General features: G+C 53.0%; 1 protein-coding gene across 2 annotated transcripts; it reads right to left on the bottom strand.

Annotated features, from left to right (window-relative positions):
- Positions 1-14,239: 14,239 nt before the first annotated feature.
- syt11a (synaptotagmin XIa) lies at positions 14,240-49,361 on the bottom strand. 2 transcript variants are annotated; one of them, XM_085978489.1, is made up of 4 exons: positions 49,066-49,361; positions 29,467-30,296; positions 17,522-17,645; positions 14,240-15,644 (listed from the first exon to the last, which is right to left on the bottom strand). In XM_085978489.1, the coding sequence occupies exons 1-4, from the start codon at positions 49,097-49,099 to the stop codon at positions 15,334-15,336; spliced, it is 1,299 nt and encodes a 432-aa protein (XP_085834615.1). In that variant the 5' UTR covers positions 49,100-49,361; the 3' UTR covers positions 14,240-15,333. The 2 variants fall into 2 exon arrangements, with proteins under 2 accessions (XP_085834615.1, XP_085834616.1); XM_085978490.1 differs by having other exon boundaries at positions 14,242-15,644; positions 17,525-17,645; positions 49,066-49,357.
- Between the last annotated feature and the right edge of the window lie 22,007 nt (positions 49,362-71,368).

Below are 71,368 nucleotides of genomic sequence, written 5' to 3'. Positions count from 1 at the left end.
AGAATGAAAATAGGGATTAGGCTAAAAAGTGCCTGTTAACTACCTGTTAATAGGCAGTTAATTGGCACTAATCCCCTTCCCGCCTCGGGGAGGCGGGTCCCAGTGCGGGGCAGGTACCCGCCTCCTGGGAAACTGGCATGGAGGCGGGCAGGGTGGGTTCGTGTCCCCCCCGACTTCGGGATTTTAACCCCCCCACACGCCTCCAATCCCGCCTCCACGGCCCAATGAAAATCCAGCCCATGGCGTCAGATGGAACTGTGAGGAAGAACCCAGATCGGTTGACGCGAGATGTCTCCGAGAGGATACACCGATGCTTAAAGCAGGATAGTCAACGTCAACCTGGAACCAGGCTGTCCGACACAGCAGGCACGCGTCCAGGGTTTAGGGGCAGGAAGAGGGTGAACAACTGGAATGGGTGGTCGAGAAGGATGGTCAAAGCCAGGACCACTTTAAGTAGATGCTACAATTGGACAAATTGGGCCAGAGTGCCTTGTCATCTGAACCTCTCTCGTAACCCAACCACTACCTTGTTTTTTTACCCCAATTATTCCACCGCCTTGAACTACGAGCCTTGTCCCCTTGCCTAGGGATTCTCACTAAAAATAAACACGGGAGGAAACGAGAGAGATGTTTGGCGATAGATGCGCGTCTTGTGTCCTCTGCCAAGAGTCAGGCCAATCCATTAAGAGGGCCTCAGCAATCATTTCCCCACCCTTATATAACCCATTTTCCCGTTCCCGTCTCAAATAACTCCTCACAGTTTAGCATCATGTTGGGAAAGACAGTAAGGGTTCACGCCTACAATGATATGCTCAGCTCAATAAATATCGCTCTCCTAGTGGGAGTATTGATTCCTCTCTCGCTAATGCTTCCTACATTACAACAGCGACTACACTTCGTTGGCTGGCGAGCGCTTTGGGATGGCCTGAGCTCGGGAAAGACCCTTTCTTTTAAGCGCCCTCCCTGTCCGTTTTCTACATTGTAGAGCTCCTAGTTTTTGATCTCCAATACATGCCGACAATCTTGCCCCTATATTCAAGGTGGAGATGGACAGATTTTTGAACGGTAAGGGTTTCGAGGGTTATGGGGAGCGGGCGGGAAAGTGGAGTGGAGGTCGATGATCAGCCGTGATCTTATTGAATGGCAGAGCAGGCTCGAGGGGCCGAATGGCTGACTCCTGCTCCTATTGTCTTATGTTCTTAGCTACGTGGCTGTGCCCTGTGAGTGGAGTAGCTATGCTGATCAATCATCTACCCGCTCTGATGTTATCTGAAGTAACAGTACATGCTATGTGAAACAAAAGCTAGCCCAGTCTCCACTCTGCCGACCGCACGTCGCTTTGGGGAGCTGGGGGCTGGGGTGCGGGAGTTAAAAATTCTCTTGAGATCAATTAAATTTTTTTTTTTTGCTTGTGAATTTTCCGCCAATCAAGTTAGTGCTGGGAACCGGAACGCTTTCCATCTCTCTCGTTGTCGGGGACTCCCAGGTGCGACTCGTCACGATCGAAGGCAGCCAAGTTCAAAGGATAAATCCCGGTTGAGCCTCTAACATTTTCCATGTTCTACCAGCCCCGCCCTCTAGTCTTTCTGAGTGGGATCACCAGTTTAGGGCATGTTTTTGTCCTACCTCGCTTCACTACAGCCAACAGACAGAGCGGGGATGCCATCGTCCTATCAGTCTGGGGCTCAGAGGTAAAAGGTCAGGGTCTAACCCATTGCATCACAAAGTATTGCACAGAATTCACAGCACAGAAACAGGCCATTCGGCCCAACTGGTCCGTGCCCGTGTTTCTGCTCCTCACCAGCCTCCTCCCACCCCTCTTCATCTCCCCCCATCAACACCAGCCTCCTCCCACCCCTCTTCATCTCACCCCATCAACACCAGCCTCCTCCCACCCCTCTTCATCTCACCCCATCAACACCAGCCTCCTCCCACCCCCTCTTCATCTCACCCCATCCACACCAGCCTCCTCCCACCCCTCTTCATCTCACCCCATCAACACCAGCCTCCTCCCACCCCTCTTCATCTCACCCCATCAACACCAGCCTCCTCCCACCCCTCTTCATCTCACCCCATCAACACCAGCCTCCTCCCACCCCTCTTCATCTCACCCCATCAACACCAGCCTCCTCCCACCCCTCTTCATCTCACCCCATCAACACCAGCCCCCTCCCACCCCTCTTCATCTCCCCCCATCAACACCAGCCTCCTCCCACCCCTCTTCATCTCACCCCATCAACACCAGCCTCCTCCCACCCCTCTTCATCTCACCCCATCAACACCAGCCTCCTCCCACCCCTCTTCATCTCACCCCATCACCATATCCTTCTATTCCTTTCTCCCTCATGTGTTTATCCAGCTTCCCCTTAAATGCATCGATACTATTCGCCTCAACCACTCCCTGTGGTAGCGAGTTCCACATTCTCCCCACTCTCTGGGTAAAGAAGTTTCTCCTGAATTCCCCATTGGATTTATTAGTGACTATCTTATATTGACGGCCCCTAGTTCTGGTCTCCCCCATAAGTGGAAACATCTTCTCTACGTCTAACCTATCGAACCCCTTCATAATCGTACAGACCTCGATCAGGTCACCCCTCAGCCTTCTCTTCTAGAGAAAGGAGCCCCAGCCTGGTCAATCTTTCCTGATAACCTCTCAGTTCTGGTCTCATTCTAGTAAATCTTTCTTGCACCTTCTCCAGTGTTTCTATGTCCTTTTTCTATAATATGGAGACCAGAACTGTGCACAGTGCTCCAAGTATGGTCTAACCAAGGTATATGGAGACCAGAACTGTGCGCAGTGCTCCAAGTGTGGTCTAACCAAGGTATATGGAGACCAGAACTGTGCACAGTGCTCCAAGTGTGATCTAACCAAGGTATATGGAGACCAGAACTGTGCACAGTGCACCAAGTGCGGTCTAACCAAGGTATATGGAGACCAGAACTGTGCGCAGTGCTCCAAGTGTGGTCTAACCAAGGTATATGGAGACCAGAACTGTGCGCAGTGCTCCAAGTGCGGTCTAACCAAGGTATATGGAGACCAGAACTGTGCGCAGTGCTCCAAGTGCGGTCTAACCAAGGTATATGGAGACCAGAACTGTGCACAGTGCTCCAAGTGTGGTCTAACCAAGGTATATGGAGACCAGAACTGTGCGCAGTGCTCCAAGTGTGGTCTAACCAAGGTATATGGAGACCAGAACTGTGCGCAGTGCTCCAAGTGTGGTCTAACCAAGGTATATGGAGACCAGAACTGTGCACAGTGCCCAAAGTGTGGTCTAATCAAGATTCGATACAAGTTTAACGTAACACCCAAGGTTCACCTGATCCTCCCTCCCCAACCCCCCCAAATCGCGCCGTAATCCACTGAAGTTGTCCCAGTCACACGAAAACGTAACTGCTTGGGTTGTGACTTAACTGAGCCCTAACAGAACTATTCCCGATCAGACTGCAGAACAAGCAACTTCTGGGGAAATGTGAGGCTGTGATAGCAGGAACAGGAGGAGGCCGTTCAGCCCCTCGAGCCTGTTCCGCCATTCAATGGGACCATGGCTGATCTGCGACCTAACTCCATCTACCCGCCTTTGCCCCACATCCCTTAATACCTTTAGTTAACAAAAAGCTACCAATCTCAGATTTAAAATTAACAATTGCCCAGCATCATTTGCGGAAGAGAGTTCCAAACTTCTACCACCCTTTGTGTGTAGAAGTGTTTCCTAATTTCACTCCTGAAAGGTCTGGCTCTAATTTTTAGACTCTGCCCCCTAGTCCGAGACTCCCCAACCAGCGGAAATAGTTTCTCTCTCTCTACCTTATCTGTTCCCCTTGAAAACTTCGATCAGATCACCCCCTTAAACTTCTAAGTTCCAGGGAATACAACCCTCGTTTGTGCAATCTCTCCTCGTAACTTAACCCTTGAAGTCTGGGTATTATTCTGGTAAACCTACGCTGCCCTCCGTCCAAGGCCAGTAGATCCTTGTGTGAGGAATGAACCTCGACAAGTCTAACTCATTCACCAGGACCCACACAAAGTGTACATCAGCCTGGGACACGCTGCCAAGACATCATCGACTTTCACAATCAGAGCGGAGCTGTCGACTATCAAGGCATTCCAGTCACTGAGCTGGACTGTGTGGCTGTACCTCATGGTGGGGCGGTAAACAGCGAGGAGGGAAGCCTCAGGCTACAGGACAATATAGACGGGTTGGTCAGATGGGCAGAACAGTGGCAAATGGAATTTAACCCTGAAAAGTGTGAGGTGATGCATTTTGGGAGGACAACCAAGGCAAGGGAATACACAATGAATGGTAGGACCCTAGGAAGGACAGAGGATCAGAGGGACCTTGGTGTGCATGTACATAGATCCCTGAAGGCAGCAGGACAGGTAGATAAGGTGGTTAAAAAGGCATATGGGATACTTGCCTTCATTAGCCGAGGCACAGAATATAAGAGCAGGGAGGTTATGATGGAGCTGTACAAAACACTGGTAAGGCCACAGCTGGAATACTGTGTGCAGTTCTGGTCGTCACACTATAGGAAGGATGTGATTGCATTGGAGAGGGTGCAGAGGAGATTCACCAGGATGTTACCTGGGATGGAGCGCTTCAGCTATGAAGAGAGACCGAACAGGCTGGGGTTGTTTTCCTTAGAGCAGAGAAGGCTGAGGGGGGACCTGATTGAGGTGTACAAAATTATGAGGGGGCATAGATAGGGTAGATAGAAAGGAACTTTTCCCCTTTAGTAGAGGGGTCAATAACCAGGGGGCATAGTTTCAAGGTAAGGGGCAGGAGGTTTAGGGGGATTTGAGGAAAAACCTTTTCACCCAGAGGGTGGTTGGAATCTGGAACTCACTGCCTGAAAGGGTGGTAGAGGCAGGAACCCTCACAACATTCAAGAAGCATTTAGATGAGCAATTGGAACGCCATAGCATACAAGGCTAGGGACCAAGTGCTGGAAAATGGGATTAGATTAGACAGGGCTTGATGGTCGGCACGGACACGATGGGCCGAAGGGCCTCTTTCTGTGCTGTGTAACTCTATGACTCTATAGGACAGATAGGGCGAGCGTTTTACAATATGTCCAGGTTACAATGGGACTGGGTGAGATCCACTCGGAAACTGTCCTTTCTGTGTTATGCAACGCTCCTGTCTGTGTCTGTACAGCTCTGTGAGAAGGCTGTCACACTTTTGGTGTTACACACTCGTCACACTTTGGTTCAAAATAAAAAGTCCCAAGAGGAGGCCGATCATTTTCAATTTACCAACTTCCCCGGCAAGAGACCTCACCTTCGAGCGCCTCAGGAGTCGGTCTCTAAGAGCAATCATCAGTCTCTATAATTAAACTTAAGGCCTTCCCACTTACAGCAGCCGGACCTGGTGGTCCTAAAAGGACAGGCCCCTCGGTAGCAGAATAATACATCGCGTGTTACGTGGAGAATTGGTCCCCTCTGCTCGTAATGGCACCTCCTCCAGCTCAGCACGAGCAATGCCACTGAAGGTCCTCCGCAGATAGCGATTAAATATCTAATAAAGTGTTGGTCTGGTTGGGGGCAGGGAGGGGATCTTAATTCAGAGCCTCAAGGTGACTGCAAGAGGCAAAGAGAGGCAGCTCCTTCGCTGAATTGGGCAATCAGTGACCGGGACCACTGGAGAATGAGAGGGTCATTGTTTGGTTCCATGTCCTTCGTCTAACGGTGGCCTCGTTGGGATCTCTCTTTTATACGTGCGACTATTTGGGTGAACGGGAGGGAGCGCCAAGAGTCAAGCTACACTGTCCCCATCAAACACTCCCAGGACAGGTACAGCACGGGTTAGATACAGAGTAAAGCTCCCTCTACACTGTCCCATCAAACACTCCCAGGGCAGGTACAACACGGGTTAGATACAGAGTAAAGCTCCCTCTACACTGTCCCCATCAAACACTCCCAGGGCAGGTACAGCACGGGTTAGATACAGAGTAAAGCTCCCTCTACACTGTCCCCATCAAACACTCCCAGGGCAGGTACAACACGGGTTAGATACAGAGTAAAGCTCCCTCTACACTGTCCCATCAAACACTTCCAGGACAGGTACAGCACGGGTTAGATACAGAGTAAAGCTCCCTCTACACTGTCCCCATCAAACACTCCCAGGGCAGGTACTGCACGGGTTAGATACAGAGTAAAGCTCCCTCTACACTGTCCCATCAAACACTCCCAGGGCAGGTATAGCACGGGTTAGATACAGAGTAAAGCTCCCTCTACACTGTCCCATCAAACACTCCCAGGGCAGGTACAGCACGGGTTAGATACAGAGTAAAGCTCCCTCTACACTGTCCCATCAAACACTCCCAGGGCAGGTACAGCACAGGTTAGATACAGAGTAAAGCTCCCTCTACACTGTCCCCATCAAACACTCCCAGGGCAGGTACAGCACGGGTTAGATACAGAGTAAAGCTCCCTCTACACTGTCCCATCAAACACTCCCGGGGCAGGTACAGCACGGGTTAGATACAGAGTAAAGCTCCCTCTACACTGTCCCATCAAAAACCGAATTCTATCCCTGGCTGCGATTTCTTTCTGTCAAAGGAGGGATGTGTTGAACAAAGATGTCCTGCCCAGAACTTCCTTCCCCTTTGCGTTCTAACGTTGTTTTGTTTGTCCCCACGTGCTATTGCGAAGACATGGGATCCAAGAGGTTTCGCGCTTTCCGAAGTTGGGAAATTGTTGGGCAGGGATAGACCAACTGGTCCATCATGCCTGTCCCCATTGGATGGGTTGCTGCGAACTGTGGTTTTACGTTATGTTTGAGCCCACAGAGCTACAACCTATCTGCTTCAATTTTTCATTTTATCTACATCGAGGTGAAAGGAAATATTTTGAAGTTTTACAGAATTCTTCTGTTTCTCGCTCCCCGGGCTGTGTAAGGGAAGTGTTCCGGGTACAAGCACAGTGAGTAACATCCTGCTGGGTCTAACTTGAGGATCCGGCAGTGCCCCATGGGAAGGGGCGTGTTTCTGCGTCACCATGGTTACAGGCCAGCCCCCGCCCCCATATACAACTCCCCAATTGGAAGGGGGTAAATCGTCACCGCTTTACCCTGCCTCAACTCATCCGCTGCTATAACCCTATTCTGTGCCTTTTTACCCTCCAGACTCCGACTGTTCCAACGCTCCCCGGGCCGGCCTCCCACATTCCACCCTCCGTAACCATCATCTCATCTCAAACTCTGCTGCCCCCGTGTGTCCTGACTCGCGCCGAGACCCGTTCACCCATCACCCCCTGTGCTCACTGCCCCGTGTCCTAACTCGCACCGAGTCCCGTTCACCCATCACCCCCTGTGCTCACTGCCCCGTGTCCTAACTCACACCCAGTCCCGTTCACCCATCACCCCCTGTGCTCACTGCCCCGTGTCCTGACTCGCGCCGAGACCCGTTCACCCACTGGATTGGAGGGTAGCTAACGTTACCCCACTATTCAAAAAGGGGGGTAGGGAAAAAGCAGGTAATTACAGACCTGTAAGCCTTACATCAGTTGTGGGCAAAATGCTGGAGTCCATCATTAAGGATGAAATAGCGGAGCACTTAGCAAATGGGGACAGGATAGGACAGAGTCAACATGGATTTACAAAGGGTAAATCGTGCTTGACTAATCTATTGGAATTTTTTGAGGGAGTAACTGGTAGAATAGATGGGGGAGAGCCAGTAGATGTGGTGTACCTGGACTTCCAAAAGGCCTTCGATAAGGTCCCACATAAAAGATTAGCATGGAAAATTGAGGCTCATGGGATAAAGGGGAAAGTTTTGGCGTGGATAGGGAACTGGCTGTCAGATAGAAAACAGAGAGTTGGAATAAACGGCTCATTTTCTGAATGGCAGGCAGTAACAAGTGGGGTACCACAGGGATCTGTCCTGGGCCCCCAGCTGTTCACAATTTACATTAATGACCTGGATCAGGGAGTCGGATGCAGCATTTCCAAATTTGCAGACGACACTAAACTAGGAGGGGGGGTGGGCTCAGAGGAAGAGACCAGGAAGCTCCAGAGCGATTTGGACAGACTGGGCGATTGGGTGGATAAATGGCAGATGCACTATAATGTGGACAAGTGCGAAGTTATCCACCTTGGGTGCAGGAACGGGAGGGCAAATTATTATTTAAATGGCAATAGATTGGGAGAGGGGGAAGTACAGAGAGACCTGGGTGTTCTTGTACACCAGTCACTGAAGGCGAGCATGCAGGTGCAACAGGCGGTCAAGAAGGCAAACGGTATGCTGGCCTTCATAGCAAAAGGGTTAGAATACAGGAACAGGGATACCTTGCTGCAGCTGTACAGGGCACTGGTGAGACCACACCTCGAGTACTGTGTACAGTTTTGGTCGCCTCATCTGAGGAAGGATGTTCTTGCCATGGAGGGGGTGCAGCGGCGATTCACCAGGCTGATACCAGGAATGGCGGGAATGACCTATGAGGAGAGACTATGTAGTTTAGGGATGTACACACTGGAGTTTAGAAGATTGAGAGGGGACCTCATAGAAGTGTACAAAATTCTGACAGGTCTAGACAGACTGGATGCAGAAGGAATGTTTCCCTTGGCGGGTGAGAACAGAACTAGAGGACATAATTTAAGGATAAGGGCTAAACCATTTAGGACAGAGATGAGGGGGAATTTCTTCACTCAGAGAGTGGTGAACCTGTGGAACTCATTGCCACAGAGGGCAGTGTACGCCAGCTCATTAAATATATTTAAGAGGGAATTAGATATATTTCTACGGGCAAAAGGGGTTAAGGGTTACGGAGAGAAGGCGGGGACGGGATACTGAATTAAAGGATCAGCCATGATCTCATCGAATGGCGGAGCAGGCACGAAGGGCCGAATGGCCTACTCCTGCTCCTATCTTCTATGTATCTATGTATCACCCCCTGTGCTCACTGCCCCGTGTCCCAACTCGCACCGAGACCCGTTCACCCATCACCCCCTGTGCTCACTGCCCCGTGTCCTGACTCGCGCCGAGACCCGTTCACCCATCACCCCCTGTGCTCACTGCCCCGTGTCCTGACTCGCGCCGAGACCCGTTCACCCATCACCCGCTGTGCTCACTGCCCTGTGTCCTGACTCGCGCCGAGACCCGTTCACCCATCACCCCGTGCTCACTGCCCCGTGTCCTAACTCACACCCAGTCCCGTTCACCCATCACCCCGTGCTCACTGCCCCGTGTCCTGACTCGCACCGAGTCCCGTTCACCCATCACCCCTCTGTGCTCACTGCCCCGTGTCCTGACTCGCGCCGAGACCCGTTCACCCATCACCCCCTGTGCTCACTGCCCCATGTCCTAACTCACACCCAGTCCCGTTCACCCATCACCCTGTGCTCACTGCCCCGTGTCCTAACTCACACCCAGTCCCGTTCACCCATCGCCCCGTGCTCACTGCCCCGTGTCCTAACTCACACCCAGTCCCGTTCACCCATCACCCCGTGCTCACTGCCCCGTGTCCTAACTCGCACCGAGTCCCGTTCACCCATCACCCCTCTGTGCTCACTGCCCCGTGTCCTGATTCGCGCCGAGACCCGTTCACCCATCACCCCCTGTGCTCACTGCCCCATGTCCTAACTCACACCCAGTCCCGTTCACCCATCACCCTGTGCTCACTGCCCCGTGTCCTAACTCACACCCAGTCCCGTTCACCCATCACCCCCTGTGCTCACTGCCCCGTGTCCTAACTTGCCCCCAGTCCCGTTCACCCATCACCCCCTGTGCTCACTGCCCCGTGTCCTAACTCGCACCCAGTCCCGTTCACCCATCACCCCGTGCTCACTGCCCCGTGTGTCCTGACTCGCGCCGAGACCCGTTCACCCATCACCCCCTGTGCTCACTGCCCCGTGTCCTAACTCGCGCCGAGACCCGTTCACCCATCACCCCCTGTGCTCACTGCCCCGTGTCCTAACTCACACCCAGTCCCGTTCACCCATCACCCCGTGCTCACTGCCCCGTGTCCTGACTCGCGCCGAGACCCGTTCACCCATCACCCCTCTGTGCTCACTGCCCCGTGTCCTGACTCGCGCCGAGACCCGTTCACCCATCACCCCCTGTGCTCACTGCCCCATGTCCTAACTCACACCCAGTCCCGATCACCCATCACCCCCCTGTGCTCACTGCCCCGTGTCCTAACTCGCACCGAGTCCCGTTCACCCATCACCCCCTGTGCTCACTGCCCCATGTCCTAACTCACACCCAGTACCGTTCACCCATCACCCCCTGTGCTCACTGCCCCATGTCCTAACTCACACCCAGTCCCGTTCACCCATCACCCCGTGCTCACTGCCCCGTGTCCTAACTCACACCCAGTCCCGTTCACCCATCACCCCGTGCTCACTGCCCCGTGTCCTAACTCACACCCAGTCCCGTTCACCCATCACCCCCGTGCTCACTGCCCCGTGTCCTAACTCACACCCAGTCCCGTTCACCCATCACCCCCTGTGCTCACTGCCCCATGTCCTAACTCACACCCAGTCCCGTTCACCCATCACCCCCTGTGCTCACTGCCCCGTGTCCTAACTCACACCGAGTCCCGTTCACCCATCACCCCGTGCTCACTGCCCCGTGTCCTAACTCACACCCAGTCCCGTTCACCCATCACCCCGTGCTCACTGCCCCGTGTCCTAACTCACACCCAGTCCTGTTCACCCATCACCCCGTGCTCACTGCCCTGTGTCCTAACTCGCACCGAGTCCCGTTCACCCATCACCCCCTGTGCTCACTGCCCCGTGTCCTAACTCACACCAAGTCCCGTTCACCCATCACCCCCTGTGCTCACTGCCCCGTGTCCTAACTCACACTCAGTCCTGTTCACCCATCACCCCCTGTGCTCACTGCCCCGTGTCCTAACTCACACCCAGTCCCGTTCACCCATCACCCCCTGTGCTCACTGCCCCGTGTCCTAACTCACACCCAGTCCCGTTCACCCATCACCCCCTGTGCTCACTGCCCCGTGTCCTAACTCACACCCAGTCCAGTTCACCCATCACCCCCTGTGCTCACTGCCCCGTGTCCTAACTCACACCCAGTCCCATTCACCCATCACCCTCTGTGCTCACTGCCCCGTGTCCTAACTCACACCCAGTCCCGTTCACCCATCACCCCCTGTGCTCACTGCCCCGTGTCCTAACTCGCACCGAGTCCCGTTCACCCATCACCCCGTGCTCACTGCCCCGTGTCCTAACTCACACCCAGTCCCGTTCACCCATCACCCCCTGTGCTCACTGCCCCGTGTCCTAACTCACACCCAGTACCGTTCACCCATCACCCCTTTGCTCACTGCCCCGTGTCCTAACTCACACCCAGTCCCGTTCACCCATCACCCCGTGCTCACTGCCCCGTGTCCTAACTCACACCCAGTCCCGTTCACCCATCACCCCCTGTGCTCACTGCCCCGTGTCCTAACTCACACCCAGTCCCGTTCACCCATCACCCCGTGCTCACTGCCCCGTGTCCTAACTCACACCCAGTCCCGTTCACCCATCACCCCCTGTGCTCACTGCCCCGTGTCCTAACTCACACCCAGTCCCATTCACCCATCACCCCCTGTGCTCACTGCCCCGTGTCCTAACTCACACCCAGTCCCGTTCACCCATCACCCCCTGTGCTCACTGCCCCGTGTCCTAACTCACACCCAGTCCCGTTCACCCATCACCCCCTGTGCTCACTGCCCCGTGTCCTAACTCACACCCAGTCCTGTTCACCCATCACCCCCCCCCCCTGTGCTCACTGCCCCGTGTCCTAACTCGCGCCGAGTCCCGATCACCCATCGCCCCCCCGTGCTCACTGCCCCGTGTCCTAACTCACACCCAGTCCCGTTCACCCATCACCCCCTGTGCTCACTGCCCCGTGTCCTAACTCGCGCCGAGTCCCGTTCACCCATCACCCCCTGTGCTCACTGCCCCGTGTCCTAACTCACACCCAGTCCCGTTCACCCATCACCCCCTGTGCTCACTGCCCCGTGTCCTAACTCACACCCAGTCCCGTTCACCCATCACCCCCTGTGCTCACTGCCCCGTGTCCTAACTCACACCCAGTCCCGTTCACCCATCACCCCCTGTGCTCACTGCCCCGTGTCCTAACTCACACCCAGTCCCGTTCACCCATCACCCCCTGTTGCTCACTGCCCCGTGTCCTAACTCACACCGAGTCCCGTTCACCCATCACCCCCTGTGCTCACTGCCCCGTGTCCTAACTCGCGCCGAGTCCCGTTCACCCCTCGCCCTCCTGTTGCTCGCCGACCTACATTGGCTCCCGGTCCGGCCACGCCTCGATTTTAAGATTCTCATCCTCGTTTTCAAAACCCTCCATGGCCTCCTCGACCAGCTCCGCACCCCCCCCCCCCCCCCCCCATCTCTGCGACCTCCTCCAGCCCCACAACCCTCCCGAGATCTCTGCGCTCCTCCAATTCCGGCCTCTCGCGCATCTCCCCTGATTTCCATCGCTCCACCATCGGCGGCCGTGCCTACAGCCGCCTGGGCTCTAAAGCTCTGGAATTCCCTCCCTAAAGCTCTCTGCTTCTCAAGAAGGAGTTGGATATATTTCTTAAGGCTAAAGGGATCAAGGGATATGGGGAGAAGGCAGGGACAGGGTACTGAATTTGGATGATCAGCCATGATCGCAGTGAATGGCGGAGCAGGCTCGAGGGGCCGAATGGCCGACTCCTGCTCCGATCTTCTATGTTTCTCTCCTCCTTTAAGACACTCCTTAAAACCGACCTCTTTGACCAAGCTTTTGGTCACCTGCCCTAATATCTCCTTATGTGGCTCGGTGTCAAATTTTGTCTGATTTACGCTCCTGAGAAGCACCTTGGGACGTTTTACTAAGTTAAAGGCGCTGTATAGATACAAGTTGTTGTTGGACATCAGAAGCGATGGTGCTTTAGATTCCTGATCTGAGGGAGTGACTGTTCAATTGGTAGAGGGATGCAAAGAACAGGAAAGTGATGCCGTTGCTTCAATGGCCCTGGCTGGTATTTTATCACCGAAAACCTCACTCACTAACCTTGCGAACGTTGGGACTTCCTCGCTGCCGGTTTTTTTTTTGCAATGCAGAGGAACAATTGATTTAATTTTTTAAAATGTTTTTAAAAGTCTATGAATTTTCTTTTTGGACCTCAGAGATCCCGAGGATTCCCCTCGCGCGGGGTGGCGGGGGGTGGGGGTGGGGCTGTTAGAGGAGCCGATCCTGGCCGCGAGGTTCGAGGGGGCCTGGAAGCACCGTTGGTGACGGAGTCGACTGCCTGGGAACAGGAGAATAAGGAAATAAAACCAGCCCAGGGGGAAATGGGACACAGACCGCACGGGTAGATGAGAAAGCGAGAGGTGCCACCATGTCGGACCTGCAGAGGGTTCCACGGGACACGTGGCTGGTTGTGCTGTAGGTGTGTGACCTGGCTTTGATATCGCTCCGAAGCATGAAACTGTAATTCATCTAAATTTTGGCTTAACAAGGTAAGGAAAGGTGGCGCTGGGGAACTGAACACCATCCATTTCTGCCACTAGCTCATAGGTTAGATACAGAGTAAAGCTCCCTCTACACTGTCCCCATCAAACACTCCCAGGGCAGGTACAGCACGGGTTAGATACACAGTAAAGCTCCCTCTACACTGTCCCATCAAACACTCCCAGGGCAGGTACAGCACGGGTTAGATACAGAGTAAAGCTCCCTCTACACTGTCCCCATCAAACACTCCCAGGGCAGGTACAGCACGGGTTAGATACAGAGTAAAGCTCCCTCTACACTGTCCCATCAAACACTCCCAGGGCAGGTACAGCACGGGGTTAGATACAGAGTAAAGCTCCCTCTACACTGTCCCATCAAACACTCCCAGGACAGGTACAGCACGGGGTTAGATACAGAGTAAAGCTCCCTCTACACTGTCCCATCAAACACTCCCAGGCAGGTAAAGCACGGGGTTAGATACAGAGTAAAGCTCCCTCTACACTGTCCCATCAAACACTCCCAGGCAGGTACAGCACGGGTTAGATACAGAGAAAAGCTCTCTCTACACTGTCCCATCAAACACTCCCAGGGCAGGTACAGCACGGGGTTAGATACAGAGTAAAGCTCCCTCTACACTGTCCCATCAAACACTCCCAGGGCAGGTACAGCACGGGTTAGATACAGAGTAAAGCTCCCTCTACACTGTCCCCATCAAACACTCCCAGGGCAGGTACAGCACGGGTTAGATACAGAGTAAAGCTCCCTCTACACTGTCCCATCAAACACTCCCAGGGCAGGTACAGCACGGGTTAGATACAGAGTAAAGCTCCCTCTACACTGTCCCCATCAAACACTCCCAGGGCAGGTACAGCACGGGTTAGATACAGAGTAAAGCTCCCTCTACACTGTCCCATCAAACACTCCCAGGGCAGGTACAGCACGGGTTAGATACAGAGTAAAGTTCCCTCTACACTGTCCCATCAAACACTCCCAGGGCAGGTACAGCACGGGTTAGATACAGAGTAAAGCTCCCTCTACACTGTCCCATCAAATACTCCCAGGGCAGGTACAGCATGGGTTAGATACAGAGTAAAGTTCCCTCTACACTGTCCCATCAAACACTCCCAGGGCAGGTACAGCACTGGGTTAGATACAGAGTAAAGCTCCCTCTTCACTGCCCCCCAATATCATGCCTCAGCCCCAACAGAGGACCCTCGCATGTGCACCAACATGACTTTTTTCTATCCCTTCCACCCCACCCCCACACCAACCATGAGATTGACAATTGCGTTCTCAATTTGGAGCTGCTTTGTGCTGTGACCACGAGAAGATGACATCCCGCCAAACCCTTATCGTTCAGGACACGCCAAGCGGGCAGGTCGGGAAAGATTGTCATCCCGTCAGCCTTTGAACGCAGCTCCTAGTCTCGAAAGCGAAGGCTGGTGTCTAACCGCTGCACCACACAGAACGTAGCCCTCCCCCTCCCCCCCCACTCCCTCCCTCACCTTCGAGAAAAAACAAAACAAATAGGTCAACGGGAATGAATGAAAGAAGGATGAGGTTATGGCGGAGATGACCGGAGATTTTGTGCCAGTCCATTAAAAGTATATTCAAATAAGATATATGCAATTATTAAGCATGCAGATAAGTCCTGTGGTTTGTAGAATAGAGTCAAACATTCTTCACTTGGCATGTGAGTGGGTCAGTGCCCTGTTACACCACTCCGCACTACCAACCAACCAGAATTATTTTGTCGCAGTTTTTTTTGTCGTGTTTCTGACTGTCGCGAGATCCAAGTTCCTGTTAAGATTCAAGTCCCTAGGCTTTTTAGATTTTTTTTTCTTCTTCTTCTTCTTCCTGCTCCTCCTCTCCTCCCCGCGGCAGCTAATACTCGTTCAGCGTGTGCCACTTGGCGATCTGCCGCCGGGGGGTGTCGCAAATCTCCCGCCAGTGCTCGGCGGCGCTGGGGCTGGGGCTGCCGGCCCCCAGCACCGTGCAGCCCACCACCTCGTTCTTGGTCGTCCTGTCGAAGTCGATGACCAGGAACTCGACGCTGATGTCCCTCAGGGTCTCCGCCCCGATTTCGAAGACGAAGGACTCGTTGAAGACCGGGTTTAGCGTGCACTTCTTGACGTGGGTCTTCTTCTTGGCCACCCGCTTCCGTCCGTAAAACACGTTGACTTTCACGTAGGGGTCTGCAGCAAAAAGACACCAAGGGACAAACGTTGCACAAAGAATCTTTCCAGGGGGGTCTCAGTCCTGATCTGACAATCCTTCAGAGTCTTCCTCAACAATTTCTAGTTTTTCCTCCTCCCTCTCCTCCTCGCAAGACCATTACCATCACCGAATCCCCCACCATCAACATCCTGGGGGGGGTCACCATTGACCAGAAACTTAACTGGACCAGCCACATAAATACTGTGGCGACAAGAGCAGGTCAGAGGCTAGGTATTCTGCGGCGAGTATAGAAACATCGAATATAGTAGCAGGAGCAGGCCATTCGGCCCCTCGAGCCTGCTCCACCATTTAATGAGATCATAGCTGATCATCCAAATTCAGTACCCGGTCCCTGCCTTCTCCCCATATCCCTTGATCCCTTTAGCCTTAAGAAATATATCCAACTCCTTCTTGAATATATTTAATGAATTGGCCTCAACTGCCTTCTGTGGTAGAGAATTCCACAGGTTCACCACTCTCTGGGTGAAGAAATTCCTCCTCATTTCTGTCCTAAATGGCTTACCCCTTATCCTTAGACTGTGACCCCTGGTTCTGGACTCCCCCGCCATCGGGAACATCCTTCCTGCATCTAGTCTGTCCAGTCCTGTTAGAATTTTATGAGTTTCAATGAGATCCCCTCTCATTCTTCTAAACTCCAGCGAGTATAAGCCCAATCGACCCAATCTCTCCTCATACGTCATTCCTGCCATCCCAGGTATCAGTCTGGTGAATCTTCGCTGCACTCCCTCCATGGCAAGAACATCCTTCCTCAGATAAGGCGACCAAAACTGCACACACCTCCTGACTCCCCAAAGCCTCTCCACCATGGGAACACCACCACCTCCAAATTCCCCTCCAAGTCACACACACCATCCCGACTTGGAAATATATCGGGCCGTTCCTTTATCGTCGCTGGGTCAAAATCCTGGAACCCCCTCCCTAACAGCACTGTGGGAGCACCTTCACCACACGGGACTGCAGCGGTTCAAGGCGGCGGCACACCACCTCGGGGGCTCTAGAACGAGGGGTTACAGTCTCAGGGTACGGGGTAGGACATTTAGGACTGAGATGAGGAGAAATGTCTTCACTCAGAGGGTGGTGAGCCTGTGGAATTCTCTACCACAGAAGGCTGTGGAGGCCAAGTCACTGGATATAGTTAAGAAGGAGATCGATAGATTTCGAGACACAAAAGGCCTCAAGGGGTACGGGGAGAGAGCGGAAATATGGTATTGAGATAGAGGATCAGCCATGATCATATTGAATGGCGGAGCAGGCTCGAAGGGCCGAATGGCCGACTCCCGCTCCTATTTTTCTATGTTTCTATGTAACACAGTTACATGTTCTCAAGGGGCAATTAGGGATGGCCAATAAATGCCGGCCTTGCCAGCGACGCCCACATCCCAGGAACCAATAAAAAAAAGTCTCTCTTTCCCAATGTTGAGGTGTTTAACACTGACATGAATCGGTCATTTATGTGAAAATGACTTATGTAATAATACTGGGCGGCCTGCTGGTGGCGCTGTCCAGGGAGAGTATAAATACTCGGGCGCGGGCCCAGCTTGCTCAGGACATTCTTTAACAGGAACTAGTGAAGGACACAACTAGACCTCCATGTTGTAAAACAGTTGATTAAAGCTTTGTTTAACGCTTAGACCGAGTGCCGAGTAGTTTTCTTACGTCAGACACAATGAGCCATTGAGTCACCCAATAAAAGTTTAGAACCGATTGTGGACGCACAGCGTTGTTACGCCGACGGGAACTATTTTCAAGGTTCTGTCTGGACGGGAGTTTTATCAGCGCCTGACCGCGACAGAAAGCTTTGTTTGGACAGCGAGGTCTTGGAGTAAATAACTGCTACCTGAGAGACCGGTGATGTCCATCTTGGGTAGGTGTCGAGCCTTGAGCACCACGACAGTCATCCGATGGGTGACGGGCTGGTAACAGAGTGAGACCAGCAGCTCTCCTCTGCTGACGCATTTCTGAAAGAGAAAGAAAGCCAGTGAAGGTCATGGGCTCCTGATCCGACAACGCCTCGATATCAAAGTTCTCATCCTCGCGTTCAAATCCCTCCGTGGCCTCCTTGCCCCCCTTCCCTATCTCTGTGACCTCCTCTACAACCCTCCCCGAGATCTCTGCACTCCTCCGATTCTGGCCTCTTGCGCATCCCCCCACCCCGTTTTTCCATCGCTCCGCCATTGGCGGCTGTGCCTTCAGCCGCCTGGGGCCCCGAGCTCTGGAATTCCCTCCCTAAACCTCTCCGCCTCTCTCTCTCTCCTCCTTTAAGACGCTCCTACCTCCATCTGCCAGAGATCAACAGGCAGCAAGAGGTCAGAGGCTGGGTATTCTGCGGCGAGTGTCTCACCTCCTGACTCCCCAAAGCCTTTCCACCATCTACAAGGCACAAGTCAGGAGTGTGATGGAATACTCTCCACTTGCCTGGATGAGTGCAGCTCCAACAACACTCGAGAAGCTCGACACCATCCAGGACAAAGCAGCCCGCTTGATCGGCACCCCATCCACCACCTTAAACATTCACTCCCTCCACCACCGGCGCACCGTGGCTGTAGTGTGTACCATCTACAAGATGCACTGCAGCAACTCGCCAAGGCTTCTTCGGCAGCACCTCCCAAACCCGCCACCTCTTCCACCTAGAAGGACAAGGGCAGCAGGCGCATGGGAACACCGCCAGCTCCAAGTTCCACCTCCAAGTCACACACACCGTCCTGACTTGGAAATATATCGGCCGTTCCTTCATCGTCGCTGGGTCAAAATCCTGGAACTCCCTCCCTAACAGCACTGTGGGAGCACCTTCACCACACGGACTGCAGCGATTCAAGAAGGCGGCTCCTCACCACCACCTTCTCAAGGGGCAATTAGGGATGGGCAATAAATGCTGGGCCTTGCCAGCGACGTCCACATCCCACAAACGAATAAAATTTAAAAAATTAAAAAATCTTGGCCTGTGGAGCGGACAATCAGCCTCGTCCGTCTGCCCGCAGGGCAGGCCTGTGATATCACTTAATTCACGGGGGAGCAGAGTGTTGGTGCCAGGCCATTCCAGTCATTGTGTTATTCGCCTCTGCTTCATCACTGTCCAATTTCCAAACGCTCAGCGTTCCATTAAGTTAGAATGCTTCGGTTGGCACGGCAACCCGTCCCTCCTAAATGTTATGAGTCGCTGTTCCCACGACGCAGTGCCCAGTGACGTCACTCTCCTTTTAAGAAAATGCTCGCAAGGTCATTGCAAGTTGCCTTCTACCTGCTCTCACGAATACATTATTTTCTTCCCAAGAGGCCTCCTCCCCTCTCCCGAAAAGCGCTCGCTCTTGACGGTGGACAGTCCCCTTACAATCCTCGATCGGTTACAGCACAGAAGGAGGCCATTCGGCCCGTCGTGCCCGTGCCGGCTCTCAGCTAGTCCCACTATCGCCCCCCGCCCTTTCCCCGTAGCCCTGCAACATTTGTTTTCCTTCAGGTACCTCTCCAATTCCCTTTTGAAAGCCGCGATTGAGTCGGCCTCCACCGCCCTTTCAGGCAGCGCACTCCAGATCCTAACCACTCGCTGCGCAAAAAATGTTTTTCCCTCATGTCATAGAAACATAAAAACATAGAAGATAGGAGCAGGAGGAGGCCATTCGGCCCCTCGAGCCTGCTCCGCCATTTAATGAGATCATGGCTGATCATCCAAATTCAGTACCCTGTCCCTGCCTTCTCCCCATATCCCTTGATCCCTTTAGCCTTAAGAAATATATCCAACTCCTTCTTGAATATATTTAATGAATTGGCCTCCACTGCCTTCTGTGGTAGAGAATTCCACAGGTTCACCACTCTCTGGGTGAAGAAATTCCTCCTCATCTCTGTCCTAAATGGCTTACCCCTTATCCTTAGACTGTGACCCCTGGTTCTGGACTCCCCCGCCATCGGGAACATCCTTCCTGCATCTAGTCTGTCTAGTCCTGTTAGAATTTTATAAGTTTCAATGAGATCCCCTCTCATTCTTCTAAACTCCAGTGAGTCTAAGCCCAATCGACCCAATCTCTCCTCATACGTCATTCCTGCCATCCCAGGTATCAGTCTGGTGAATCTTCGCTGCACTCCCTCCATGGCAAGAACATCCTTCCTCAGATAAGGCGACCAAAACTGCACACAGTACTCAAGGTGTGGTCTCACCAAGGCCCTGTACAACTGCAGCAAGAAATCCTTGCTCCTGTACTCGAATCCTCTCGCTATGAAGGCCAACATACCATTTGCCTTCTTAACCGCCTGCTGCACCTGCATGCTTACCTTCAGCGACTGGTGCACAAGGACACCCAGGTCTCGTTGCACTTCCCCTTTTCCCAATCTATTGCCATTCAGATAATAATCTGCCTTCCTGTTTTTGCCACCAAAGTGGATAACCTCGCATTTATCCACGTTATATTGCATCTGCCATACATCTGCCCAATCACCCAACCTGTCCAAATGTCGTCTTTGGTCAATCACCTTAAATCTGTGTCCACTGGTTCTCGACCCTTCTGCCAATGGGAACAGTTTCTCCCGATCTACTCTGACCGGACCCCTCATGATTTTCAACACCTCGATCAAATCTCCTCTGCTCCAAGGAGAACAACCCCAGCTTCTCCAGTCTATCCACGTAACTGCAGTCCCTCATCCCTGGAACCATTCTCGTAAATCTTTTCCGCACCCTCTCTAAGGCCTTCACGTCGTTCCTAAAGTGCGGTGCCCAGAACTGGACACAATACTCCAGTTGATGAATAATATCCCAGAGGGACCCTTGGTTCCAAATGATTCGAGGTTGACCCGTATTGGGGGCAGGGATTTAACTTTATTCAGCAGAAGGCAGACTTAATACGTTACAGTATCCGAGCAGTAGTTTACAGAGTATAACTCAGACTGATATTACCACCATTGGAGATTGACCAGAATGGTTCCGGGGATGGGGGATCTTAGCTACAAGGACAGGTTGGAGAAGCTGGATTTGTTTTCATTAGAGCAAAGGAGGTTGAGGGGTGATTTGATACGAAGATTATGACAGGTTTGGATAGGCTAGATGGGGAAAGGCTGTTCCCACTAGTTGATGGTACAAGGACTGGGGGACACAGATTTAAGGTTTTGGGTGAGAGATACGGGGGGGATGTGAGGGAAAACTTTTTTACACAGCGAGTGGTGAGGACCTGGAACTCGCTGCCGACGGAAGTGGTGGAAGCGGAGACACTCAATGTTTTCAAGGGGAGACTGGATAGGCACTTGAGGGAAATAAACTTTGCAGGGCTACGGGGATAGAGCGGGGGAATGGGACTGACTGGATCGCTCTACAGAGAGCCGGCACGGACTCGGTGGGCCGAATGGCCTCCTCCTGTGCCGTAATGATTCTATGACTGTCAAAAACCGATGATGTGAGGGTGTCATCGGACCAAAAACCCGCACACATAAGAACATAAGAAATAGGAGCAGGAGTCGGCCATTCGGCCCCTCGAGCCTGCTCCGCCATTCAATAAGATCACGGCTGATCATCGACCTCAACTCCACTTTCCCGCCCGATCCCTCGATTCCCCTAGAGTCCAAAAATCTCTGGATCTCAGGGGAAACATCCTCTCTGCATCTACCCTGTCGAGCCCCCTCAGAATCTTGTATGTTTCGATAAGATCACCTCTCATTCTTCTAAACTCCAATGAGTATCGGCCCAACCAGCTCAACCTTTCTTCATAAGACAACCCCTTCATCTCTGGAATTAATCTAGTGAATCGTCTCTGAACTGCCTCCAATGCAAGTATATCCTTCCTTAAATAAGGAGACCAAAACTGTACGCAGTACTCCAGGTGTGGTCTCACCAACACCCTGTACAGTTGTAGCAGGACTTCCCTACTTTTATACTCCAACCCCCTTTGTAATAAAGGCCAACATTCCATTAGCCTTCCTAATTACTTGCTGTACCTGCATGTTAACTTTTTGTGTTTCATGTACGAGGACCTCCAGATCCCTCTGTACCGCCGCATTTTGTAATCTCTCCCCATTTAAATAATAATTTGCTTTTTGATTCTTCCTACCAAAGAAGATAACCTCACATTTTCCCACATTATACTCCATCTGCCAAATTTTTGCCCTTAAGTACTTATCCAATTCCCTTTTGAAAGCCACGATTGAGTCTGCCTCCACCGCCCTTTCGGGCAGCGCATTCCAGATCCTCACCACTCGCTGCGTAAAGAGGTTTTTCCTCCTGTCGCCTTTGGTTCTTCTGCCAATCGCCTTAAATCTGTGTCCTCTGGTTCTCGACCCTTCAGCCATTAGGAAACAGTTTCTCCTTATGTACTCGATCGAAACCCTTCATGATGTTAAAGACCGCTATCCTAGACTTACGTGGCCATCATTCACGGGTGAACCAGCGAGTGTCAGCAAGATATTCGATTGCGGGGGAGGCCCTCTCTTGTGGGGAGTGGTGGGGTGGTAAATAGCGAGGAGGAAAGCCTCAGGCTACAGGACGATATAGACGGGTTGGTTAGATGGGCAGAACAGTGGCAAATGGAATTTAACCCTGAAAAATGTGAGGTGATGCATTTTGGGAGGACTAACAAGGCAAGGGAATACACAATGAATGGTAGGACCCTAGGAAAGACGGAGGATCAGAGGGACCTTGGTGTGCATGTACATAGATCCCTGAAGGCAGCAGGACAGGTAGATAAGGTGGTTAAAAAGGCATATGGGATACTTGCCTTCATTAGCCGAGACACAGAATATAAGAGCAGGGAGGTTATGATGGAGCTGTACAAAACGCTAGTTAGGCCACAGCTGGAATACTGTGTGTAGTTCTGGTCGCCACGCTATAGGAAGGATGTGATTGCATTGGAGAGGGTGCAGAGGAGATTCACCAGGATGTTACCTGGGCTGGAGCGCTTCAGCTATGAAGAGAGACTGGACAGGCTGGGGTTGTTTTCCTTAGAGCAGAGAAGGCTGAGGGGGGACCTGATTGAGGTGTACAAAATTATGAGGGGCATAGATAGGGTAGATAGAAAGGAACTTTTCCCCTTAGTAGAGGGGTCAATAACCAGGGGCCATAGTTTCAAGGTAAGGGGCAGGAGGTTTAGAGGGGATTTGAGGAAAAACTTTTTCACCCAGAGGGTGGTTGGAATGTGGAACTCACTGCCTGAAAGGGTGGTAGAGGCAGGAACCCTCACAACATTCAAGAAGCATTTGGATGAGCACTTGAAACGCCATACCATACAAGGCTACGGACCAAATGCTGGAAAATGGGATTAGAATAGACAGGGCTTGATGGCCGGCGCGGACACGATGGGCCGACGGCCCTCTTTCTGTGCTGTATAACTCGATGGCTCGATGACTCTTCACCCAACGCCCACACACTCACACGTGGGAGGTCACCGGCCGGTGACTGGGATTGGGAACTGTGACTAATTATTCTTCCCTTCTCTAACCCACGTCTGCGGAAACGTACCGTGTAGCACTCTCTACTGGTAAACCCCAGTTAAGATCAACTATCTCAGCAAAGACCAGATATCAAGAAAGATTCGCATTTCTCCAGCGCCTTTCACCACCTCAGGATGTCCCAAAGTGCTTTACAGCCAATGAAGAACTTATTGAAGTGTGGTCACTGTTGTAATGTGGGAAACGTACAGCAATCTCCCACAAACAGCAATGTGATAATGACCAGATAATCTGTTTTAGTGATGTTGGTTGAGGGATAAATATTGGCCCCAGGACACCGGGGAGAACTCCGCCTGCTCTTCTTCCAATAGAGGCCGTGGGATCTTTTATATCCACCTGAGAGAGCAGACGGGGGCCTGGGTTCAATGTCTCATCCGAAAGACGGCCCCTCCAACAGCCCAGCGCTCCCTCAGTACTGCCCCTCCGACAGTGCGGCACTCCCTCAGTACCGCCCCTCCGACAGCCCGGCGCTCCCTCAGTACTGCCCCTCCGACAGTGCAGCACTCCCTCAGTACTGCCCCCCTCAGTACTACCCCTCCGACAGTGCGGCACTCCCGCAGTACTGCCCCTCCGACAGTGCGGCACTCCCGCAGTACTGCCCCTCCGACAGTGCGGCGCTCCCGCAGTACTGTCCCTCCGACAGTGCGGCGCTCCCTCAGTACTGTCCCTCCGACAGTGCGGCGCTCCCTCAGTACTGCCCCCCCGACAGTGCGGCGCTCCCTCAGTACTGCCCCTTCGACAGTGCGGCGCTCCCTCAGTACTGCCCCCCCGACAGTGCGGCGCTCCCTCAGTACTGCCCCTCCGACAGTGCGGCGCTCCCGCAGTACTGTCCCTCCGACAGTGCGGCGCTCCCTCAGTACTGTCCCTCCGACAGTGCGGCGCTCCCTCAGTACTGACCCTCCGACAGTGCGGCGCTCCCTCAGTACCGTCCCTCCGACAGTGCGGCGCTCCCTCAGTACTGTCCCTCCGACAGTGCGGCGCTCCCTCAGTACTGCCCCCCCGACAGTGCGGCGCTCCCTCAGTACTGCCCCTTCGACAGTGCGGCGCTCCCTCAGTACTGCCCCCCCGACAGTGCGGCGCTCCCTCAGTACTGCCCCTCCGACAGTGCGGCGCTCCCGCAGTACTGTCCCTCCGACAGTGCGGCGCTCCCTCAGTACTGTCCCTCCGACAGTGCGGCGCTCCCTCAGTACCACCCCTCCGACAGCCCGGCGCTCCCTCAGTACTGACCCTCCGACAGTGCAGCACTCCCTCAGTACTGCCCCCCTCAGTACTACCCCTCCGACAGTGCGGCACTCCCGCAGTACTGCCCCTCCGACAGTGCGGCGCTCCCGCAGTACTGTCCCTCCGACAGTGCGGCGCTCCCTCAGTACTGTCCCTCCGACAGTGCGGCGCTCCCTCAGTACCGCCCCTCCAACAGTGCGGCGCTCCCTCAGTACTGCCCCTCCGACAGTGCGGCGCTCCCTCAGTACTGCCCCTCCGACAGTGCGGCGCTCCCTCAGCACTGCACTGACAGAGGCAGCCTGGATTTTTGTGCTCAAATCCCTGGCGTGGGACTTGAACTCTCAAACCTTGTCACTCCGAGGTGAGAGTGCTACCCACTGAGCTACGGCCGACGCTGATAATGAATCAGATCAGGAATGACTGTGGACCGCTGGCAGGCAGCCCTTGCCAGTCAACCGAGGCTGTTTCCAGTGCCAATTGGGAGTAGGGCACCCATACACCGACCCTTCTTCACCCTACAGGTGTATGGCCTGTGGGAGGGCAACGGGCGACCCGTGAATACCGGGAGTAAAGAGGGTGCATAGAAACATAGAAGATTGGAGCAAGAGTCGGCCATTCGGCCCCTCGAGCCTGCTCCGCCATTCAATGAGATCATGACTGATCATCCAAATTCAGTACCCGGTCCCTGCTTTCTCCCCATACCCCTTGATCCCCTTAGCCTCAAGAAATATATCTAACTCCTTCTTGAATATATTTAATGATTTGGCTTCAACTGCCTTGTGTGGTAGAGAATTCCACAGGTTCACCACTCTCTGGGTGAAGAAATTCCTCCTCATCTCTGTCCTAAATGGCTTACCCCTTATCCTTAGACTGTGACCCCTGGTTCTGGACTCCCCGCCATCGGGAACATCCTTCCTGCGTCTAGTCTGTCCAGTCCTGTTAGAATTTTATAACTTTCAATGAGATCCCCTCTCATTCTTCTAAACTCTAGCAAGTATAAGCCCAATCGACCCAATCTCTCCTCATACGTCATTCCTGCCATCCCAGGTATCAGTCTGGTGAATCTTCGCTGCACTCCCTCCATGGCAAGAAAATCCTTCCTCAGATAAGGCGACCAAAACTGCACACATGGCCTCATAGCCGCACGGCCTCATAGCATCCGCTACAGGAACGAGCATTGCCTGTTCCGTCTCTGTCCTTCTCACTGGTGTGTGCCAAGTGCCTGTTTGCTGTCTCATTTATTAATTTATCTATTTTACGTTATTAAGAAAAGTGACTGAATCCTTGAAGGAGCTTGTGTCTAACAGTATGTGGTAGCCGAGTGTTAATTCAGGCACCCCTCCCACGCAAATGCATTCTCAGCCATTCGATCTGTCTTTCCCAAAACTCAGCATCTGAATGGATGTTTGTGTGTGTGTCTGTCCCCATTGCTGTCTCCATTTCCCGCTCCCTCTCTCCCTCCCCTTCTCAATTTGTCTGTCTCTCTCATTATCTCCCTGCATCTCCTTCTCCCTGTCCCCCTCTCTCGCCATCTCCTTTTATCCCCCGCCTCCATCTCATCGTACCACCCTCCCCTATCTTTTGTCCTCCTAGAACCATACAGCACAGAAAGAGGCCATTCGGCCCATCGTGCCTGTGCCGGCTCTTTGGTCCCACTTCCCCTCTGATGGCTGAGAATCCACAGCAATGAATTGGCCGTCTGGCAAAAGCACTGCTTGTCCTTAATCCTGTATCTAACCCGTGCTGTACCTGCCCTGGGAGTGTTTGATGGGGACAGTGTAGAGGGAGCTTTACTCTGTATCTAACCCGTGCTGTACCTGCCCTGGGAGTGTTTGATGGGGACAGTGTAGAGGGAGCTTTACTCTGTATCTAACCCGTGCTGTACCTGCCCTGGGAGTGTTTGTTGGGACAGTGTAGAGGGAGCTTTACTCTGTATCTAACCCGTGCTGTCCCTGCCCTGGGAGTGTTTGATGGGACAGTGTAGAGGGAGCTTTACTCTGTATCTAACCCGTGCTGTACCTGCCCTGGGAATGTTTGATGGGACAGTGTAGAGGGAGCTTTACTCTGTATCTAACCCGTGCTGTACCTGCCCTGGGAGTGTTTGATGGGGACAGTGTAGAGGGAGCTTTACTCTGTATCTAACCCGTGCTGTACCTGCCCTGGGAGTGTTTGATGGGACAGTGTAGAGGGAGCTTTACTCTGTATCTAACCCGTGCTGTACCTGCCCTGGGAGTGTTTGATGGGACAGTGTAGAGGGAGCTTTACTCTGTATCTACCCCGTGCTGTACCTGCCCTGGGAGTGTTTGATGGGACAGTGTAGAGGGAGCTTTACACTGTATCTAACCCGTGCTGTACCTGCCCTGGGAGTGTTTGATGGGACAGTGTAGAGGGAGCTTTACTCTCTATCTAACCCGTGCTGTACCTGCCCTGGGAGTGTTTGATGGGACAGTGTAGAGGGAGCTTTACTCTGTATCTAACCCGTGCTGTAACTGCCCTGGGAGTGTTTGATGGGACAGTGTAGAGGGAGCTTTACTCTGTATCTAACCCATGCTGTACCTGCCCTGGGAGTGTTTGATGGGACAGTGTAGAGGGAGCTTTACTCTGTATCTAACCCTGTGCTGTACCTGCCCTGGGAGTGTTTGATGGGACAGTGTAGAGGGAGCTTTACTCTGTATCTAACCCTGTGCTGTACCTGCCCTGGGAGTGTTTGATGGGACAGTGTAGAGGGAGCTTTACTCTGTATCTAACCCGTGCTGTACCTGCCCTGGGAGTGTTTGATGGGACAGTGTAGAGGGAGCTTTACTCTGTATCTAACCCATGCTGTACCTGCCCTGGGAGTGTGTGATGGGACAGTGTAGAGGGAGCTTTACTCTGTATCTAACCCGTGCTGTACCTGCCCTGGGAGTGTTTGATGGGACAGTGTAGAGGGAGCTTTACTCTGTATCTAACCCGTGCTGTACCTGCCCTGGGAGTGTGTGATGGGACAGTGTAGAGGGAGCTTTACTCTGTACCTAACCCGTGCTGTACCTGCCCTGGGAGTGTTTGATGGGACAGTGTAGAGGGAGCTTTACTCTGTATCTAACTCGTGCTGTACCTGCCCTGGGAGTGTTTGATGGGACAGTGTAGAGGGAGCTTTACTCTGTATCTAACCCTGTGCTGTACCTGCCCCGGGAGTGTTTGATGGGGACAGTATAGAGGGAGCTTTACTCTGTATCTAACCCGTGCTGTACCTGCCCTGGGAGTGTTTGATGGGGCAGTGTAGAGGGAGCTTTACTCTGTATCTAACCCGTGCTGTACCTGCCCTGGGAGTGTTTGATGGGACAGTGTAGAGGGAGCTTTACTCTGTATCTAACCCGTGCTGTACCTGCCCTGGGAGTGTTTGATGGGACAGTGTAGAGGGAGCTTTACTCTGTATCTAACCCGTGCTGTACCTGCCCTGGGAGTGTTTGATGGGACAGTGTAGAGGGAGCTTTACTCTATCTAACCCGTGCTGTACCTGCCCTGGGAGTGTTTGATGGGACAGTGTAGAGGGAGCTTTACTCTGCATCTAACCCATGTTGTACCTGTCCTGGGAGTGTTTGATGGGACAGTGTAGAGGGAGCTTTACTCTGTATCTAACCCATGCTGTACCTGCCCTGGGAGTGTTTGATGGGACAGTGTAGAGGGAGCTTTACTCTGCATCTAACCCATGTTGTACCTGTCCTGGGAGTGTTTGATGGGACAGTGTAGAGGGAGCTTTACTCTGTATCTAACCCATGCTGTACCTGCCCTGGCAGTGTTTGATGGGACAGTGTAGAGGGAGCTTTACTCTGTATCTAACCCGTGTTGTACCTGTCCTGGGAGTGTTTGATGGGACAGTGTAGAGGGAGCTTTACTCTGTATCTAACCCGTGCTGTACCTGCCCTGGGAGTGTTTGATGGGACAGTGTAGAGGGAGCTTTACTCTCTATCTAACCCGTGCTGTACCTGCCCTGGGAGTGTTTGATGGGACAGTGCAGAGGGAGCTTTACTCTGCATCTAACCCGTGCTGTAACTGCCCTGGGAGTGTTTGATGGGACAGTGTAGAGGGAGCTTTACTCTGTATCTAACCCATGCTGTACCTGCCCTGGGAGTGTTTGATGGGACAGTGTAGAGGGAGCTTTACTCTGTATCTAACCCGTGCTGTACCTGCCCTGGGAGTGTTTGATGGGACAGTGTAGAGGGAGCTTTACTCTGTATCTAACCCGTGCTGTACCTGCCCTGGGAGTGTTTGATGGGACAGTGTAGAGGGAGCTTTACTCTATCTAACCCGTGCTGTACCTGCCCTGGGAGTGTTTGATGGGACAGTGTAGAGGGAGCTTTACTCTGCATCTAACCCATGTTGTACCTGCCCTGGCAGTGTTTGATGGGACAGTGTAGAGGGAGCTTTACTCTGTATCTAACCCGTGTTGTACCTGTCCTGGGAGTGTTTGATGGGACAGTGTAGAGGGAGCTTTACTCTGTATCTAACCCGTGCTGTACCTGCCCTGGGAGTGTTTGATGGGACAGTGTAGAGGGAGCTTTACTCTGTATCTAACCCGTGCTGTACCTGCCCTGGGAGTGTTTGATGGGACAGTGTGGAAGGAGTTTTACTCTGTATCTAACCCTGTGCTATACCTGCCCTGGGAGTGTTTGACGTATGAGGAGAGATTGGGTCGATTGGGCTTGTACTCACTGGAGTCTAGAAGAATGAGAGGTGATCTCATTGAAACTTATAAAATTCTAACAGGACTAGACAGACTAGATGCAGGAAAGATGTTCCCGATGGTCGGGGAGTCCAGAACCAGGGGTCACAGTCTAAGGATAAGGGGTAAACCATTTAGGACAGAGATGAGGAGGAATTTCTTCACCCAGAGAGTGGTGAACCTGTGGAATTCTCTACCACAGAAGGCAGTAGAGGCCAATTCATTAAATATATTCAAGGAGTTAGATATATTTCTTAAGGCTAAAGGGATCAAGGGATATGGGGAGAAGGCAGGGACAGGGTACTGAGTTTGGATGATCAGCCATGATCTCATTGAATGGCGGAGTAGGCTCGAGGGGCCGAATGGCCTCCTCCTGCTCCTATCTTCTATGTTTCTATGTTTGACGGCCCTCTCATCCCAGGAATCGCTCTGGTTACCTGTATGTTCCTCTTTAATATTTCTTGTGTGAGCTGCACCTTGCCGCTGCCGGGGTCGATCCCCGCCAGGGGCACCATGACCTCGCCGATCACGTCGTCGCGGGAGAAGCGGTCGAAGCTGAGGATCAGGAAGTGGAGCACCAGCTCCTGCAGCTGGTTGTAGGGGATCCCGTAGAAGGTGAAGGTCTCGTTGAAGAGCGGGTGGAGGGTCTTCCTCAGAACCCGGGTCTTGATCCGGTGCTTCTTTTCGGGGAGGATGGTCATCTTGATGTAAGGGTCCGAGGTCTGGGTGGTCTCGTCCATCACCGGCAGGCTGTGGGCTTCCTGAATCATCACCACCAGCGCCTTCTTTGGGAAATTATAGTCCACCGAAAAGTTTAGTGTGCCCAGCTTGAGGTCCACCTCGGGAGATGACGGGGACGGGGTCTTGCTGTTGGACGAGCTGGCGCTGTCCTTGGGGGAGACGCCGTCGGGGCTGCCCTGGCAGTCCGTCGTCAAGCGCAGCTCGTCGATGAAGGGGGCAGCACGAGGCCCGCTCTCCGGCCTGTCCGGGCAGAAGAGGCGGTCCACGCCGTCGGGCGCCGTGAGCGGCTGTTGGCCGCTGCCCGCGGGGCAGTCCTTCTCGCGCCGGATGCAGAGCAGCTTCTTGCGGCTGCTGAGGGTCTCCGGGTAGATGCTGATCCCCTTCAGCATGTGCACAAACTTGTAGGGCGGGTTGCTGGCAAGCTTGGCCGACCGCCGGTGGCAGCAGGCCCAGACAAAGACGGTCAGCGAGGCCGACACGATCAGCACGGTGGCTCCGATAAACCCGGCCACGATCGGAGAGACGTCTATAAGACAGAATGATACCGTCAGCTGGCAGCTTGTTATAACACCGCAACACAATCCGCGAATGAATATTTCACTATCCAATCTCGCAGTCACTGTGACTCCAAGTGCAATAAAACCGTCACTGAGAATATTTCTCCCCTCCTGAAAGTGCTGACTTACAAACTCCTACGTCACAGAGTCATAACAGCACAGAAGGAGGCCATTCAGCACATCGAGTCCGTGCCAGAACTTGGGCTGAAATCTGCTACTATATATAACTCCCTGAACCCCTCGATTAGATTCCAGCCTGTAACTCACTCCCGGCTATCTGTTACTCTATATATAACTCCCTGAACCCCTCGATTAGATTCCAGCCTGTAACTCACTCCCGGGTATCTGTTATTCCATATATAAACCCCCCGAACCCCTCGATTAGATTCCAGCCTGTAACTCACTCCCGGGTATCTGTTATTCTATATATAAACCCCCCGAACCCCTCAATTAGATTCCAGCCTGTAACTCACTCCCGGGTATCTGTTATTCTATATATAAACCCCCCGAACCCCTCAATTAGATTCCAGCCTGTAACTCACTCCCGGGTATCTGTTATTCTATATATAAACCCCCCAAACCCCACGATTAGATTCCAGCCTGTAACTCACTCGTGGGTATCTGTTATTCTATATATAAACCCCCCAAACCCCACGATTAGATTCCAGCCTGTAACTCACTCCTGGGTATCTGTTATTCTATATATAAACCCCCCCAAACCCCACGATTAGATTCCAGCCTGTAACTCACTCCCGGGTATCTGTTATTCTATATATAAACCCCCCCGAACCCCTCGATTAGATTCCAGCCTGTAACTCACTCCCGGGTATCTGTTATTCTATATATAAACCCCCCTGAACCTCTCGATTAGATAGAAACATAGAAGATAGGAGCGGGAGTAGGCCATTCGGCCCCTCGAGCCTATTCCGCCATTTAATGAGATCATGGCTGATCATCCAAATTCAGTACCCTGTCCCTGCCTTCTCCCCATATCCCTTGATCCCTTTAGCCTTAAGAAATATATCTAACTCCTTCTTGAATATATTTAATGAATTGGCCTCAACTGCCTTCTGTGGTAGAGAATTCCACAGGTTCACCTCTCTCTGGGTGAAGAAATTCCTCCTCATCTCTGTCCTAAATGGCTTACCCCTTATCCTTAGACTGTGACCCCTGGTTCTGGACTCCCCCCGCCATCGGGAACATCCTTCCTGCATCTAGTCTGTCTAGTCCTGTTAGAATTTTATAAGTTTCAATGAGATCCCCTCTCATTCTTCTAAACTCCAGCGAGTACAAGCCCAATCGGCCCAATCTCTCCTCATACGTCATTCCTGCCATCCCAGGTATCAGCCTGGTGAATCTTCGCTGCACTCCCTCCATGGCAAGAACATCCTTCCTCAGATAAGGCGACCAAAACTGCACACAATACTCAAGGTGTGGTCTCACCAAGGCCCTGTACAACTGCAGCAAGACATCCTTGCTCCTGTGCTCGAATCCTCTCGCTACGAAGGCCAACATACCATTTGCCTTCTTAACTGCCTGCTGCACCTGCATGCTTACCTTCAGCGACTGGTGCACAAGGACACCCAGGTCTCGTTGCACTTCCCCTTTTCCCAATCTATTGCCGTTCAGATAATAATCTGCCTTCCTGTTTTTGCCACCAAAGTGGATAACCTTGCATTGATCCACATTATACTGCATCTGCCCAATCACCCAACCTGTCCAAATCATACTGGAGTTTCTCTGCATCCTCCTCACAGCACACACGCCCACCCAGCTTTGTGTCGTCTGCAAACCTGGAGATATTACATCTAGTTCCCTCGTCTAGATCATTAATATATATTGTGAATAGCTGGGGTCCAAGGACTGATCCCTGCGATACCCCACTAGTCACTGCCTGCCACTCGGAAAAAGACCCGTTTATTCCAACTCTTTGCTTCCTGTCTGCCAACCAGTTCTCTATCCAAGTCAGTACCTTGTCCCCAATCCCATGTGCTTTAACTTTGCACGCTAATCTCTTATGGACCAGGGATCACACATAGAATGACACTGAATTAACAGAACGCCAACAGGCCATTCGGCCCAACTGGTCCGTGCCGGCCATTATGCTCCACACGATCATCCTCCCACCCCTCTTCATCACCAACCTTCAGCTCTGCATGGTTCAGTATTACAGCGGGCGTCACAACAACAGCTTCCATTTATCTAGCACCTTTAATGTAGTGAATCAGACAAAATCTGACGCTGAGCCACCGAAGGAGATATCAGGGACAGGAGACCCAAAGGCCAAAGAGGTCGGTTTTAAGCAGCGTCTTAAAGGAAGAGAGAGAGAGAGAGAGAGAGACGAGAGAAAGGATATACTTGCCATAGAGGGAGTGCAGCGAAGGTTCACCAGACTGATTCCTGGGACGGCAGGACTGTCGTATGAGGAGAGATTGGGTCGACTAGGCCTGTATTCACTAGAGTTTAGAAGAATGAGAGGGGATCTCATTGAAACGTATAAAATTCTGACAGGGCTAGACAGACTGGATGCAGGGAGGATGTTTCCCCTGGCTGGGGGGGTCTAGAACGAGGGGTCACAGTCTCAGGATACGGGGGAGGACATTTAGGACTGAGATGAGGAGAAATTTCTTCACTCAGAGGGTGGTGAACCTGTGGAATTCTCTACCACAGAAGGCTGTGGAGGTCAAGTCACTGAATATATTGAAGAAGGAGATGGATAGATTTCTAGACACAAAAGGCATCAAGGGGTATGGGGAGAGAGCGGGAATATAGTATTGAGATAGAGGATCAGCCAGGATCATAATGAATGGCGGAGCAGGCTCGAGGGGCCGAATGGCCAACTCCTGCTCCTATTTTTCTATGTTTAGGGAGGGAATTCCAGAGCGCGGGGCCCAGGCGGCTGAAGGCACGGCTGCCAATGGTGGAGCGATGGAAATCGGGGGACGCTCGAGAGGCCAGAATTGTTCATCTAGAGCCATTGTCCGTTTCTTTACCTGTCCTATTACCATCTCGTCTCACCTTGAATATCTCTTAAAGTCTCTTCTTTATCCCCTCCCCCATTTACCAGCCCCCAAACTGCCTTTTGTTTCATTTCCTGCCTTTTCTTCTCAGTCCTGACGAAGGGTTTCGACCCGAAACGTTGACTTTGTTTCTCTCTCCACGGATGTTGCCTGGCCTGCTGAGATTGTCCAGCGTTTTCCGTTGTTATTTTGGCCAGAATTGGAGGAGCGCAGAGATCTCGGAGGGGTTGTGGGGCTGGAGGAGGTTACGCCGATAGGGGGCGGGGAGGTGGGGGGGGGGGGGCATTGAGAGAGCTTCTGCTAAACGTTCGAACAAGCTGTTCACCCAACCATTTTAGGTGTTGGAAGAAGAACGAGTTACAGCAGATGTTGTGCAGGGACGCTGCTCCATTGTAACTGTAGGTCTGTGCAGACCGTGATGTGCTCGATGGTCAGAAGCAGTCTTGTCAACTCTCCCATTCCCAGAAGCTGGACAAATGGGGCATTCTCAGCAGTGGGAATCACTGACTCTCCTTAAAAAACCTCCCTCATTGGCCAAGCTTGTGGTCACCTGTCCTAATATCTCCTTATGTGGCTGGGTGTTCCTGTGAAGCGCTTTGGGACATTTTACTACATTAAAGGAGCTATATAAATACAGGTTGTTGGTGTGTTTGGTGTTTATACTCCAGTATCCTAATCCCGTATCTTTGACCACGCTCGATCAGCTCCGATGGACGGGCCACATCGTCCGCACGCCTGATACGAGACTCCCAAAACAAGCGCTCTGCTCGGAGCTCCGACACGGCAAGAGAGCCCCAGGTGGGCAGAGGAAACGCTTCAAGGACACCCTCAAAGCCTCCTTGGAAAAAGTGCAACACCCCCACCGACACCTGGGAATCCCTGGCCCCAAGACCGCACAAAGTGGAGGAGAAGCATCCGGGAAGGCACCGAACACCTTGAGTCTCTTCGCCGGGAGCAAGCGGAAGCCAAGCGCAAACAGAAGGAGCGCACGTCAACCCAAGCACCCCACACCCACCCGCCCCCTTCAACCACCGTCTGCCCCACCTGTGACACAGACTGTAGGTCCCGCATTGGACTCATCAGTCACCTGAGAACTCATCTCTAGTGTGGAAGCAAGTCATCCTCGGTTCCGAGGGACTGCCTAAGAAGAAGACTCGGAGATAGAGGCTGGTGACTCGGTGAGCCAACCCGGGACACTGTGAGCCCAGTGAAAGACTGCCTCAGAAGAAGAATCTCATATCCCTGCTTTGTTCCCATATCCCCCTTTTCTTCAACCCCCCTATCGAATATCTTCTTAAATGTTGACAAGGCTTCTGCTTTAGTCACTAACTCTGGTACAGTAACAAATCCCAAAGCGTCACGAGCCACAACGTATAAAGGTTTCTCTCGCTCTCTGACCTAAATCTCTTACGTTTAATCTGATATCTATTCTTCCTTGTTCTAGATCCCTCAATCACTGAAATCCACTCTCTCCCATCCCTTCATCATTTCAAACATCTGTCAAATGACCCATAATATCCTCAGCCCCTCCCCGCCATCTCTGCAATCTCCTCCAGCCCTACAACCATCCCAGACCTCGGCGCTCCTCCAATTCTGGCCTCTTGCGCATCCCCCGATTTCCATCGCTCCACCATTGGCGGCCGTGCCTTCAGTGTCTGTGTGGAGTTTGCACATTCTCCCCGTGTTTGCGTGGGTTTCCTCCGGGTGCTCCGGTTTCCTCCCACAGTCCAAAGATGTGCGGGTTAGGTTGATTGGCCATGATAAAAAAATTGGCCCTTAGTGTTAGGGGGGATTAAATACGTGGGGTTACGGGGATAGGGCTTGGGTGGGATGGCTGTCGGTGTAGGGACCGGGTGCTAGGGTTTGGATGATCAGCCATGATCTCGTTGAATGGCGGAGCAGGCTCGAAGGGCCGAATGGCCTACTCCTGCTCCTATCTTCTATGTTTCTATGTTTCAGCTGCCTGGGCCCCGAGCTCTGGAATTCCCTCCCTAAACCTCTCCGCCTCTCTCTCCTCCTTTAAGACGCTCCTTAAAACCGACCTCTTTGACCAGGCTTTTGGTCACCTGTCCTAATATGTGGCTCGGTGTCAAATTCCGTTTGATGATCGCTCCTGTGAAGCACCCTGGGACGTTTTACTATGTTAAAAGGCGCTATATAAATACAAGTTGTTGTAACAAAAGCTTCCATTTTTTCATTATATTTTTATTTCCTCATTCGAGGCATTCTTGTAAAATCTGCGCAGTACCCGGTCTATAGCCGCAGCATCCTCCTACACCACACTTGGAGCACTGTGCACAGTTCTGGTCTCCATATACCTCGATTAGACCATACTTGGAGCACTGTGCACAGTTCTGGTCTCCATATACCTTGGTTAGACCACACTTGGAGCACTGTGCACAGTTCTGGTCTCCATATACCTCGATTAGACCACACTTGGAGCACTGTGCACAGTTCTGGTCTCCATATACCTCGGTTAGACCACACTTGGAGCACTGTGCACAGTTCTGGTCTCTATATACCTTGGTTAGACCACACTTGGAGCATTGTGCCCAGTTCTGGTCTCCATATACCTTGGTTAGATCGCACTTGGAGCACTGTGCACAGTTCTGGTCTCCATATACCTCGATTAGACCACACTTGGAGCACTGTGCACAGTTCTGGTCTCCATATGCCGTGGTTAGACCACATTTGGAGCACTGTGCACAGTTCTGGTCTCCATATACCTTGGTTAGACCACATTTGGAGCACTGTGCACAGTCCTGGTCTCCATATACCTTGGTTAGATCGCACTTGGAGCACTGTGCACAGTTCTGGTCTCCATATACCTCGATTAGATCACACTTGGAGCACTGTGCACAGTTCTGGTCTCCATATACCGTGGTTAGACCACACTTGGAGCACTGTGCACAGTTCTGGTCTCCATATACCTTGGTTAGACCACACTTGGAGCACTGTGCACAGTTCTGGTCTCCATATACCTTGGTTAGACCGCACTTGGAGCACTGTGCACAGTTCTGGTCTCCATATACCGTGGTTAGACCACACTTGGAGCACCATGCACAGTTCTGGTCTCCATATACCTTGGTTAGACCACACTTGGAGCACTGTGCACAGTTCTGGTCTCCGTATACCGTGGTTAGACCACACTTGGAGCACTGTGCACAGTTCTGGTCTCCATATTATAAATAGGAGGATATAGAGGCACTGGAGATGGTGCAAAAAAGATTCACAAGGATGATACCAGAATTGGGAGGTTATAAACTATCAGGAAAGACTGAACAGGCTGGGGCTCTTTTCTCTAGAAGAGAGAAGGCTGAGAGGTGACCTGATCGAGGTCTTCAAGATTATGAAAGGGTTCGATAGGGTAGACGTGGAGAAGATGTTTCCACTTGTGGGGGAGACCAGAACTAGGGGCCGTCAATAGAAGATCGTCACTAATAAATCCAATGGGGAATTCAGGAGAAACTTCTTCACCCAGAGAGTGGTGAGAATGTGGAACTCGCTACCACAGGGAGTGGTTGAGGCGAATAGTATCGATGCATTTAAGGGGAAGCTGGATAAACACATGAGGGAGAAAGGAATAGAAGGATATGGTGATGGGGTGAGATGAAGAGGGGTGGGAGGAGGCTCGAGTGGAGCAGAAACACCGGCACGGACGTGATGGGCCGAATGGCCTGTTTCTGTGCTGGAGATACTCTCTAACTATAGGGTGTGAAGCCCAAAACTGCACACAGTACTCCAGCCGTGGTCTTTCGAAGATTCAGTACAGATTCACCATTACACCCTGACTTTTAGATTTTGTACGGTACGTCTCCCTTTTTTATTGACTGCTCCACTTGAGGTACCGCTTTCTGAAACCTGTACTCCTAAATCTCTCTGCTCTCGCTCCCCCCCACCATCATCTTCTGCAGATGTGAAACATCGAGTCATAACGGCACAGGAGGAGGCCATTCGGACCACCAAGTCCGTGCCGGCTCTCCGTAGAGCGATCCAGTCAGTCCCATTCCCCCGCTCTCTCCCCGTAGTCCTGCAAGTTTATTTCCCTCAAGTGTCTATCCAGTCTCCCCTTGAAAACATTGAGGCCTAGAAATTCAGTCGCGTTTGCGCCCACTTATTGGCTATAAAGTGGTTTGCGCCTGAAGTTTTTTATCGCCCGAAATTCAGATGGACCCTAACATCGGCGTTAGCCGGTAGCGCCGCGCCAGCACCGATGACGTCATCGGTGTGCGCAGCGCCCCGGTTGCAATGCTATTCCGGCCCGATGACCAAATTCAGTTGCAGCCGCCTCGCCCGTGGCAGCCGCAAACAGCGTTTGTGAAACGGGGTCTTGCAGCTCCGAAAGGCCGGCGCATAAAGGTGGAGCGGCGGCCGGCCGCTTTCCCGGCGGCCGCCTGCCCGCACCTCCCTCCCCGGACTCCTGCACCACCCCACCGCGGCATTGATGTCTGAGTCCCGCGAGCCCGGCACTTCTCCGTGGTGCCGGGCTCATTTGCCAGGGGAATCCACCGGTGATCTGACGGCTGCAGGCAGCTCCTCCTTAAGAGAAGGAGGAGGCCTGCAGTACCCCAGCCTGCCACACCGCATCGGGTGCCGCAGCGGGAGCTGGACGCCTGAAAGTGACATTCATCGCCCCTAGCGAGGCGGCCAAACCCTGCAATAGCGCCCGCCGCCGTCTTGGCCCATCGCAACTGAATTTTAGGCGGGCGCTACGGGAATCCTGGCGGGCACAAAATTTCGGGCGCAAAAGACCTGGCGGGGCCATACCGAATTTCTAGGCCTGAGTGTCTCCACTTCCACCACTTCCGTCGGCAGCGAGTTCCAGGTTCTCACCACTCGCTGCGTAAAGAAGTTTTTCCTCACGTCCCCCCCGTATCTCTTGTCCAAAACCTTAAATCGGTGTCCCCTAGTCCTTGTACCATCAACTAGTGGGAACAGCCTTTCCCCGTCTAGCCTATCCAAACCCGCCATAATCTTGTACACCTCTGTCAAATCACCCCTCAACCTCCTTTGCTCTAATGAAAACAAATCCAGCTTCTCCAACCTGTCCTTGTAGCTAAGATCCCCCATCCCCGGAACCATTCTGGTAAATCTCCTCTGCACCCTCTCAAGGGCCTTCACATCCTTCCTAAAGTGTGGTGACCAGAACTGGACCCAACACTCCAGTTGTGGCCTAACCATCGCTTTATAAAAGTTCAGCATAACTTCTCTGCTTTTGTACTCAATACCTCTATTTATGAAGCCCAAGATCCCATGTGCTTTGCTAACCACTCTCTCAATATGTCCTGCCACCTTCAGGGACCTGTGCACATTAACTCCCAGGTCCCTCTGTCCCTGCACACTCTTTAAAACTGTGCCATTAAGTGTATATTGCCTCTCCCTGTTCCTTCTGCCAAAATGCATCACCTCACACTTCTCTATATTAAACTCCATCTGCCACTTGTCTGCCCATTCTACTAGCCTTTCCATGTCCTGTTGCAGTCGATTGGTATCATCCTCACTGTTTGCCACACCCCCAAGTTTGGTGTCATCGGCAAATTGAGAAATTAGATAGAAAAAAAATAGGAGCAGGAGTCGGCCACTCGGCCCTTCGAGCCTGCTCCGCCATTCAATATGACCATGGCTGATCCTCTATCTCAATACCATATTCCCGCTCTCTCCCCATACCCCTTGATGCCTTTTGTGTCTAGAAATCTATCGATCTCCTTCTTCAATATATTCAGTGACTTGGCCTCCACAGCCTTCTGTGGTAGAGAATTCCACAGGTTCACCAGCCTCTGAGTGAAGACATTTCTCCTCATCTCAGTCCTAAATGTATCCTGAGTCTGTGACCCCTCGTTCTGGACCCCCCAGCCAGGGGAAACATCCTCCCTGCATCCAGTCTGTCTCGCCCTGTCAGAATTTTATACGTTTCAATGAGATCTCCCTCTCATTCTTCTAAACTCTAGTGAATACAGGCCTAGTCGACCCAATCTCTCCTCATACGACAGTCCTGCCATCCCAGGAATCAGCCTGGTGAACCTTCGCTGCACTCCCTCGATGACAAACATAGAAACATAGAAGATAGGAGCAGGAGTAGGCCATTCGGCCCTTCGAGCCTGCTCCGCCATTCAATGAGATCATGGCTGATCATCCAAATTCAGTACCCTGTCCCTGCCTTCTCCCCATATCCCTTGATCCCCTTAGCTTTAAGAAATATATCCAACTCCTTCTTGAATATATTTAATGAATTGGCCTCAACTGCCTTCTGTGGTAGAGAATTCCACAGGTTCACCACTCTCTGGGTGAAGAAATTCCTCCTCATCTCAGTCCTAAATGGCTTACCCCTTATCCTTAGACTGTGACCCCTGGTTCTGGACTCCCCGCCATCGGGAACATCCTTCCAGCATCTAGTCTGTCCAGTCCTGTTAGAATTTTATAAGTTTCGATGAGATCCCCTCTCATTCTTCTAAACTCCAGCGAGTACAAGCCCAATCGACCCAATCTCTCCTCATACGTCATTCCTGCCATCCCAGGTATCAGCCTGGTGAATCTTCACTGAACTCCCTCCATGACAAGAGCATACTTCCTCAGATAAGGCGACCAAAACTGCACACAATACTCAAGGTGTGGTCTCACCAAGGCCCTGTACAACTGCAGCAAGACATCCTTGTTCCTGTACTCGAACCCTCTCGCTACGAAGGCCAACATACCATTTGCCTTCTTAACCGCCTGCTGCACCTGCATGCTTACTTTCAGTGACTGGTGCACAAGGACGCCCAGGTCTCGTTGCACTTCCCCTTCTCCCAATCTATTGCCATTTAGATAATAATCTGCCTTCCTGTTTTTGACACCAAAGTGGATAACCTCACATTTATCCACATTATATTGCTTCTGCCCAATCACCCAATCTGTCCAAATCATACTGGAGTTTCTCGGCATCCTCCTCACAGCACACACGCCCACCCAGCTTTGTGTCGTCTGCAAACTTGGGGATATTACATCTACAGGAAACTTTGTGTTATCCGGCACCGACGGGACCGAGCTGTTGCCGTCCCATCAAAACTGCCGGACAAACCAGCGCTAATGTTGAAACATACGGAGATTTTGAGCTCCGTATCTGGCAACAAACCCTGTTGCGCAGCTTCTAAACAGTCGGCCGTACCTTGCAAGCGTCTCTGTAGCTTAGCAACAGCTTCAGCGAGACCTTGCAGAGCCTGACTGGTGAAAAAAAAGCAACGAAAAGAAAAAAAACCCGAACGAAACGGCTCCTGATTTTTGCCGGTGGCTCGAGCATTCCGGACAGTTAACCTCCGGATAAACCAAAGTTTCCTGTAGTTCCCTCGTCCAGATCATTAATATATATTGTGAATAGCTGGGGTCCTAGCACCAATCCCTGCGGTACCCCACTAGTCACTGCCTGCCACTCGGAAAAAGACCCGTTTATTCCAACTCTTTGCTTTCTGTCTGACAACCAGTTCTCTATCCAAGTCAGTACCTTGCCCCCAATCCCATGTGCCTTAATTTTACACGCTAATCTCTTATGCGGGACCTTATCGAAAGCCTTTTGAAAATCCAAATACACCACATCCACTGGTTCTCCCTTATCAATTTTACTAGTTACATCCTCAAAAAATTCCAGTAGATTAGTCAAGCACAATTTACCTTTTGTAAAGCCATGTTGACTTTGTCCGATCCGGTCACTTTTTTCCAAGTGCTCTGCTATTACATCCTTTATAATGGACTCTAGCATTTTCCCCACTACCGATGTCAGGCTTACCTTACGTTTTCTCTCTATATATATCTTTCTGAGGTAAGGAGACCAAAACTGCACACAGTACTCCAGGTGTGGTCTCACCAAGGCCCTGTACAATTCTACTCTGTATTCCAATATCCAGGTCATTTATTTATATATATATATAATTATCATTCATGTGGAAATGACTTATGAAATGATACTGGGCGGCCTGCTGGTGGCGCTGTCCAGGGAGAGTATAAATACTCGGGCACGGGCCCAGCTTGCGCAGGACATTCTTTAACAGGAACTAGTGAAGGACACTAGGCCTCCATGTTGTAAAACAGTTGATTAAAGCTTTGTTTAACGCTTAGACCAAGTGCCCAGTAGTTTTCCTACGTCACACTCGTTCCATGAAATGGGGCGGCTTCAACACATACGTGCTGTTTCGAAAACTAAGAATAATTAGCTGGATATTTAGTCGGAGATGAGGAGAAATGTTTTCACTCGGACAGATGTCGGCATCTGGCACGCTCTGCCTGAGAAGGTGCTGGGAGCTGATTAAAACCTCCCGAGGCGCTGCACAGGAGCGGAAATCAGACACCGAGCCACATCAGGAGATATTAGGACAGGTGACCAAAAGCTGGGTCAAAGAGGGAGGTTTTAAGGAGCGTCTTAAAGGAGGAGAGAGAGGCGGAGAGGTTTAGGGAGGGAATTCCAGAGCTCGGGGCCCAGGCGGCTGAAGGCACGGCCGCCAATGGTGGAGCGATGGAAATCGGGGGATGCGCAAGAGGGCAGAATTGGAGGAACGCAAAGATCTCGGGGGGGGGGGGGGGGGGATGGTTGTGGGGCCGGAGGAGGTTACAGAGATAGGGAGGGGTGTAGGGGCTGGAGAAGGTTACAGAGATAGGGAGGGGTGTAGGGGCTGGAGGAGGTTATAGAGATAGGGAGGGGTGTAGGGTTGGAGGAGGTTACAGAGATAGGGAGGGGTGTAGGGGCTGGAGGAAGTTACAGAGATAGGGAGGGGTGTAGGGGCTGGAGGGGGTTACAGAGATAGGGAGGGGTGTAGGGGCTGGAGGAGGTTATAGAGATAGGGAGGGGTGTAGGGGCTGGAGGAGGTTACAGAGATGGGGAGGGGTGTAGGGCTGGAGGAGGTTAGAGAGATAGGGAGGGGTGTAGGGCTGGAGGAGGTTACAGAGATGGGGAGGGGTGTAGGGGCTGGAGGAGGTTACAGCGATAGGGAGGGGTGTAGGGGCTGGAGGAGGTTACAGAGATAGGGAGGGGTGTAGGGGCTGGAGGAGGTTACAGCGATAGGGAGGGGTGTAGGGGCTGGAGGAGGTTACAGAGATGGGGAGGGGTGTAGGGCTGGAGGAGGTTACAGAGCTAGGGAGGGGTGTAGGGCTGGAGGGGGTCACAGAGATAGGGAGGGGTGTAGGGCTGGAGGAGGGGTGTAGGGCTGGAGGAGGTTACAGAGATCGGGAGGGGTGTAGGACTGGAGGAGGTTACAGAGATAGGGAGGGGTGTAGGGGCTGGAGGAGGTTACAGAGATAGGGAGGGGTGTAGGGGCTGGAGGAGGTTACAGAGATGGGGAGGGGTGTAGGGTTGGAGGAGGTTACAGAGAAAGGGAGGGGTGTAGGGCTGGAGGAGGTTACAGAGATAGGGAGGGGTGTAGGGTTGGAGGAGGTTAGAGAGATAGGGAGGGGTGTAGGGGCTGGAGGGGGTTACAGAGATAGGGAGGGGTGTAGAGGCTGGAGGCGGTTACAGAGATAGGGAGGGGTGTAGGGGCTGGAGGAGGTTATAGAGATAGGGAGGAGTGTAGGGTTGGAGGAGGTTTGAGAGATAGGGAGGGGTGTAGGGCTGGAGAAGGTTACAGAGATAGGGAGGGGTGTAGGGCTGGAGGGGGTTACAGAGATAGGGAGGGGTGTAGGGGCTGGAGGAGGTTACAGAGATAGGGAGGGGTGTACGGGCTGGAGGGGGTTACAGAGATAGGGAGGGGTGTAGGGCTGGAGGAGGTTACAGAGATAGGGAGGGGTGTAGGGCTGGAGGAGGTTACAGAGATAGGGAGGGGTGTAGGGGCTGGAGGGGGTTACAGAGATAGGGAGGGGTGTAGGTGCTGGAGGGGGTTACAGAGCTAGGGAGGGGTGTAGGGCTGGAGGGGGTCACAGAGATAGGGAGGGGTGTAGGGGCTGGAGGGGGTCACAGAGATAGGGAGGGGTGTAGGGCTGGAGCAGGGGTGTAGGGCTGGAGGAGGTTACAGAGATCGGGAGGGGTGTAGGACTGGAGGAGGTTACAGAGATAGGGAGGGGTGTAGGGGCTGGAGGAGGTTACAGGGATAGGGAGGGGTGTAGGGGCTGGAGGAGGTTACAGAGATAGGGAGGGGTGTAGGGCTGGAGGAGGTTACAGAGATGGGGAGGGGTGTAGGGCTGGAGGAGGTTACAGAGATGGGGAGTGGTGTAGGGGCTGGAGGGGGTTACAGAGATAGGGAGGGGTGTAGGGCTGGAGGAGGTTACAGAGATCGGGAGGGGTGTAGGCCTGGAGGAGGTTACAGAGATAGGGAGGGGTGTAGGGGCTGGAGGAGGTTACAGAGATGGGGAGGGGTGTAGGGGCTGGAGGAGGTTACAGAGATAGGGAGGGGTGTAGGGCTGGAGGGGGTTACAGAGATAGGGAGGGGTGTAGGGGCTGGAGGAGGTTACAGAGATGGGGCGGGGTGTAGGACTGGAGGAGGTTACAGAGATGGGGAGGGGTGTAGGGGCTGGAGGAGGTTACAGAGATGGGGAGGGGTGTAGGACTGGAGGAGGTTACAGAGATGGGGAGGGGTGTAGGGCTGGAGGAGGTTACAGAGATAGGGAGGGGTGTAGGGCTGGAGGGGGTTACAGAGATAGGGAGGGGTGTAGGGGCTGGAGGAGGTTACAGAGATGGGGAGGGGTGTAGGACTGGAGGAGGTTACAGAGATGGGGAGGGGTGTAGGGCTGGAGGGGGTTACAGAGATAGGGAGGGGTGTAGGGCTGGAGGGGGTTACAGAGATAGGGAGGGGTGTAGGGGCTGGAGGAGGTTACAGAGATAGGGAGGGGTGTAGGGGCTGGAGGAGGTTACAGAGATGGGGAGGGGTGTAGGGCTGGAGGAGGTTACAGAGATGGGGAGGGGTGTAGGGGCTGGAGGAGGTTACAGAGATGGGGAGGGGTGTAGGGGCTGGAGGAGGTTACAGAGATAGGGAGGGGTGTAGGGGCTGGAGGGGGTTACAGAGATAGGGAGGGGTGTAGGGCTGGAGGAGGTTACAGAGATAGGGAGGGGTGTAGGGCTGGAGGGGGTTACAGAGATAGGGAGGGGTGTAGGGGCTGGAGGAGGTTACAGAGATGGGGAGGGTTGTAGGGCTGGAGGAGGTTACAGAGATGGGGAGGGGTGTAGGGGCTGGAGGAGGTTACAGAGATGGGGAGGGGTGTAGGGGCTGGAGGAGGTTACAGAGATAGGGAGGGGTGTAGGGGCTGGAGGGGGTTACAGAGATGGGGAGGGGTGTAGGGTAAATATCCGAGCCCCCACCATTCCGTCCTCGCTCAATCTCCACGCACGTGGTGCACGGGGACCACAGCAGATCTTACCCTTCTCAAGCCAAGGGCCATTGAGGTCAATGGCGACCCCCTCCCTTGCTCCTCACTGCAGATCCCCCCCCCCCACACTGCCCCCGTCTGCGACCTGCTAATGTCACGGACCAGGGGGGTAAACCTGGGATCTTCCTGCTCTGCCGGGCACACACCGAGCCAATGGGTGCGAGCTCTTCCGTCTGGTTTATCTGCCGGTCTGCCGATGACGAGTGTCGTATTTCCAGGGCCGGGGTTGTTCTGGCGACGGACGCTTGGCAGGAACCTAACTTCCTCAAGGTTAACAGAGGGGATACGCGCCTCCCGGGGCGAAAGGTGGAACAGACAATCGCTATCTCCTGGACCCAGCCAGCAACACGACATCTGTTGCCCCTGGCAACGTGTCAGTTCTGATGTAAGGCAGACGGACTGCTCCGAGATTTCTGGATCGCAGCAGACACTTGAGACAGAGTCCTTCCCCCTCGGTCCCAAGGCCGTTTATGTAATAAAGGGACATATTGTAGAGACAGAACATTTATTAAGAACAGTTTCTGGGCAGTAAGTTAGAAAGGAGAAAGATCTCGCATTTCTCCAGCGCCTTTCACCCCCTCAGGACGTCCCAAAGCGCTTTACAGCCAATGAAGTACTTTTTTTGAAGTGTGGTCACTGTTGTAATGTAGGAAACGCGGCAGCCAATTTGCGCACAGCAAGCTCCCACAAGCAGCAATGTGATAATGACCAGATCATCTGTTTTAGTGATGTTGGTTGAGGGATAAATATTGGCCCCAGGACACCGGGGAGAACTCCTCCCCTGCCCTTGTTCAGTATGGTGGCCGTGGGATCTTTTATGTCCACCTTAGAGGGCAGATGGGGTCACGGGTTTAATGGCTCATCCAAAAGACGGCACCTCCGATAGTGCGGTTCTCCCTCAGTACCGCCCCTCCGACAGTGCGGCGCTCCCTCAGTACTGCCCCTCCGACAGTGCGGCGCTCCCTCAGTACTGCCCCTCCGACAGTGCGGCGCTCCCTCAGTACTGCCCCTCCGACAGTGCGGCGCTCCCTCAGTACTGCCCCTCCGACAGTGCGGCGCTCCCTCAGTACTGCCCCTCCGACAGTGCGGCGCTCCCTCAGTACTGCCCCTCCGACAGTGCGGCGCTCCCTCAGTACTGCCCCTCCGACAGTGCGGCGCTCCCTCAGTACTGCCCCTCCGACAGTGCGGCGCTCCCTCAGTACTGCCCCTCCGACAGTGCGGCGCTCCCTCAGTACTGCCCCTCCGACAGTGCGGCGCTCCCTCAGTACTGCCCCTCCGACAGTGCGGCGCTCCCTCAGTACTGCCCCTCCGACAGAGCGGCGCTCCCTCAGTACTGCCCCTCCGACAGTGCAACACTCCCTCAGTACTGCCCCTCCGACAGTGCGCTGCTCCCTCAGTACCGCCCCTCCGACAGTGCGGCGCTCCCTCAGTACTGCCCCTCCGACAGTGCGGCGCTCCCTCAGTACTGCCCCTCCGACAGTGCGGCGCTCCCTCAGTACCGCCCTTCCGACAGTGCGGCGCTCCCTCAGTACTGCCCCTCCGACAGAGCGGCGCTCCCTTAGTACTGCCCCTCCGACAGTGCAACACTCCCTCAGTACTGCCCCTCCGACAGTGCGCTGCTCCCTCAGTACTGCCCCTCCGACAGTGCGGCGCTCCCTCAGTACTGCCCCTCCGACAGTGCGGCGCTCCCTCAGTACTGCCCCTCCGACAGTGCAACACTCCCTCAGTACTGCCCCTCCGACAGTGCGCTGCTCCCTCAGTACTGCCCTCAGTCCACTGGCAGGACAGACCCACAAGGGGTGGTGTCACAGTGGTATACAGTCCTGAAGGAGTGGCCCTGGGTGTCCTCAACATTGACTCCGGACCCCATGAAGTCTCATGGCTTCAGGTCAAGCATGGGCAAAGAAACCTCCTCCTGATTCCCACCTACCGCTCTCCCTCAGCTGATGAACCAGTACTCCTCCATGTTGAACACCACTTGGAAGAAGCACTGAGAGTAGCAAGGGCACAGAATGTACTCTGGGTGGGGGACTTCAATGTCCATCACCGAGAGTGGTTCGGTAGCACCACTACTGACCGAGCTGGTCGAGTCCTGAAGGACATAACTGCCAGTCTGGGCCTGCGACAGGTGGTGAGAGAACCAACACGAGGGAAAAACCTACTTGACCTCGTCCTCACCAATCTACCTGTCGCAGATGCTTCTGTCCATGACCGTATTGGCAGCAGTGACCACCGCACAGTCATTGTGGAGGTGAAGTCCCGTCTTCACACTGAGGACACCGTGCTAAATGGGGAAGATTCAGAACAGATCCAGCAGCTCAAAACTGGGCATCCATGAGGCACTGTGGGCCATCAGCAACAGCAGAATTGTACTCCACCACAATCTGTAACCTCATGGCCCGGCATATCCCTCACTCTACCATTACCACCAAGCCAGGGGACCAACCCAGATTTAACGACGAGTGTCGAACAGCATGCCAGGAGCAGCACCAGGCGTACCTGAAAATGAGGTGCCAACCTGGGGAAGCTGCAACACAGGACTACATGCATGCTAAAAAGCAGAAGCAGCATGCTATAGACAGGGCTAAGCGATCCCACAATCAACGGATCAGATCAAAGCTCTGCAGTCCTGCCACATCCAGTCGCGAATGGTGGTGGACCATTAAACAACTAACGGGAGGAGAAGGCTCCATGAATATCCCCATCCTCAATGATGGTGGAGCCCAGCACGTGAGTGCAAAAGACAAGGCTGAAGCGTTTGCAACCATCTTCAGCCAGAAGTGCCAAGTGGATGATCCATAACCGCCTACTCCTGAGGTCCCCACCATCACAGAAGCCAGTACTGCCCCTCCGACAGTGCGGCACTCCCTCAGTACTGGCCCGCTCCCTCAGTACTGGCCCTCTCCCTCAGTACTGGCCCTCTGACAGTGCAGCTCTCCCTCAGTACTGGCCCTCTCCCTCAGTACTGCCCCTCCGACAGTGCGGCACTCCCTCAGTACTGCCCCTCCGACAGTGCGGCGCTCCCTCAGTACTGCCCCTCCGACAGTGCGGCACTCCCTCAGTACTGCCCCTCCGACAGTGCGGCGCTCCCTCAGTACTGCCCCTCCGACAGTGCGGCACTCCCTCAGTACTGCCCCTCCGACAGTGCGGCACTCCCTCAGTACTGCCCCTCCGACAGTGCGGCGCTCCCTCAGTACTGCCCGTCCGACAGTGCAGCTCTCCCTCAGTACTGCCCCTCCGACAGTGCAGCTCTCCCTCAGTACTGCACTGGGAGTGTCAGCCTGGATTTTGTGCTCAAGTCTCTGGAGTGGGACTTGAACCCACGACCTTCTGACTCAGAGGCGAGGGTGGCACCCAGTGAGCCATGGCTGACACTAGAGATGGGGAAGCGATGTTGTGTTCAGACAAATACGTCTTATGATCTAATGAACTCTCCAGTGTATCAGCGACTTACGTCACTCTGATTATTCGCCATACCCCATGCTCAGTAAGTTATCGCTGGCAATTGTCGTATTTCGATCATTTTTAAGAAATACCGTGATACATAATCTTAGAAGCTGGTTAAAATCTGCTTGAATCAAGAATTCTCTGCTATCACCCCACACCTTCCAGTCCCAATCTCAGGGCTGGGTCACATCACAATTCCTGGTCTCTGTTGTCTGGCTAATTGCATTATTTATTTTTTTTCCGCGAGATCCAATAGGGAATAAACTTTCCCAGACTTCAGAAATTACAATATCCAGCAATATTTTTTAAATGCACAACGAGGAGGGGAAGGGGAGGGAGTCTGGAGTTTGCAGAAGTGAGGGGTCTGATCTCTGATTGCTACAGATCTGTTGGGGCTGCAATGGGGGGGGGAGGAAGAAGGTTTGAGAGCAGTGGGCTGCTTAGAAACAGACATCACGTCATGCTCTCAAACCCCAGGCATCGCAAATACAGGCAGACAAGGCCATACCCAGATTGCAAAATAAAAAAACATCTTATTGGAGAGGGGGGGGGGGAAAGAGGGAGGATTGCATAGAGGGAATCATTGCATCCCACATATTAAACGCTAAACCTTAATTATTTTTTAAAAATCCAGCAGATAATTGATCACAACAGTTCATCATTAGCCAACCTGCAAAAAAAAAATGATTCACCTGACTGTCTCAAGTCGCATTGTTGACAATAACAGTTGCCTCTGGCACTTGGAAATTTGATGCGAATCCTAAAATGTTAAATGCAAAAATCTGTTTATCCCAAATTCACCTCTCCATAACCAAGATTTTTTCCTGGTGTGTGTTTTTTTTTGGTTAGGGGGGGGGGGCACGACTCCTTCTAAGATTATGTATAAATAAAGGGAAGGTTGCATTTAAATGCATAATGTTAAAATCTTTGAGCATTTTTGCAATTCACTCACCGAAGGAGGGTCTGATGTTGCTGATTTCAGCCATTTGGCCGCTGGTTTGTCTCGGTGTCTCCTCTCGATTTGCAGCTTATTTTCTGGATTTAAAGAGGTGCTGTTGGTTGCGGCGGGGGGGGGTTTATTTTTCTTCTTGTTGTTGCATGCAGCAGGGCTGTGCCGCGATCCGGGAGGAGGAGGCTGTGCGCTGGCTGCTCCCCGGGACTTGTCTTCGCTGCTCTCGCATCAGCACCGCAGCCGCGGCGAGCTCCGGCGGAAAGAGCCGAGCGCCTCTGGTTCGGCAATCTCCGGCTCCGCCCCCGAGTCACGGACAGAGCCGAGCGCCACTCTCGCCTCTCGTTCGGCTCCCCCCCGAGTCACGGAAACAGCCGAGCGCCTCTCTCGCCTCGTTCGGCTCCCCCGAGTCACGGAAAGAGCCGAGCGCCTCTCTCGCCTCTCGCTCGACTCCGCCGAGTCACGGAAAGAGCCGAGCGCCTCTCTCGCCTCTCGCTCGGCTCCCCCGAGTCACGGAAAGAGCCGAGCGCTTCTCTCGCTTGCCTCTCGCTCGGCTCCGCCCCGAGTCACGGAAAGAGCCGAGCGCTTCTCTCGCCTCTCGCTCGGCTCCCCCGAGTCACGGAAAGAGCCGAGCGCTTCTCTCGCTTACCTCTCGCTCGGCTCCGCCCCCGAGTCACGGAAAGAGCCGAGCGCCTCTGGTTCGGCTTCCCCCCCACCCGAGTCACGGAAAGAGCCGAGCGCCTCTGGTTCGGCTTCCCCCCCCCCCGAGTCACGGAAATAGCCGAGCGCCCCTCGTTCGGCAATCTCCGGCTCCGCCCCCGAGTCACGGAAACAGCCGAGCGCCTCGCTCGCCTCGTTCGGCTCCCCCGAGTCACGGAAACAGCCGAGCGCTCTCTCGCCTCTCGCTCGGCTCCGCCCCGAGTCACGGAAAGAGCCGAGCGCCTCTGGTTCGGCAATCTCCGGCTCCGCCCCGAGTCACGGAAAGAGCCGAGCGCCTCTGGTTCGGCTTCCCCCCCGAGTCACGGAAAGAGCCGAGCGCCTCTGGTTCGGCTTCCCCCCCCCCGAGTCACGGAAAGAGCCGAGCGCCCCTCGTTCGGCAATCTCCGGCTCCGCCCCCGAGTCACGGAAACAGCCGAGCGCCTCGCTCGCCTCGTTCGGCTCCCCCGAGTCACGGAAACAGCCTCTCGCTCTCTCGCCTCTCGCTCGGCTCCGCCCCGAGTCACGGAAAGAGCCGAGCGCCTCTGGTTCGGCAATCTCCGGCTCCGCCCCGAGTCACGGAAAGAGCCGAGCGCCTCTGGTTCGGCTTCCCCCCCGAGTCACGGAAAGAGCCGAGCACCTCTGGTTCGGCAATCTCCGGCTCCGCCCCGAGTCACGGAAAGAGCCGAGCGCCTCTGGTTCGGCAATCTCCGGCTCCGCCCCGAGTCACGGAAAGAGCCGAGCGCCTCTGGTTCGGCTTCCCCCCCCGAGTCACGGAAAGAACCGAGCGCCCCTCGTTCGGCAATCTCCGGCTCCGCCCTCGAGTCACGGAAACAGCCGAGCGCCTCGCTCGCCTCGTTCGGCTCCCCCGAGTCACGGAAACAGCCGAGCGCTCTCTCGCCTCTCGCTCGGCTCCGCCCCGAGGCACGGAAAGAGCCGAGCGCCTCGCTCACCTCGTTCGGCTCCCCCGAGTCACGGAAACAGCCGAGCGCTCTCTCGCCTCTCGCTCGGCTCCGCCCCGAGTCACGGAAAGAGCCGAGCGCCTCTGGTTCGGCAATCTCCGGCTCCACCCCCCGAGTCACGGAAAGAGCCGAGCGCCTCTGGTTCGGCAATCTCCGGCTCGGCCCCGAGTCACGGAAACAGCCGAGCGCCTCACTCGCCTCGTTCGGCTCCCCCGAGTCACGGACACAGCCGAGCGCCTCGCTCGCCTCATTCGGCTCCCCCGAGTCACGGAAAGAGCCAAGCGCCTCTGGTTCGGCAATCTCCGGCTCCGCCCCCCGAGTCACGGAAAGAGCCGAGCGCCCCTGGTTCGGCAATCTCCGGCTCCACCCCCCGAGTCACGGAAGGAGCCGAGCGCCCCTGGTTCGGCAATCTCCGGCTCCGCCCCCCGAGTCACGGAAAGAGCCGAGCGCCTCTGGTTCGGCAATCTCCGGCTCCGCCCCCGAGTCACGGAAAGAGCCGAGCGCCTCTGGTTCAGCAATCTCCGGCTCCGCCCCGAGTCACGGAAAGAGACGAGCGCCTCTGGTTCGGCAATCTCCGGCTCCACCCCCCGAGTCACGGAAAGAGCCGAGCGCCTCTGGTTCGGCAATCTCCGGCTCGGCCCCGAGTCACGGAAACAGCCGAGCGCCTCACTCGCCTCGTTCGGCTCCCCCGAGTCACGGAAACAGCCGAGCGCCTCGCTCGCCTCATTCGGCTCCCCCGAGTCACGGAAAGAGCCAAGCGCCTCTGGTTCGGCAATCTCCGGCTCCGCCCCCCGAGTCACGGAAAGAGCCGAGCGCCCCTGGTTCGGCAATCTCCGGCTCCACCCCCCGAGTCACGGAAGGAGCCGAGCGCCCCTGGTTCGGCAATCTCCGGCTCCGCCCCCCGAGTCACGGAAAGAGCCGAGCGCCTCTGGTTCGGCAATCTCCGGCTCCGCCCCCGAGTCACGGAAAGAGCCGAGCGCCTCTGGTTCAGCAATCTCCGGCTCCGCCCCGAGTCACGGAAAGAGACGAGCGCCTCTGGTTCGGCAATCTCCGGCTCCGCCCCCGAGTCACGGAAAGAGCCGAGCGCCTCTGGTTCGGCTTCCCCCCCCCCGAGTCACGGAAAGAGCCGAGCGCCCCTCGTTCGGCAATCTCCGGCTCCGCCCCCGAGTCACGGAAACAGCCGAGCGCCTCGCTCGCCTCGTTCGGCTCCCCCGAGTCACGGAAACAGCCGAGCGCTCTCTCGCCTCTCGCTCGGCTCCGCCCCGAGTCACGGAAAGAGCCGAGCACCTCGCTCGCCTCGTTCGGCTCCCCCGAGTCACGGAAACAGCCTCTCGCTCTCTCGCCTCTCGCTCGGCTCCGCCCCGAGTCACGGAAAGAGCCGAGCGCCTCTGGTTCGGCAATCTCCGGCTCCGCCCCGAGTCACGGAAAGAGCCGAGCGCCTCTGGTTCGGCTTCCCCCCCGAGTCACGGAAAGAGCCGAGCACCTCTGGTTCGGCAATCTCCGGCTCCGCCCCGAGTCACGGAAAGAGCCGAGCGCCTCTGGTTCGGCAATCTCCGGCTCCGCCCCGAGTCACGGAAAGAGCCGAGCGCCTCTGGTTCGGCTTCCCCCCCCGAGTCACGGAAAGAACCGAGCGCCCCTCGTTCGGCAATCTCCGGCTCCGCCCTCGAGTCACGGAAACAGCCGAGCGCCTCACTCGCCTCGTTCGGCTCCCCTGAGTCACGGAAACAGCCGAGCGCTCTCTCGCCTCTCGCTCGGCTCCGCCCCGAGGCACGGAAAGAGCCGAGCGCCTCGCTCACCTCGTTCGGCTCCCCCGAGTCACGGAAACAGCCGAGCGCTCTCTCGCCTCTCGCTCGGCTCCGCCCCGAGTCACGGAAAGAGCCGAGCGCCTCTGGTTCGGCAATCTCCGGCTCGGCCCCGAGTCACGGAAACAGCCGAGCGCTCTCTCGCCTCTCGCTCGGCTCCGCCCCGAGTCACGGAAAGAGCCGAGCGCCTCTGGTTCGGCAATCTCCGGCTCCACCCCCCGAGTCACGGAAAGAGCCGAGCGCCTCTGGTTCGGCAATCTCCGGCTCGGCCCCGAGTCACGGAAACAGCCGAGCGCCTCACTCGCCTCGTTCGGCTCCCCCGAGTCACGGACACAGCCGAGCGCCTCGCTCGCCTCATTCGGCTCCCCCGAGTCACGGAAAGAGCCAAGCGCCTCTGGTTCGGCAATCTCCGGCTCCGCCCCCCGAGTCACGGAAAGAGCCGAGCGCCCCTGGTTCGGCAATCTCCGGCTCCACCCCCCGAGTCACGGAAGGAGCCGAGCGCCCCTGGTTCGGCAATCTCCGGCTCCGCCCCCCGAGTCACGGAAAGAGCCGAGCGCCTCTGGTTCGGCAATCTCCGGCTCCGCCCCCGAGTCACGGAAAGAGCCGAGCGCCTCTGGTTCAGCAATCTCCGGCTCCGCCCCGAGTCACGGAAAGAGACGAGCGCCTCTGGTTCGGCAATCTCCGGCTCCACCCCCCGAGTCACGGAAAGAGCCGAGCGCCTCTGGTTCGGCAATCTCCGGCTCAGCCCCGAGTCACGGAAACAGCCGAGCGCCTCACTCGCCTCGTTCGGCTCCCCCGAGTCACGGAAACAGCCGAGCGCCTCGCTCGCCTCATTCGGCTCCCCCGAGTCACGGAAAGAGCCAAGCGCCTCTGGTTCGGCAATCTCCGGCTCCGCCCCCCGAGTCACGGAAAGAGCCGAGCGCCCCTGGTTCGGCAATCTCCGGCTCCACCCCCCGAGTCACGGAAGGAGCCGAGCGCCCCTGGTTCGGCAATCTCCGGCTCCGCCCCCCGAGTCACGGAAAGAGCCGAGCGCCTCTGGTTCGGCAATCTCCGGCTCCGCCCCCGAGTCACGGAAAGAGCCGAGCGCCTCTGGTTCAGCAATCTCCGGCTCCGCCCCGAGTCACGGAAAGAGACGAGCGCCTCTGGTTCGGCAATCTCCGGCTCCGCCCCCGAGTCACGGAAAGAGCCGAGCGCCGCTCGTTCGGCAATCTCCGGCTCCGCCCCCGAGTCACGGAAAGAGCCGAGCGCCTCTGGTTCGGCAATCCCCAGCTCCGCCCCGAGTCACGGAAAGAGCCGAGCGCCTCTGGTTCGGCTTCCCCCCCGAGTCACGGAAAGAGCCGAGCGCCCCTCATTCGGCAATCTCCGGCTCCGCCCCGAGTCACGGAAACAGCCGAGCGCCCCTCGTTCGGCAATCTCCGGCTCCGCCCCCGAGTCACGGAAACAGCCGAGCACCTCGCTCGCCTCGTTCGGCTCCCCCGAGTCACGGAAACAGCCGAGCGCTCTCTCGCCTCTTGCTCAGCTCCGCCCCGAGTCACGGAAAGAGCCGAGCGCTTCTCTCGCTTACCTCTCGCTCGGCTCTGTCCCCGAGTCACGGAAAGAGCTGAGCGCCTCTGGTTCGGCAATCTCCAGCTCCGCCCCGAGTCACAGAAAGAGCCGAGCGCCTCTGGTTCGGCTTCCCCCCCCCCCAAGTCACGGAAAGAGCCGAGCGCCCCTCGTTCGGCAATCTCCGGCTCCGCCCCGTGTCACGGAAAGAGCCGAGCGCCCCTCGTTCGGCAATCTCCGGCTCCGCCCCCGAGTCATGGAAAGAGCCGAGCGATTCTCTCGCCTCTCGTTCGGCTCCCCCGAGTCACGGAAAGAGCCGAGCGCCTCTCTCGCCCCTCGCTTGCCTCCCCCCGAGTCACGGAAAGAGCCGAGCGCTTCTCTCGCCTCTCGTTCGGCTCCCCCCCCGAGTCACGGAAAGTGCCAAGCGCTCTCTCTCGCCTCTCGTTCGGCTCCCCCCCCAAGTCACGGAAAGTGCCGAGCGCCTCTCACCTCTCGTTCGGCTCCCCCCGAGTCACGGAAAGAGCTGAGCGCTCTCTCGCCTCTCGTTCGGCTCCCCCCCGAGTCACGGAAAGAGCCGAGCGCCTCTCTCGCCTCTCGCTCGGCTCCCCCCGAGTCACGGAAAGAGCCAAGCGCCTCTCTCACCTCTCGTTCGGCTCCCCCCGCCGAGTCACGGAAAGAGCCGAGCGCCTCTCGCCTCTCGTTCGGCACCCGCCGAGTCACGGAAAGAGCCAAGCGACTCTCTCGCCTCTCCTCTGTCCCCACCTTCGGCTATTTAAAGGGGCCACGCTCCGCCCACCACATTGAGCAAGAACATGTCCAAAGTGCGATAGCAAAATACTGCAGATGCTGGAAATCCGAAATAACAACAGAAAATGCTGGAAAAACTCAGCAGGCCAGACAACATCCGTGGAGAGAAATTAAGAGTCGACGTTTCGGGTCGAAACCCTTTTTCAAAAACTGGAAAGGAAATAAAATAGATCGAAGGCAGGGCTGCGATAGAACAAAAGAGAAGTGAAGAGACATTAAGAGGCCTGCTGAGTTTTTCCAGCATTTTCTGATGTCCAAAGTGCAACTGCTCACCTTTCGCAACAGCCACTTGGCATTTATATATATATACTAGCTGGGGGTGCCCGGCGGTGCCGAGGCTTTTTTGAGGGCATGTTGTTCGTTTAAGGCATCAAGGGCTATGGGGAGAGAGTGGGAATATGTCATAGAAACATTGAAACATAGAAGATAGGAGCAGGAGTAGGCCATTCGGCCCCTCGAGCCTTTTCCGCCATTTAATGAGGTCATGGCTGATCATCCAATTTCAGTACCCTGTCCCTGCTTTCTCCCCATATCCCTTGATCCCTTTAGCCTCAAGAAATATATCCAACTCCTTCTTGAATATATTTAATGAATTGGCCTCAACTGCCTTCTGTGGTAGAGAATTCCACAGGTTCACCACTCTTTGGGTGAAGAAATTCCTCCTCATCTCTGTCCTAGAGTTCTACAGCACAGAAAGAGGCCCTTCGGCCCATCGTGTCCCCGCCGGCCATCAAGCCCCGTCTATTCTAATCCCATTTTCCAGCACTTGGTCCGTATGTATATTATGTAATGAGAAAGGATTAATTAGCAACCTTGTTGTACGAGGCCCCTTGGGTCGGGGCGATCATAATATGATCGAATTCTTCATTAAGATGGAGAATGAAGTAGTTGACTCAGAGACTAGGGTCCTGCATTTAAATAAAGGAAACTACGATGGTCTGAGGAGCGAGTTGGGTAGGATTGATTGGGGAATGTCACTCAAAGGGTTGACGGTGGATAGGCAATGGCAAACATTCAAAGACCGCATGGATGAACTACAGAATTTGTTCATCCCAGTTTGACATAAAAATAAAACAAAAAAAGTGACTCAACCGTGGCTAACAAGGGAAATTAGGGATAGCATAAGATCCAAGGAGAGGACATATAAATTGGCCAGAAAAAGTAGTAAACCTGAGGATTGGGAGCAGTTTAGGATTCAACAAAGGAGGTCAAAGGGATTAATTACGAAGGGGAAAATAGAATATGAGAGTAAGCTTTCAGGGAACATAAAAACTGACTGTAAAAGCTTTTATAGATATGTGAAGAGAAAAAGATTGGTGAAGTCAAGCGTAGGTCCCTTGCAGTCAGAATCAGGGGAATTTATAATGGGGAACAAAGAAATGGCAGACCAATTAAATACATATTTTGGTTCTGTCTTCACAAAGGAGGACACAAATAACCTCCCAGAGATGTCGGGGAACATAGGGTCTGATGAAAGAGAGGAACTGAAAGAAATCAGTATTTGTAGGGAAATAGTGTTAGGGAAATTGATGGGATTGAAGGCCGATAAATCCCCAGGGCCTGATAATCTACATTTTAGGGTACTTAAGGAAGTGGCCCTAGAAATAGTAGATGCATTGCTGATCATCTTCCAACATTCGATGGAATCTGGAACAGTACCCATGGATTGGAGGGTAGCTAATGTTACCCCATTATTCAAAAAAGGTGGTAGAGAGAAAATGGGGAATTACAGACCGGTAAGCCTGACATCGGTAGTGGGGAAAATGCTAGAGTCCATTATAAAAGATGTAATAGCAGAGCACTTGGAAAACAGTGACAGGATCGGACAAAGTCAACATGGATTTACAAAAGGTAAACTGGAATTTTTTGAGGATGTAACTGATAAAATAGATAAGGGAGAACCAGTGGATGTGGTGTATTTGGACTTTCAGAAGGCTTTTGATAAGGTCCCGCACAAGAAATTAGCGTGTAAAGTTAAGGCACATGGGATTGGGGGCAAGGTATTGACTTGGATAGAGAACTGGTTGGCAGACAGAAAGCAAAGAGTTGGAATAAACGGGTCTTTTTCCGAGTGGCAGGCAGTGACTAGTGGGGTACCGCAGGGATCGGTCCTTGGACCCCAGCTATTCACAATATATATTAATGATCTAGGCAAGGGAACTAGATGTAATATCTCCAAATTTGCAGACGACACAAAGCTGGGTGGGCGTGTGTGCTGTGAGGAGGATGCCGAGAAACTCCAGGATGATTTGGACAGGTTGGGTGATTGGGCAGAAGCATGGCAGATGCAATATAACGTGGATAAATGTGAGGTTATCCACTTTGGTGGCAAAAACAAGAAGGCAGATTATTATCTGAATGGCAATAGATTGGGAGAAGGGGAAGTGCAACGAGACCTGGGTGTCCTTGTGCACCAGTCGCTGAAGGTAAGCATGCAGGTGCAGCAGGCGGTTAAGAAGACAAATGGTATGTTGGCCTTCGTAGCGAGAGGGTTTGAGTACAGGAACAAGGATGTCTTGCTGCAGTTGTACAGGGCTTTGGTGAGACCACATCTTGAGTATTGTGTGTAGTTTTGGTCGCCTTATCTGAGGAAGGATGTTCTTGCCATGGAAGGAGTTCAGCAAAGATTCACCAGGCTGATACCTGGGATGGCAGGAATGACGTATGAGGAGAGATTGGGTCGATTGGGCTTGTACTCGCTGGAGTTTAGAATAATGAGAGGGGATCTCATTGAAACTTATAAAATTCTGACAGGACTGGACAGACTAGATGCAGGAAGGATGTTCCCGATGGTCAGGGAGTCCAGAACCAGGGGTCACAGTCTAAGGATAAGGGGTAGGCCATTTAGGACAGAAATTAGGAGGAATTTCTTCACCCAGAGAGTGGTGAACCTGTGGAATTCTCTACCACAGAAGGCAGTAGAGGCCAATTCATTAAATATATTCAAGAAGGAGTTGGATATATTTCTTAAGGCTAAAGGGATCAAGGGGTATGGAGAGAAAGCAGGGACAGGGTACTGAATTTGGATGATCAGCCATGATCTCATTGAATGGCGGAGCAGGCTCGAGGGGCCGAATGGCCTACTCCTGCTCCTATCTTCTATGTTTCTGTGTTTCACACTGAGGACACCCTCCATCGTGTTGTGTGGCACTACCACCATGCTAAATGGGATAGATTCAGAACAGATCTAGCAGCTCAAAACTGGGCATCTATGAGGCGCTGTGGGCCATCAGCAGCAGCAGAATTGTATTCCACCACAATCTGTAACCTCATGGCCCAGCATATCCCTCACTCTACCATTACCATCAAGCCAGGGGACCAACCCTGATTCAACAACGAGTGTAGAAGAGCATGCCAGGAGCAGCACCAGGCGTACCTAAAAATGAGGTGCCAACCTGGGGAAGCTGCAACACAGGACTACATGCATGCTAAAAAGTGGAAGCAGCATTCTATAGACAGAGCTAAGTGATCCCACAATCAACGGATCAGATCAAAGCTCTGCAGTCCTGCCATATCCAGTCGTGAATGGTGGTGGACCATTAAACAACTAACAGGAGGAGGAGGCTCCATGAATATCCCCATCCTCAATGATGGTGGAGCCCAGCACGTGAGTGCAAAAGACAAGGCTGAAGTGTTTGCAACCATCTTTTGCCAGAAGTGCTGAGTGGATGATCCATATTGGCCTCTTCCTGAGGTCCCCACCATCACAGAAGCCAGTCTTCAGCCAATTCGATTCACTCCACGTGATATCAAGAAATGGCTGAGCGCACTGGATACATCAAAGGCTATGGGCCCCAACAACATCCCGGCTATTGTGCTGAAGACTTGTGCTCCAGAACTAGCCACGCCTCTAGCCAAGCTGTTCCAGTACTGCTACAACACTGGCATCTACCCGACAATGTGGAAATCTGCCCAGGTATGTCCTGTCCACAAAAAGCAGGACAAATCCAACTCGGCCAATTACCGCCCCATCAGTCTACTCTCAATCATCAGCAAAGTGATGGAAGGTGTCGTCGACAGTGCTATCAAGTGGCACTTACTCACCAATAACCTGCTCACTGATGCCCAGTTTGGGTTCAGCCAAGACCACTCGGCTCCTGACTTCATTACAGCCTTGATCCAAAAATGGACAAAGGAGCTGAATTCCAGAGGTGAGGTGAGAGTGACTGCCCTTGACATCAAGGCAGCATTTGACCGAGTGTGGCATCAAGGAGCCCTAGTAAAACTGAAGTCAATGGGAATCGGGGGGAAAACTCTCCACTGGCTGGAGTCATACCTAGCACAAAGAAAGATGGTTGTGATGGTTAAAGGTCAATCATCACAGCCCCAGGACATCGCTGCAGGAGTTCCTCAGGGCAGTGTCCTAGGCCCAACCATCTTCAGCTGCTTCATCAATGACCTTCCCTCCAACACAAGGTCAGAAATGGGGATGTTCGATGATGACTGCACAGTGTTCAGCGCCATTCACAACTCCTCAGATAATGAAGCAGTCCATGCCCGCATGCAACAAGACCTGGATGACGTTCAGGCTTGGGCTGATAAGTGACAGGTAACATTCGCGTCACAGAAGTGCCAGGCAATGACTATCTCCAACAAGCAAGAGTCTAACCACCGACCCTTGACATTCAACGGCATTACCATTGCCGAATTTCCCACCATCAACATCCTGGGGGTCACCATTGACCAGAAACTTAACTGGACCAGCCACATAAATACTGTGGCAACAAGAGCAGGTCAGAGGCTGGGTATTCTGCGGCGAGTGTCTCACCTCCTGACTCCCCAAAACCTTTCCGCCATCTACAAGGCACAAGTAAGGAGTGTGATGGAATACTCTCCACTTGCCTGGATGAGTGCAGCTCCAACAACACTCAAGAAGCTCGACACCATCCAGGACAAAGCAGCCCGCTTGATTGGCACCCCATCCACCACCTTAAACATTCACTCCCTCCACCACCGGCTCACCGTGACTGCAGTGTGTACCATCTACAAGATGCACAACAGCAACTTGCCAAGGCTTCTTCGGCAGCACCTCCCAAACTTCTCCTTTGGACATCGCCTCTGACAGTGCAGTGCTCCCTCAGTACTGCCCCTCCGACAGTGCAGCACTCCCTCAGTACTGTCCATCTGAAAATGCAGTGCTCCCTCACTACTGCCCCTCCGACAGTGCGGCGCTCCCTCAGTACTGCCCCTCCGACAGTGTCGTGCTCCCTCAGTACTGCCCCTCCGACAGTGTCGTGCTCCCTCAGTACTGCCCCTCCGACAGTGCAGTGCTCCCTCAGTACCGCCCCTCCGACAGTGCGGCGCTCCATCAGTACTGCCCCTCTGACAGTGCGGCGCTCCCTCAGTACTGCCCCTTCGACAGTGCGGCGCTCCCTCAGTACTGCCCCTCCGACAGTGCGGCGCTCCCTCAGTATTGCTCCTCCGACAGTGCGGCGCTCCCTCAGTACCGCCCCTCCGACAGTGCGGCGCTCCCTCAGTACTGCCCCTCCGACAGTGCGGCGCTCCCTCAGTACTGCCCCTCTGACAGTGCGGCGCTCCCTCAGTACTGTCCCTCCGACATTGCGGCGCTCCCTCAGTACCGCCCCTCAGACAGTGCGGCGCTCCCTCAGTACCGCCCCGCCGACAGTGCGGCGCTCTCTCAGTACCGCCCCTCCGACAATGCGGCGCTCCCTCAGTACTGCCCCTCCGACAGTGCGGCGCTCCCTCAGTACCGCCCCTCCGACAATGCGGCGCTCCCTCAGTACTGCCCCTCCCTCAGTGCGGCGCTCCCTCAGTACCGCCCCTCTGACAGTGTGGCGCTCTCTCAGTACCGCCCCTCCGACAGTGCGGCGCTCCCTCAGCACTGCCCCTCCGACGGCGCGGCGCTCCCTCAGTACTGCCCCTCCGACGGCGCGGCGCTCCCTCAGTACTGCCCCTCTGATGGTGCAGCGCTCCCTCAGTACTGCCCCTCCGAAAGTGCAGCGCTCCCTCAGTACCGCCCCTCCGACCGCGCGGCGCTCCCTCAGTACTGCCCCTCCGACAGTGCGGTGCTCCCTCAGTACTGCCCCTCCGACAGTGTGGCGCTCCCTCAGTACTGCCCCTCCGAAAGTGCAGCACTCCCTCAGTACGGCCCCTCCAACAGTGCGGCGCTCCCTCAGTACTGCCCCTCCGACAGTGCGGCGCTCCCTCAGTACTGCCCCTCCGACAGCGCGGCGCTCCCTCAGTACTGCACTGGGAGTGTCAGCCTGGGTTTATGTGTTAATCAGTGTTGATTGACTGAGGCATGTTGTGCAGGGTCTCTGTACTGTGGTGTATGTAACCTGTTCCACCTTAAGAGAACTTAAGCCTGGTCCACCTTAAGAAAGGTACTACTTTCTTTGGCTGCTGTATACGTAATACCGGTGGTGACCACACCGGTATATAAGCACAGTGTAATAATATTGTATTCAGTATAGTCCGACCTCCAACCAGTAAAGACCTGTTGAATTTACTCTTGTGGTCTGTGTAGTAATTCTCACTATAACACACAGACTTAACAGTGGCGACGAGTCCGATTCTTACCCTGCTCCAGTAATTTCCACGGTGACTTCGTCCACAGACAGGACGTCGAAGAGAGGTTTCCACCCTCATCACCTACGGGATTACACGTCGAGCGGCAGGCATCGAGCAACCGGAGTGCAGAAGACATCCTGACCTCGAAGCCTCCATCAGCGACTGTCAGCTTCTTCTACTACCTCGTGGTGGGTAAGCCGGGCAGCAACGCGACAGAAAGTCAACCGCGTTGGCTGTACAGCCGGGACTGGGAACACTGAGAGGAATTACGGCAAACATCAAGATTGATGAACATGCACAACCAAAATTTTTTAAAGCCAGACCGGTACCCTATGCAATACGACCTGCGGTTGAAGCGGAGCTGGAAGCACTAGAACGTTCAGGGGTACTGTCTAAAGTAGATTGGAGTGAGTGGGCTACGCCCATTGTTCCCGTTATGAAACGTCCTGCGACCAATAAGCCAGGAGATCCAGGGAAGGTTCGCATCTGTGGAGATTTCAAGATCACCGTTAATCCGGTGCTTCACACGGTGCAGTATCCGCTTCCACGGATTGAGGATATTTTCGCTTCACTGTCTGGCGGGAAACACTTCACCAAGATAGACCTGGCGCAGGCGTACTTGCAGATGGAGGCTGAAGAAGAGTCACGCCAATACCTCACGATCAACACGCATCGAGGGTTGTACCGGTACAATAGGCTGGTTTTTGGTGTGGCATCAGCTCCAGCAATTTGGCAGAGGGCCATGGAGCAGGTATTACAGGGAATTCCAGGCACACAATGTTACCTGGACGACATTCTGATCACAGGTGATGGTGATGAACAGCATCTCGCTAACTTGGAACTGGTGCTCAACAGACTGAAAGAGTATGGACTTAGAGTAAATCGGCAGAAATGTGAGTTCTTCCAGAAACGGATCTCGTACTGTGGTCATGTCATTGACCGGGAGGGGTTTCATAAGTCTCCTGACAAGATAGCGGCAGTTGTAAAGGCTCCCGCTCCGGAGAATGTCTCTCAGTTGAGGTCGTTTCTAGGATTAATTAACTACTACCATAAATTTCTGCCAAATCTATCCACGGTGCTGCATCCGTTGAACACTCTTTTACAGAAAGGGGTACCGTGGGACTGGGGCGAAAACTGTAAGAAGGCATTTCGCAAAAGCAAAGAATTGATCACCTCAGAGGAAGTGTTGGCTCACTTCAACCCGACACTGCCTATTCGGTTGGCTTGTGATGCTTCTCCATATGGTATTGGGGCAGTACTCTCACATAAATTGCCAAATGGCACGGAAAGGCCAGTCGCGTTTGCATCCAGATCATTGACCTCCGCTGAGCGCAACTATGCGCAGATCGATAGGGAGGCCCTTAGCCTTGTATGGGGAGTGAAGAAGTTTAATCATTACCTACAGGGCCAAAAATTCACACTTCTGACGGACCATCAACTGTTGGTGTCCATTTTTAACCCTAAGAAGGGTGTTTCGGTGATGACAGCACAGCGTCTCCAGAGATGGTCTCTTTTCTTAGGGGCACATCAATATCAGATAGAATTCAAAGGTACGAAACAGCATGGCAATGCTGATGGCCTGTCGCGCCTGCCACTACCTGAAGATGAAGACACGACGGAAGTTGACCCTGTTGAGTTATTTCATTCAACCATTATCGAGTGTTTACCTGTCACCAACGCAAGTATTGAAAGAGAAACCAGGAACGACCCGACACTGTCCAGAGTCTACGAGGTGACAGTGAAAGGATGGCCAACACGGGGTGATCCTCTGTTACCGGCATTCTCGGCAAGGCGAGACCAGCTGTCCATCTGCCATGGTACTTTGATGTACGGGACAAGAGTGATTATTCCTCCCAAGTTAAGGGAAAGAGTTTTAAAAGAACTACATGAAGGTCATCTGGGGGGAGTTAAAATGAAAAGTCTTGCTAGGGCTTACGTATGGTGGCCGGGTATTGACCAACAGATTGAGGAGTTAACGAAAAGCTGCGCTGGGTGTCAAAAAGTGCAAAATGCACCTCCGATAGCACCGCTACACCCATGGGAATGGCCTTCAGCCCCATGGCAACGTGTACACATTGACTTTGCTGGTCCATTCATGGACTCCATGTTCCTAATCGCGGTGGACGCACATTCCAAATGGCCAGAAGTCATCAAGATGAATACCACTACTTCAGAAAAGACAATTGCGGTGTTAAGAACAATATTCGCAAGGAACGGATTGCCAGAACAGATCTGTTCGGACAACGGACCACAGTTTGTATCGGAAGAATTCCAACAATTCTTAAAGAAGAATGGAGTTAAACATTATACCTCTGCCCCATATCATCCGGCGACAAACGGGTTGGCTGAAAGATTTGTCCAGACATTCAAAAAGGCTATTAAGGCCATGAATGATGATCAGATTCCACTGCAACACAAGGTCGACAAGTTCCTGATGTCATGTAGAAACGCCGATCATGCCGTGACTAACCAAAGTCCTGCTATGATGTTTTACAACAGGAGGTTGCGGTCCAAGTTGGACTTGTTAAAACCAAATGTGCGGAGGGAAGTGGAAAACAAACAGTTTCGGCATATTAACAGCAAGACCACTCGAACTTCCGACGTAGGACAACCAGTGATGGCAAGGGGCTATGGAAACGACAAATGGCAGTCCGGAACAATCCGGGCCAGACAAGGACCTCTGATGTACACCGTAGATCTTGGTCATAACGTGATAAGGCGTCATGCGGATCAACTGGTAGAGTCGAGAGCAAGGGTCGAACCCATGGTTGTGACAGAGACAGCTGTGGAAGACGTTCATGAACCTGAAGCATCTACCTCGGCCGAGAATGTATTTGATGATGATGACACCCAATACATTGGCAACCAACTAGAGGAGGCACCTCAACAACAAGAATCAGAGACCACTGAAAGGCGTTATCCAAGCCGAATCAGAAAGCCTCCTGAGAGACTGAACCTTTGAACTGTTATACCTGAAGTTATATATGTATATATGTTATGTTTATTTGGGGATATGACTGTTAAGCTAAAAAGGGAGGATTGTGGTGTATGTAACCTGTTCCACCTTAAGAGAACTTAAGCCTGGTCCACCTTAAGAAAGGTACTACTTTCTTTGGCTGCTGTATACGTAATACCGGTGGTGACCACACCGGTATATAAGCACAGTGTAATAATATTGTATTCAGTATAGTCCGACCTCCAACCAGTAAAGACCTGTTGAATTTACTCTTGTGGTCTGTGTAGTAATTCTCACTATAACACACAGACTTAACATGTACCTTCTGTGCTTCTTCATATAGAACCACGGGATCTTTAACATCCACCTGAACAAGGCAGATGCCCTGTTTTAACATCTCCTCCGAAAGACAGCTCCTCCCACCATGCAGCACTCCCTCGGTGCTGCACTGCAGTGTCAGCCTGGATTATGTACTCAAGTCCTGGTGTAGGTTCCGAACCCACGGCCTTGTGACTCACAGCGATCTTCTGCCAAGTGTCAAGGGATGAGATTTGCTGATATTGTATTTTAAATCTAATCTATTTTAAGTTCCGCACTTTGATAAACGCGTTCTCTCTGTTTAACTGCGGGGTAATTTGAACTTAATCTGTCTGGCAGGAAACAGATGGGACCGAATCGCTCTTTTGCCAATCACCTTAAATCTGTGTCCTCTGGTTACCGATCCTCCTGCCAATGGAAACAGTGTCTCCCTGTCTCTATCAAAACCGTTCATCATTTTGAACACCTCTATCAAATCTCCCCGTAACCTTCTCTGCTCGAAGGAGAACAACTCCAGCCTCTCGACAGATCCTTGAAGGTAGCAGGACAGGTAGATAAGGCGGTTAAGAAGGCATAGGGAATGCTTGCCTTTATTAGCCGAGGCATAGAATATAAGAGCGGGGGGGTTATGCTTGAACTGTATAAAACACTAGTTAGGCCGCAGCTAGAATACTGCGTGTAGTTCTGGTCACCACATTACAGGAAAGATGTGACTGCACTAGAGGGGTACAGAGGAGATTTACGAGGATGTTGCCGGGTGTAGAGAATCTTAGCGATAAGGAAAGATTGGATAGGCTGGGGTTGTTTTCTTTGGAACAGAGGCGGCTGAGGGGAGATTTAATTGAGGTGTATAAAATTATGAGGGGGCCAGGATAGAGTGGATCGGAAGGACCTATTTCCCTTAGCAGAGAGGTCAATAACCAGGGGCAGAGATTTAAAGTAATTAGTCGGAGGTTTAGAGGGGATTTGAGGAGAAATTTTTCACCCAATTTATTGATCTGTATTATTAAACTAATTTACAAATGATTTTTAAAGTATCTATTGGTCTGTATTATTAAACTAATTTACAAATCAATTCAATTCAATTCAATTTTATTTGTCATATATGCAGCAGACGTGTGTACTGCACAATGAAATGTTGATTTTTACGAGTCCTCCGAACATTGGAATAAATATGGCATAGCAATGATAAAAATACTAATAGAAATACAGTAATAATAAATAAAACAACAGTAATAAATAATAATAAATTATTCGTTCATGTGTCTTATGGCCTGGGGGTAGAAGCTGTTTCGAAACCTGCTGATACGAGACCGTATGCTTCGGTATCTCTTACCGGACGGGAGCAGGGCGAAGAGTTTGTGGCTGGGGTAGCTTGCATCTTTGATGATTCTCAGGGCCTTCCTGAATCAGGATTTAATGTAAAATTGACAACTGATTGGTTATTTTAATATTAAAGTGATTTAATGCTGATTTTTTATTTTGATGTAAATAATTCACTCTAACAAGAGTTAAAATGTGCTCTTCCCTTTTTTCACCCAGAGGGTGGTGGAGGTCTGGAACTCACTGCCTGAAAGGGTGGTAGAGGCAGAAACCCTCATCACGTTTAAAAAGTACTTGGATATTCACCTGAAGTGCCGTAACCTGCAGGGCTACGGACCAAGAGCTGGAAAGTGGGATTAGGCTGGGATCGCTCTTTGTCGGCCGGCACAGACACGATGGGCCAAACGGCCTCCTTCTGTGCCGTAAATTTCTATGATAACTGAAGTCCCTCATTCCTGGTACCGTTCCAGTGAATCTCCTCCGCACCCTCGCCAAGGTCTTGTCATCCTTCCGAAAGTGCGGCGCACAGAAATTGGACGCGGCGATTTGTAAAGATTTAAATTCATAACGTTTATAAAACATGAAACCCCTCCTTGTCACTTAATCTGCTCCGATCCAACGTTCCCTCACACATCACCACGTCAGACCAATCGATGATAACTTTGCCAGCTCGCGGTCAACAAGTGCAAATGCGTAATCCAGTCAGAAGCAGCGCACCTCCCTCGTGGGAGTGCTCCCTGATGTAAGAAAACTACTAGGCACTTGGTCTAAGTGTTAAACAAAGCTTTAATCAACTGTTTTACAACATGGAGGTCTAGTTGTGTCCTTCACTAGTTCCTGTTAAAGAATGTCCTGCGCAAGCTGGGCCCGTGCCCGAGTATTTATACTCTCCCTGGACAGCGCCGCCCGCAGGCCACTCAGTATTATTTCATACGTCTTTCTTTCATGAATGACTGATTCGTGTCAGGGACCTTGTTCAATATGACTACAGGCTCGTCCCAAGCTAAGTCGGAGGAGGGAGGCCATTCCGCCAATCTTAGCTCACCCTTCCAGAAAGACTCTACAATTGGCCCAATCACCATCACCCCAATTAAATCATTCCAGCTGTTTCACCAACCCCCTCAGGAATCCAGGTGTTGATTACTCTCAGCAATCTCCTGACGTCAGCCCTAAATTTAACCTTTTGCTGTTCTTCACCCGTGTCTCCGTGTCCTACTTGCTCGGTTCAATTTGAAGATTCCAAAAATTACTTGACAAGGGAAGTTAGATGGGTGCTTGAGGATAAGGAACTCATGATTTGGACAGGTTGGGCGATTGGGCAGATGCAGTATAATGTGGATAAATGCGAGGTTATCCACTTCAGTGGCAAAAACAGGAAGGCAGATTATTATCTGAACGGCAATAGATTGGGAGAATGGGAAGTGCAACGAGACCTGGGTGTCCTTGTGCACCAATCGCTGAAGGTAAGCATGCAGGTGCAGCAGGCGGTTAAGAAGGCAAATGGTATGCTGGCCTTCATAGCAAGAGGATTCGAGTACAGGAACGAGGATGTCTTGCTGCAGTTGTACAGGGCCTTGGTGAGACCACACCTTGAGTATTGTGTGCAGTTTTGGTCGCCTTATCTGAGGAAGGATGTTCTTGCCATGGAGGGAGTGCAGCGAAGATTCACCAGACTGATACCTGGGATGGCAGGAATGACGTATGAGGAGAGATTGGGTCGATTGGCCTTATACTCACTGGAGTTTAGAAGAATGAGAGGGGATCTCATTGAAACTTATAAAATTCTAACAGGACTGGACAGACTAGATGCAGGAAGGATGTTCCCGATGGCGGGGGAGTCCAGAACCAGGGGTCACATTCTAAAGATAAGGGGTAAGCCATTTAGGACAGAAATGAGGAGGAATTTCTTCACCCAGAGAGTGGTGAACCTGTGGAATTCTCTACCACAAAAGGCAGTTGAGGCCAATTCATTAAATATATTCAAGAAGGAGTTGGATATATTTCTTAAGGCTAAAGGGATCAAGGGATATGGGGAGAAGGCAGGGACAGGGTACTGAATTTGGATGATCAGCCATGATCTCATTAAATGGCGGAGCAGGCTTGAGGGGCCGAATGGCCTGCTCCTGCTCCTATCTTCTATGTTTCTATGGGGTTACGGACAAACAGCAGGAGGTGTGGTAACTAATACCGCTTATTTCCACCTCCGTAACATCGCCCGTCTCCGCCCCTGCCTCAGCTCATCCGCTGCCGAAACCCTCATCCATGCCTTTGTTACCTCCAGACTCGACTATTCCAACACACTCCTGGCTGGCCTCCCACATTCTACCCTACGTAAACTTGAGGTCATCCAAAACTCGGCTGCCCGTGTCCTAACTCGCACCAAGTCCCGTTCACCCATCACCCCTGTGCTCGCTGACCAACACTGGCTCCCGCTTAAATAAAATAGCTCTCTGTGTAACTAGCTGAGCCCTGCTGGCTCTCAAAAGGCAAACAGAGTAAATCAAAGAGATTGGGAATGTATTGCCAAAGTAATGCTGTGGTATGGTAGTTATTATGTCCGTGTATAATTGAGACACGGACTGCAGGAGTTGGTTATAACAGGTCTTTACTGAATGGAGACAACCTGGAACTACTATGCAAAAGTTACGACACAGGCTTATATACAGGGGTGGTCACTACTGGTACTGCAGTATACAGGGGCTGCAGAATATAGTTCCTTCTGCAAAGTACATACACTACAATTCCTCCCCTTTTAGCTAAACAGTACATAACATTCGATTAACAATTAAATAACATATTTACAATTACAGTTGCTAGATACATTAGTTGAAGTTAAGCAATTATAAGTTCAGTCTTTGAAGAGGCTTCCTGATTCTGTCTGGATAACGCCTCTTTGGGGTATCAGGTTCTTCTGGCAAAGTTGAGTCGGAATCAACGTCGTTGTTTGGTTCGTCTGCTTCCAATATCACCGATTCTGAGGTAGATGCAATTGGTACTTCGGTTTCATCGCCAGGTGTATCAGATCGTGGTGTGGAGTTGACGTTTCCCAGTGACTCTAGAATCTGGTCAGCATGGCGTCTTACAATGCTCTCTCCAACGTCCACGGTATACATTAGAGGTCCTTGCCGTGTACAGATCGTTCCTGGCTGCCATTTCTCTGTGCGGTAGTCCCGGGCCAAAACTGGTTGACCTATCTTAAAACTCCTGGTCGGCCTTTCATTCATATTCTGAAACTGCCTGTTCTCCACATCTCTTCTGATGTTTGGCTTAACCAAATCCAAGCGGCATCGTAGTCTTCGATTGAAGAACATCATGGCGGAAGTTTGGTTGGTAACCGCATGTGTCGCATTCCGGTAGGCAAACAAGAAGTTCTCCACCTTGTGTTGTAGGGGTATATCTTCATTACACATTGCCTTGATAGCCTTCTTGAATGTTTGAACGAACCTCTCAGCCAATCCATTGGTGACTGGATGATATGGGGCGGATGTGTAATGCTTAACACCATTGTTCTTTAAGAACCTCCGGAACTCTTCAGACACAAACTGTGGTCCATTGTCGGAGCAAATCTGTTCAGGCAGCCCATTCCTGGCGAATATGGTTCGTAAGACTGTGATAGTTTTTTCTGTGGTGGTTGAGGGCATTTTTATTACCTCTGGCCACTTTGAATGTGCATCCATCGCAATTAAAAACATCGAGTCCATAAATGGACCAGCAAAATCAATGTGCACCCTTTGCCATGGAGATGAGGGCCACTCCCATGGATGTAGAGGGGCTTGTGGTGGGGCGTTTTGGACCTTCTGGCATCCTGTACAGCTCTTGGTCATCTCTTCGATTTCTCTATCGATTCCCGGCTACCACACAAACGCTCTGGCTAAGTTCTTCATTTTTACCCCTCCTAGATGACCCTCATGAAGCTCATTGAGCACTCTATCCTTCAATTTGGGTGGAATTACTACTCTGGATCCACACATCAAGGTTCCTCTGCACACTGACAGCTGTTCTCTTCTCGGCGAGAATGCTGGCAGCAGTGGTTCGCCATGTGCTGGCCATCCCTTCACCGTTAAATCATAGACCCAGGAGAGTGTCGGGTCATTTCGGGTTTCCTTTTCTATGTTGCATTCGTCACAGGGAGACATTCGACTATGGTCGAGTGGAATATCTCCACTGGATCCACTGCAAGTTCTTCTTCCACCGTCGGCAACGGTAGGCGTGACAATCCATCAGCATTCCCATGCTGTTTAGTTCCTTTGTACTCGATGTCATATTGGTGTGCCCCTAGGAAAAGGGACCACCTCTGTAGCCGTTGTGCTGTCATTATCGGTACGCCCTTCTGAGGGTTGAAAATGGAGACAAGAGGTTGATGATCAGTTAGTAGAGTAAATTTCTGACCGTGCAGGTAGTGATTGAACTTCTTCACCCCCCACACCAGGCTGAGGGCCTCTCTGTCAATCTGAGCGTAGTTACGCTCGGCTGAAGTTAACGAGCATGACACAAAAGCTATCGGTCTCTCTGACCCATCAAGGAATTTATGTGACAGTACCGCTCCAATGCCGTAGGGAGACGCATCACACGCCAGTCTTATCGGTAGTGATGGGTTGTAGTGAGCCAATACTTCTCTTGAAGTGATTAGGTCCTTACTCTTCTGAAAGGCCCGCTTACATTCATCACTCCATTTCCATGCTACTCCCGTTTGTAGTAGGGCGTTCAGTGGGTGCAGAATTGTGGACAAATTCGGCAAAAACTTATGGTAGTAATTCACCAATCCGAGGAATGACCTCAGTTGCGACACATTTTCAGGCACTGGAGCCTTAACTACCGCTTCAATTTTGTCAGGGGACTTATGTAACTCCTCTTCATCAATCACGTGGCCACAATACGATATCTGTTTCTTAAAAAACTCGCACTTGGGGCGATTGGCTCGTAGCCCATGTTCACTTAGTCTAGTGAGCACCTGCTCTAGGTTGGCAAGGTGTTCACTGTCATCTTCACCTGTCACTAGGATGTCGTCCAAGTAACACTGAGTCCCCGGAATCCCTTGCAGGACTTGTTCCATCGCTCTTTGCCATATCACCGGAGCTGATGCTACTCCGAATACCAGTCGATTATACTGGTAAAGACCTTTGTGAGTGTTTATCGTGAGATACTTCCTAGAGGATTCTTCAACCTCCATCTGCAAATATGCTTGTGCTAGGTCAATTTTTGTAAAACGCTTCCCTCCAGATAGTGAGGCGAAGATATCTTCTATCCTCGGAAGAGGATATTGTACTGTGTGAAGGACTGGGTTCACCGTCACCTTGAAGTCCCCACAGATGCGAACCTTCCTTGGCTCCTCAGACTTATTGTTTAACGTTTTCTTCATGACAGGAACG

Source organism: Somniosus microcephalus, unplaced genomic scaffold, assembly GCF_052327205.1.
Source record: "Somniosus microcephalus isolate GS21.2 unplaced genomic scaffold, FLI_Smic_1.0 unresolved_chr7, whole genome shotgun sequence".
Classification (NCBI taxonomy): Eukaryota; Metazoa; Chordata; class Chondrichthyes; order Squaliformes; family Somniosidae; genus Somniosus; species Somniosus microcephalus.
The sequence above is the reverse complement of the archived record's forward strand: the minus strand, read 5'-3'. Positions and strand labels throughout refer to the sequence as shown.

Excerpts from the sequence above, each read along its gene's own strand:
- syt11a (XM_085978489.1), bottom strand. The coding sequence starts at position 49,099 with ATGGCTGAAATCAGCAACATCAGACCCTCCTTCG. Across the intron at positions 30,297-49,065 it reads CAACATCAGACCCTCCTTCG|ACGTCTCTCCGATCGTGGCC; the intron begins GTGAGTGAATTG and ends TCTGTCTTATAG. Across the intron at positions 15,645-17,521 it reads CATCACCGGTCTCTCAGGTA|ACCCCTACGTGAAAGTCAAC; the intron begins GCAGTTATTTAC and ends TTTTTGCTGCAG.